We start from the raw sequence: 72,089 nt of genomic DNA, 5'->3' as shown, positions 1-72,089 counted from the left end.
TGGCAAAATTGGTATTTGCCCATCCTTTTTAGCTTTTAATATTGTTTTTGATTTTCATATGGGGGAGGGGGTACCATACTATTTTCCGTGTTTAGGTCCCTGGAAGGCCTTAATCCGGCACTGCTTATACGCCCTGTAACATGAAAATCCCCGATTCACACTGTAACAATAAATTCCTTCTACACACAAATCTGAAACGAGTCCACCACGTTTGATTGGTTTTATTTGTGCAAGCGTCTATGGTTTTACAGAGCTAACAAAAAAACAACTGTGCATCACTCAAAGCAAAATAGCAATTTTAATAGTGATTTTAAAATATAAGAGACTGATTATGTTGGCTTAGACATAGAAGTCGTCTACTTGACGAACTGTTCCGGTGGCCTAGTGGTTAGAGCGTCCACTTCGGATGTGGGACATCGCGATTTTGAACCTCGGCCGAGTCATACCAAAGACTTTTAAACATGGTACTAAGAGCTATCTCTCTATGCGCTCAGCATTAAGAGGTTAGTATTAGGACTGGTCGGCCTTGTGTCAGAATAATGTGACTGGGTGGGACATCGTGCAGCATGAATGAGGCATGATGCCACAATGCGAAATAAAACTATGAACTGCCACACTGCAGACATCGTGGAAATATGACTGAAAAATTGTTAAAGCTGCGTTAAAAATCCAAATCACACAAACACACATCTACTTGACAGATAACAAAGTGACAAATATGCACCCACCACCAAAATAAATTAAAGTACTTTAGTTACTGTACTTTACAAGAATTTTGGAAATCACACTTGTCAGCCCTAAAAAAAAACAACCAAAAAACCATTTCGAATATTAAATTATCGATTTCAAGACTTTATTCTATAGGACGAATAATGTAGACAGTCCAAGAACTTAGACAACCGTGCGACCAATACATGTAGGTACATACCATTCTTATGTTACGTATTTAGGCTCCAATAAACAGTAATACAAGAAAGAGTGAAAACAACAAGATTTGAAAAATATAATAATTTATTTCCCTGGAAAAATTCTGTAAAAATGAGAAAACGTGAACTTACGGTTTTAAAAATCAAATCCAAAAATAACCAAAGAATAATCCACGAATAAAATTTTAGAAGTCCTACTAATAAACTTTTCTAATGATTTCAAGTTCAAGTCCCGAATAAAAATCCAAGATGAAAGAAGATGACGTATGATGTAACCTGTATTGTGTTGAAGTCTACAGTTCTTTGTAGAAACAAGAAATATCACTCCGGTTTTGGAAATCCAAATACATTTTTATAAGAGCTGTCTTTGTTCAAGAATTTCATATGAGCACACGTATTTTCCAGGGGAAAAAAAAAGAATTAATCCTTTTGAATCCAAGTAATTTGAAATAATTCCAAGCGACACAACACTTTCCAGTGTAAAGAAAAAAGTCCAACTGAAAATATTTCTCTAAAACAAAGGTTATATCGTATTCTGAAACGCAGTTTCGAAAATCCCCAACTTGCGAAATTGAAGGAGGAAGGTCACGTGATCGTGTTTACGTCATGTACGCCAAACATGACCCTGACGAAAACTAATCATTTTGCCCTAAGAAATAAAATTAATTTTTTTTTACATCTTAAACCACGTAGTCCCATCATGACCTGGACAACAATCAATCATTTTAAAATAAAAATAGAACTTATTTACGTGGCTGCTACTAATTTGAGAATCAAGGTCAGGATCTAGGTCGACATTTGGTATTTATTAAAATGAACAGTCAAGGTCAAACTATTTTCTAGAAAAAGTATGAGTTCCTAGAAAACATTATTTGGACACATAACGACATTTAAATAAAATAAAATGATTTTAAAACTTGCAAACAATTAAATCAGATATAATTAAATCAAATATACATAACACCATGCCATATTTATTTTCTATTGCCCTAGATCTTCCAAGTCTTATGTTATGTGTTTAGGCTCTAACAAGCATAACAAAAGAAAGAGCGAGCTTTGAATTTATTTCCCTGGAAAAACACTGTAAAATGAACCAAAAAGAAAGTACGGTTTTGAGAATCAAATCCCCAAATATAATCCAAGAGAATCCTTGAATTAAATTTTAGAAGTCGTAGTAATGAAATATTCTAATGAATTCAAATTCGAGTCCCGATGAAAATTCCAAGATGGAAGGCGATGATGTATACTGTAGTCAGTATAGTGCTGATGTGTTTACAGTTCTTTGTTGACTCACAAACAAAATTGCGGTGCTTGAATTTCCGAATAAAATTTAAATAAATGTATTAATCCAAGACTTCTGTAAGAGCACTCAAATATTTCCAGGAAAAATAATTAATCTTTTAGAATCCAAATAATTTGAATAAAAATTATAATATAACTCCAGACCAGTCACAAACACACACTTTCCGGTGTAAAAACCCAGCTGAATAATTTATCTATAGACAATGGTTATACAGTAACTTGAGACGCAAAACAGATTCCCGGATGAGGGTCAGCGCTCCAAGGCACGTATACCCAGTATGACCTTGATAAAACCAATCAATGTACTCTAAGAATAAGATAAAAATAGAAAGTTGTTTAATTTCTGGAAAATATTAAATTGCTAGTATACAAAATTACATTACTTTGACATGTAATGAAATTAAAACTAAAACGATTTTAAAACTTACAAACAATTAAATTAAATCAAATATAAATTAAATCAAACATAGGTCACACAAGCTACAATCATGCTTGGATTTAACACCACTCCGGTGATCAAAGGTGGTTAGATTAGAGCCTCGGATGCGGGAGGTGAGGGTTCGAACCCAAAGACTTATTTAAAAAATGGTACTTTAAGCTGCTTCGCTGAGCATTCATTGTTAAGAAGTTAGTGCTATTACTGGTCGGCCTGGTGTCACGATGTGAAGGGGTTGGACATGATGCTACATGCCTGCGGCACGATGCACCAGTGCTAGACAGTATTTTAAACTGCTACACGGCAGACATCGTAGCGATATGACTGTAACATTGTTAAAGCTACCTTACAAATCCAAATCACGCACACATACGCACGTACACACACCCATACACATTCGATGGATCACTGCCATCTCACCTCTGTCTGCGTGGGTTCAAGTCTCGGATTCTGCCAATGTGGGTATGTGAGAAAGCTTGCCAGTAGCTTCTCATGGGTCGGTGGTTCTTCCCGGGGTTTTCTCGGGTTCTTCCTCCACCATTAATACTGGCCGCCATAAATAGTCTATCATCGTGTGCTGAAAAATGGCGTTAAACCCCACAACAACAACAACAACAACATTCGATGGATTTATATAAATATTAGAACTGAATAACAAATCTTTAGGATGAGATGAAACCTGTGCTTCTTGCTGTGTAATCGATAATAATGTATCTGATGATGGTGAATGTGGTGACGACGACGATGACGAGGATGATGATGATGAAACGTTAAGGTTCAGTATAAGATATAGCAGCAGGCAAGGCTTCATTGCTCAACGTCAGAAATTTATAATCTCAAACGGGAAATCACTGAACATTAAATTTATGGAATGAGCTCAATAAGTTCCTCTTTTTGCGAGCATTGGAAAGAGTTTAGAGAAAAGAAAGAAGAAATGATTTCGTTTATTCTGGCTCAAACACTGCACCTTTGAATTCTTACGCATGAAAAAATATTCATAGACTCATGTTACATTTGCAATACGCGATCCCATAACCAGTAAAATTTAAAAGCATACTTGTTTTTAGAAATTTTAATTCAAAGAGCAACTATCCTTCCAAATCAATAGAACATTTGACAAAGACAAAATCATTTTCCCCCACCGGATCTCCGATGGAAGCTTATATGAGTAGTATAGTGGGGCGATATAGCGAAAATGGGAAAATGCATTACAAAACCCCCTGGACAAGATTTATAGCGACAATGGGAATTATCATCACGAGACATCCTGGGGCTAGGGTTAGGGTTAGGCTTAGGGTTAGGATAGGGTTAGGGTTAGGGTTTAGGGTTATGGTTTAGGGTTATGGTTAGGTTATTATTTATTTATGTGTTTATAGTAGAGTAATCTGTATTACTCTGTGCACTGGCCTAAAAGAATTACTCTTGAGAGATAATATTTGGAGGTCATTTGGTTTCAAACCCGGGACCCCTTATGCAAAGATATGGCATCTTAATCGCCAGCCCACACGTTCCAGCGCTCATACTACCACGGCCACCTCCACATCACCACTATATTAATAAGCAATCCATCTTACATAGGAAATTAAATAAGACAATACCATAAAACCAAAATTTACTATTAAAACCCTCAATTGAAATCAATCTATACACAAACTTAACTAAACTTAAAACTATAACTATCCAAACCTGTGGAATTTACAAAAGAAAGGTCTCAACTTAATAGTAACAAATCATTATTCCCACTTTGTCAAACAACTAGACAATATGGCTCAAAACAAGTATACAAACAAAATGGCGCTAAACACCAGACAAAACCCAAGATAGGCATCTTAACAGTATCAGAAAAATATCACTCACCAACCAAACAGAAATCAGTTTCCCAATTCAAAAACGACAACCAGACACTAGCTTGAGCCCTTCAATAAAACAACTCTAACAAACAAATCTAACATTCACTACCAGCTCCCCACACAATCTGTTAAACGTAGCAATAAACTACCTTGACCCGACTATAGACTTCAAGCGCCCTGATCAGACATATGAAAATGAGGAATTAGATGACACAATACCCACACTATATGTGGAACACATAATCGCAAACCCAACCCACCCACCCCGCCAACCGAATTGGACCAACACTTAGATGCCAAAACAACACCACCAACATACAAACTACTTGCATTCCCCAATCCAAAACACCAATTGGCATCCTGATAAGCAAAGAACCAAAAATCACTATTACCCCACCCAAACCGCACCTAAACCAACCTAATGTAAACGACCCAGCAAACCAATCCAAACGTAACAGCAAACTACTACCCTCGCATCCACACTAAACACAGCAAAATCCAGCAATAATGGAAAACAGGATGTCTCAAAGAATAAACCCAAAAGAAATAAATTATCCACAACAACCAAACCCCAGAACCCTCAGTGATCATCCGAGGTAATAAAACCAACAGCCAACTATCTAAAAATAAACTCCCTAAACCCAAATACCCCTCTACTTTAGAAAGCACCAAGGAACAAGTAACCTATTTAGGTAAAGGAAAGCTTCCTATGGAGAAAAAAAAAAACACCACCACTCCAACCCAAAATGGGAAACAGGATACAAGTACTAACAAATCCTCTCCCCCAGGCAACAACTAGGATGTAAAACCAAGATTTCATTCACACTAACATACGTTATAAATAAGCAGTAGGGACAAGCAACTGCTCCACCTAAGCAACAACAGCATTATAGGCACCCTTTCTCGAGCACACCGTGGGTAATTTAGGTTAATTAGACCAAAATACTGACTACCTAATTGTTCACAGCAGCACGCTCAACCAAGTGGAAAAACTCCTGCAACTGGAAAACCTATACCACATTAGAGTTAAAATCGAAAGGCACCACAAAAACATAAAATAAACTTACTAAACCTGACAGCAAAAACCCAGCTGAGTCAAAAACAGACAACAAAACTACCAAACCACCCCTAAATACGAACTTCAAAGCAGTACTAACCCTCAAAGGATATAATAAGGATCTAAATGACCAAACACTGCTTAAAAAATTCAGTGAGAATGGTGCAAAACTTGAAAAAGCATACCGACTTAAAAATGGTAAAAGACTACTCACCACAAAAGCAGTTATAGTATCAAAAGAACCACTTACAATCTAAAATTAGATCCCTCCAGAGTAAGACACAGACTGGAACCTTTTGTCAACAAACCCCGATTCTGCACCAACTGTCAACATTGGGGACACTTCGCCAACAAATGTTGATACAGATATAGATGCGGCCGCTGCGGGGGACCAACATAGAGAGGCATGTAAAAAGAGAATTATCAAATGTCCCAACTGCAGGGAACCACACCACCCCAAAGCATTTGAATGCCTCTATACTATCAAAGAAAATCAAATAATCAACCTCATGAATGCCAAACATTTGACATATCAGGCAGCAAACAAAAAAAAACAAACCATAATTGATAACAGCAACAAAACTTCCATCAAATTGGAACAAAGGAAGTAACCTAACCTCTCAACTCCAACCATAAAAAAATCCACCTCCACAAAAACCTAATCTGCCCCAAACTGTACCAACATCTGAAACCAAATCCGCAGGAATGCAATCAGGAAAAAATCAAAGCAATAACAATACAACAACAAAAAAACAGTCCTACCCCCCCCCCCCAAGGTCATCAAAACATCATCACATGGCATACGTGGAGTGAACTGTTCAAAGAGACAATTAAATCTAACAGCACCAGACCATCCACATTAGAAAACATAATAAAACACCTAAACTCAAGTGTTACCAAACATTATCATGCTAAACTCACAACAATCATGACCACAACCACCACCAATCTCAATGGATAACACAACTAAAGAAAATATTATTATCTGGCAATGGAATTGCAGGGGCCTATCCAAAAACCTGCCTGAACTAATACACAAAATCCATAACACAATCAATAAACCTGACACAATCTGCCTACAGGAAACACACTTACCAGAGAATTCGAAACACATACCCAAAATCTTCGTATATTCACCAGGCATATTCAAAACTCGTAGCAATGGAAAAAGGGAGAAGGACTTGCAATATTTCTAATTGACACCCTGCCCTGCTCTGAAACATTAACGATCCCAATGCCAGTATACATCAATAACAAAGTTGAAATTCAACTTGTATTAGTCAACATTGGATCAAATAATATAATAATAACTAATATATATCACCATAGGGGCAATGACAACATAATCAACTTAGAATCTTATCGACAAATCTCCACTAACCAGTCTGGAAACCTAATCATTTGTGGCGACTTCAATGCTCACAATGAACTATGGAAAGAAAGTAGAAGGGATAAAGGAGGCAAATTAATTGAAGAATGGATTGCTTAATCCAACCTAACCATACTCAATGATGGGTCTAAAACTCGACGTAATCCTGAGGATGGCTCCCTCTCAGCAACCGATCTTACTATACGCGCACCCAAACTAGCCCAATTTACAAACTGGTGGGTTGATCAAGATTAGGTAGCGACCATTTCCACATCATAAACTCCCTCCAAATATCAGTTCAGCACAGCTACCATGAAGCCCATCCCAAATGGAGATATGATCAAGCTGTTTGGGATAACTTTAGAAACACGCTAGAAGCTATTAATACCAAAGAGCTAGAAGACCCAGATATAACAATATTCCATGACAACGTAATTAATACTACACTTAATGCAGCTACCCTAAATATTCCCCCCAAAACAAACACTCAAACTAAACAATCAGTACCATGGTGGGATGATCAATGTCAATAAGCACATCGAGATAAAAAAAGCACTTAACAAATATAAGCGAACAAGATACTCAAAATAGATTTCGTCCAATATAAAGACAAAGAAAAACACCTTAAAGGGATCATAAATAGCCAAAGAAAAACATGGCAACACTTCTGCTCCAAATTGAACCTCAAATCTAACTCTAAACAAGTATGGGACAAAATAAAATCTATCCGGGGGAAAGCTATTAACTTAACACCTAAGCTGAAAAATGCTACAACCATCCATGACAAAACTGACCTACTTGCTAACCATTTCTCGGCCATGACCAGTAATACCAACCACAATAGGAACTTCCAAGAACACAGACAGAAAGCTGAAACCACACTTCCTAACCTCTTTAAAGACCTAATGTTCAAGAACTCTGACTTAAATTCCGAAATCACCATATACGAATGGAAAATAGCGCTAGGGTCTATAAAAGAAACCTCATCTGGGAGAGATCAAATTGGATATATCATATACAAAAATCTTCCAAATAACATTACAACAACCGTTATAAAACTGCTCAACCGAATTTGGCAAAGTGGAAAACTACCACTCAGCTGGAAACAAGCAATTGTCATCCCAATCCCTAAGCCAGGTAAAGACCCTAATAATATTAACTCGTATAGTCCCGTCTCCCTCACTAATAACATAGGTAAAATGATGGAAACACTCCTAGCCAACAGATTAAAACACCGCCTAGAAAGTAACAAACTCCGATCAGAAAACCAATGTGGCTTCGGTAACAGGCGCTCCACCACAGATCAGCTTTTAAAGCTAGAAGCGGATATCAAACTAGCTTTCAACTCCAAAAGAAAATCAGACAGACAACTTATATCAGTCTTTCTTGACCTTGAAAAAGCGTTTGATCTTGTCTGAACCAAAGGATTGATTGCAAATCTCAACCACTTCAGAATTACTGGACGCATGTTTAACTGGATCGAAAACGTCCTAACAGGTCGCGGAATAATCACTAGAGTAGGAAACACCGCCTCAAAAGAATACCCCCTTGAAAACAGTACCCCACAAGGGAGTGTACTCAGTCCTACGCTATTCAACATCATGATTAACGACCTTGACCTCAACCTAGCGACAAAACGGGTTAACATTTCCCAATTCGCTGATGACAGCGGCATCTGGAGGGCAGGAAACCCTGCTAGCAATCAAGTAGTCAAAGAAATCCAGAAAAGCCTAGATAACATAGGGAGATGGGCAGATAAATGGGGTTTTAAGATCTCACATGGAAAACGTTAGCAATAATCTTCTCCCCTAAACGCAATAATCAGATAATTTACCCCAACTTCTATATTCAAAACCAATTAATGAAATATGCTAAGTTAGTAAAATTCCTAGGTATGTTCTTCGATACTCATCTAACTTGGAAACACCAGATTGAACAACTAATTCAAAATTACAATAAAGATATTAATCTCTTAAGAAATCGTAAAGGGACCACCTGAGATCCAATCAAGAAACCTTATTAACCATCTATAGATCACTTATAAGGTCGAAACTAGATTATGGATGCCAAGTATACAACTCGGCGAAACAAACATTACTGAACAAACTGGATACCATCCAAAGAAAACCATTATCTGTTTAAACTGGCACTCTACCATCGACATCATTCGATGAACTTCAAGTCCTCACCGGTGAACTGCCATTAAAAATAAGAAGACAGGAAATGCTCCTCCGATACTCCAATCGACTAACAAATCACCCCGACTCGCATCCTACGAAAGTAACCATTAGCAAACGCAACAAACTGTTTAGCCGCAAATTAGTTCCTAACCCACCAGGTGACAACAAATCCTAGAACTCAGGGAAAAGCTGCCAACACTTGGTCTGCAAGAAGAGTACACTCACTCCCCTGACCCCGCCCCTTGGACGAACCCTATCCCTAGGATCAAAACAAGAGTCACCAATTATGGAAACAAATTGGAACAAGAATCTAAACTCAAAACCACCGTAGCAGCGGAAATACAATACACCTACTCTGGCTTCGTAAAATTTTCACTGACGGGTCCAAAACAACCGAAACCCCCAGAACAGCAGCTGCAGTGGTTATTCCCGAATTCAACATACAAATGGGATCCAGATTACCAGACCACTGCTCTACTTTTACCACAGAGTTCTATGCAATAATATAACCAAATGGATTAAAGACCAAAAGTTTGGCAGACATCTAGGACCCACGCCTGCTAATATCAATTGCTATCACTGCAAAACCATTGAAGACCTGCCACATATATTCAATAGCTGCTCAAAATATCAGGTAGCTAGAACGGAATTTCAAAAAGCCCCCCAAAAATTGAAACCCCTACCACTTACTCAGATTTCCTTACAAATAACAACCCCAACATAAATCTGACCTACCAAAACATACTTAAATTCCTAGACACATCCAAGCTAAAAAGTATAAAACACCCTTAAAACATAAAATAAAAAACCGACCTCACTTTTTTAAAAAATTCCACTAGCAGATGGGCACCCTTGACATGTACTGGGGGACCCGAGTACTCAGCAAGGGTTTTCCTCTAGCTCAAAAATAACAACCTGTAAAACAGACATAATCCACCCAAATACTCTCTAAAACCAGATTAATATACATAAACAGACGTGCGCTTTTGATACGTCCCTAGGGACCTGGATACTCAGCAAAGGTTCCCGTCTTCTTAAATCCCAAATATATCCTTAAAAATCAACAAAAATAATATTTAAAAACTTTTTTTTAAATCTGTGCTCTCTACCTAGCCCTAACATGAAAGACAACCAAGGTAATACTGCGGCTTACTTCTGTGATACGGATCATACTAACACTAAAGCAGCACAGAGTTTCCCATCCAATCCAACCTAGCTCATCTTTAGAACAATTTCGGACACAGGAACTAAAACCTAAATTCGTGCAAGTACATCCATTTAGACCAGTACCCTGGAATGAGCGGCCTGCTGCCTGCAGATGGTCGCCTGCCTTCCTGGTCACTTCCTCCCTTGCCTCAGTCGGACACAAATAATCGTGCAATGCGCGCATGAAACACCTAACATAAATAAAAACAAAAATAAATGAATAGCGAGTGGCACTATGGTGTCAGAATCCTTACACAATTCTATCAAGAGGCGTACAAGAACTACCCAGATAAGCAGCTAATAGAATCAGCTAACTACATTTCTACACTACACAGCTACCATTACCCCGAAATTACCTGAGAGTAAAAGAAAAACGGGGAACTTTTGCTTTAAAAGCCTTCTAAGGGCTACCAATATTACCTCTTATCCAGGGAACCAATTTGGCTTGTTATCCCGTTTTGATAAAATAATTATTTACACTAACTTGATCCTTCAATCCACCGCTTCAAAATTCAAACCTTTTATGTTCTAACAGTGACCAAACTTTTAATATGTCGCTCAGACATATTAGTTATTAAAAATGTGCAGGGCAATTACAACGTACAGTATGTACTAGAATTTTTCCGATTGTTAGGACGTAGGAAAATTTTACAACTTGTTTTGATTTGATCCAATTGCACAGGTGGCTAACACATTATTGGCATTTTTGATTGTCCATTAGTACAACTAGACTAAATTTGACTAAGTATGGGCTGGCGTTCTTGGGAGTGCACAACATACATGGCTAGCTTGCCGGGTTCCTTGCCCTCTTACCTCGCTCGGACATCGTATAACAGCGGAGATGTGGAACAATGTCCAACCGCCTAGAGCTAGGTGTCCTGATGTGACATCATCATTGCTACTAATAGCAACGGGCGTTACATACTGCTTGAGTCGACACCTAGTAAGTCAATAACTGACTGAAATCAACTCGTTGTTAACATGAGTGTGTGTAGGGCCCATTCCCACTCATGAAAGCCCTTCATTCAGGTCGTTAGGGACATAAAGTCATGCGACCTGACGGCTAAATTAGCAGTGCTCCTCGAGCACATAAACGCCTGTGGGATGCGGCACTAATTCCTTCCGCCAGGAACATTTAGCATCCCGCTATGCGAGAATAAACCCGTCGCACATGCCCTTTTGGGCAAACGCGACGTAAATCCAAGTAATCAATCAGTCAAATCATCTGGTGCGATATAGCGACGTGACAGTTAAGGTGATGTCACGGTACTGACGATTAGCAACAATGTTGCAAGGAGCTGACCTCAACTGGGCCCAAAGAGCGGGGGAAAACCTAGAACGCTTGGCGGGAACGGGACTGGCGGAACAGAGACAGAGTTAACACAGACAACAGACAATAGATAACAAACAACTATACAACAAACTATATAAAAACAATTAGGCAAGAAAACAAATCTTTTCGAGGCATATGAGTGGCCCTGAAAAGGGTCTTTGGGTTCTTCTATATTGTTCAGGTCTTCCACCATTTGCTTACTATTTCAATGATTCCTTTCTTTTTCTTCTTCATTTCCGTCTCTGGCATCCATTCAGGATGGCCCATTGATCTAAATTTCTCCTATATCTTGATCCAGCTGTTATATGCAATCTATCAAACTCCTTTTTCTTTCTATTGTCTTGTTCCTTTCTCTCTTTTGACCATGTATCTTTAGTTTTTTTCACCTCCTCTTTCATTACCTTTTCTCATCATTTCTTCTGATTTCTTTAGCTGGCCTAGTCCCGACTTTACAAAGGACCACTCTGTCAAATACAATGTGTCTTCTAAAAAGCACCTCACATTGATTACATTATCAAGTGCTTCCTTTAAGCTTATTACTCTCACATACGGAGTTTGAATGAATCTTCTTATTTTTTCCACTTCTACCTCAATCATACAGTGTACCAGGTCTCTGGCTGGTCGCATAGTCTAGGCTACCTGGATACTTTAATTCCTTCTCAAGACTTTCCACCACATAGGCGGCATCCATCATTCAGTACCAACTGTGTTTCAAATTGTTGAATAAATCGATTGCCATCTTCTTCTTTTGTTATTCCGTTGAATGACGCGAACTATGAACGCTTCCTTTTATATTCTTCAAGCACGGATGTGAAGGAAAACATCCCTTACACTCACTTCTCATATTATCTACTATTAACACAGAAGGAAAGATAAAAACTATTATATACTATCCACAAACCCCAAATTTACTATCCAAACACGGAAAGAAAAAGAAAACAAACCCCAAATTTACATCCACACACGGGAAGGAGAAAAAACAAACCAAAAATCTACTATCCACACAAAAGGAAGGGAAAGCAAACCCCAAGTTTACTATCCACACACGGGAAGAAGAACAAACAAACCCAAAATCTACTATCCACACAGAAGGGAGGGAAAACAAACCCAAAATTTACTATCTACACACAGGAAGAAGAAAAAACAAACCCCAAATCTACTATCCACACACGGGAAATAGAAAAAGCAAACACCAAATATACTATCCACAAAGAAGAGAGGCAAAAACCACACACTCTACTATCCACGCAAAAGTACGCGAACGCTTCCAATCCCCAAAAATCTACTATCCACACAAGCTTATGCTCGCTTATGCAAACACACACTCTACTATCCACACAAACGTACGTGAGCTCATACAAACACACATACACACACACACTCACAATCACATCAGTAAATAAGTGAGTGTTTATAATCACAATACTTCTCACTCTCTCGAACTGGCAATTTGAATAGCCTCTTTTCTAGAGTATTGGGGTAGCCCTGAGAAGGGCTGTTATTTTTATAACTCCAGATGCACCTGGCTAATGGTTACATCTTCCGGGTCTGGCATCACAGACTCTCCGGCTCCAATCATTATCCCAATTTATTCTTGTGGTTGGGAGCGCTGAGAGAGGTTGATTGGCTTCACTCTACCAGTCTTCACTTTGATGGATAACGAGGCTTCCCTCCTTCTCCTGTTCTGCACACGTGGATTTTGCCTTCTTTCCTCCTGTGGACGCTGAGGATCCCGCTCTTGCCTCTGTAATTCTTGGTTCCAGACCTGTATTTGTGGGACGAAATGCCTCTGTGCTGGTTGTGTCTGTGGTGCTGGATGTGACTGTGGAGGTGTCCTCGCCATAGGCTTAACTTAACAGCTCTGTCTTAGCATTAAGTGAGGTAAAATTGTTCTTTTGTTTTTCTCTTCTTCTTTCTTCTTCTTTTCCTTTTCCTCCTCTTCAATCCTGGCTTCCTAGTGTAGCGCCTTCATATCCAGCTCATATAATAATATACTCCATGTGCATTTGGAGCTCCAGTAACTTTGCTGTTCTGCTACTCATTCTCTACAGTTGATGAATCAACAATGGGAAGCCAGACTGACGAGCGTTCCCTTTATATTTGTCAAGCACGGACATGAAGGAAAACATCACCAAAATTGTCTATAGCTAGTTAGTTGGATTAACGTGGTTTTCGTACTGTTGGATATGTACAACAGGTTTATGGCTGCACAACAGCTTGATAATTGATCATGGGGGAAGGAATTAGATCCTCATCCCCCAGACATTTATGTGCAAAACGTGCACTGTTAATTAGCCTCAGCCGTGAATCCAAGTTGGACTCTAACGGTCTGAATGGAGGGCTTACATGAGTGGGACTGGACCTACGCACTCATGTTTCTAAAGAAATTCTAGTTTATACCAATCAGTGGGGTGTCAACCAATGCAGTATGTAACTCTGCGGTATCTAGCAGGGATGGTATCGGGTGTTGCGTATTAGCCTCGCTGTATTGGTGGTAGTGAGTAAGCTTACCGTGGTGCCAATCTTGTGGTTGGGGTTTCCTAATTCTGAGAGATCTCCACGCCACGGTTGAGACATCCTGTATAAATTCTTCAGCTTGATGTTGGTCTATAGCGGCTTCATGTAAACCCAGTGCGTGTAGTCTCATGATGAAAGGATCACTATCTTCCTCAAACTGGGTTGTTTTCCCTTTTGTTGCCCCTTGTTTTTCTTCACCAGTTTTCTTTGCTGGTGTTTCTGCTTTGAAAGTACGTGCTATTCGTGCTGTATTTAATAGTAACTGAATATCACTAAATAATTGTTCAGTGTTGACCTGCTGAAACCTTGTAGGTGTAGTAGGAGTGGATGTTGTAAATCTCGGAGGAGTCCTACTTTTTGGCGGGCTAGCAACAATGCTGCCAAAGGTTGCGTGTTGCTGCTGTTGTTGTGTTGTTTCCAGATCATGGTCTGGTCTCGCCTGGGCAGTCATAGTCTTGAGTCCGACCCCTGATGTAGATGCATCAATTATTGATACAGCTGGCTCATTTGACTGCTGGGCATTGCTGATTCCTTTGTTCGAATTAGATGTTCGGGGTAACTGGGTCGGCATAATATACTTTCTCTGTTTCCTCGTATTTCCATCTTTTCGACTCTTGGGCCCATTTTTCTTATCTTGTATGTTGTTTTCCCATATTAAGAGCAATGTGGTTCGATTAGCTTGTGCTCTTAGGCTCCAACCAGATGCAATTTCAAGGCCAAGGCCCTTACCTGCATTCAATGCTTGTGCTGGGATTAAATCCATCACTAGTTCCATTTACCTCTACGTGCTTCTTACTGCTTTGTTCGCTGCAGACTTTACATTGCCCATATTATTACCTCAACAAACATGGAACGTGCGGACCTAAAACAAACACTCACTCACATTTTACTTACAAACACTAATTACTGTCACAAACTCACTGACTATTTGACAAGCTACGGAAACGAATTGCTTATAGACACACTTCTAACAAAGTCAAACGAACGAAGTTCTTATAGACACACTTATGTTTCTTTTTATACTAACATACCATTTGCAATTGAATAAGTATCTATTTTCTAGAGTATTGGGTAGCCCTGAAAAGAGCTGTTTTTTGTGGACGAGGAGTGATGGAAATCTTTTATTGTCTTAGATTGCGTTCGCGTCTGGTGGCAGGTTTTCCCAAAGGATAGGGTCTGCTTCTTCGAAAAGAACTCTTCGGTATCTACACGGCAGTCAAGAAAAACCTCTGTCTGGTTCATGCTGCTGCGGGTGCTGCTGCTTCTCTCTCTCTCTCTCTCTCTCTCTCTCTCTCTCTTTGCTGTTTCTCAAGTCTGTATTTCTCCGTCCATTCTTCCTTTTCTTTCTTGATTTCCTCTCTTCTATCAGGTCTTCAGTCACTTTCAACATTTTGACATTCTCTATCTCTTCAGGCTTCGGTATGAGGCTTTGCCTGACACGATGTAAAATTCACGTAAGATTCGTCAGCTTGGCTAGTCTTCAACACATCTTCATAGGAGGATAAGTCAACAATGAATGGTCAGATGGAGACTGCCCCGCTTTATATAGTTCAAGCGCGGACGTGATAGAATACATCCCTACACTGTTTAGAGTTAGAACGATAGGATAGTTTGATTTGTGAGTGAGGGATAGAGAGAAGTCAAAGAGCATGGTTCATCATAAAATGGCAACCAAAAAACAGACGCTTTTTCTCTTCTTTGAAACACAACATTTTTAAACAGATAACTAACATCCAACAATTAACAATTAACACACTTTTTTAATAAACAATCAAATAATCCAACAAACATTTTTAAACTATTTTGGACAAGGTTGACAACGTTGTGAAATGAAGCTTGACTTCCACTGTTGGAAATCATTGGGCCATTGATGTACATTACGTTTCCAAGCTAAAGACAAAATATAATGTTTACAAAACCATCGATCTACTTTCTCATCGTTTCTTGAACAATGACGATCAAAATAAGTCACTAAATGTTCTAAAGAATATTCGAGACTGCGTTGATGAAGAAAATACACACAATATTGTCCACACACCATGGAATCCGTGCCTTGTAATTTCACATTATTGAATCCTGTCGTCTGGGCATTTCTTCTCATGAAGTCGATGCTGTCGTCTTCCAAAGGGGGCAACCCATACGAATCAAAACACTCCACACAACCTTCTTTAGGAAAGTAGACGGCTACCCAGTGGGCTTCTGGGAGATGACTGTCTTCCGTCGTCCGTGTTGATGACATAAGCTTTGATGGTCTTGAGGTTTGCGATGAGGCAGTTCAACTTTTGCGCACAAGACGGGATTCCAAGAAGTAGTGTACGAACTGTGGTTCAAAAGGAAATAAAGTTCCCAGGTATCCATTTTTTGTGTTGTTTTTTTCTTGTTGTTTTTCTTCACAGGTAGAGATAAGTGATTAATTCAATCCTGACTTTCTGTTTGAAAATGTCTGACAAGTAACCGTTTCTTCGTTTTGTTTCTGCACTCTGAGCCAAGAGAGCTTCGATGTGATGAATCTCTAGAGCATCAATAGAAGAGAGGAATGATCACGCATGTCTTTATACCGCTGATGCAACACTGCTTCTTCAGAGATGATACTCCAAGTTTCGTCCAGATACTCGTCCAGTTTTTCTTCTTGACTCAGCATCATACATGTATTTAACTAGGATGATCGTTTTGACATCCATAACAATCTTTCTTGATCAACTGCGTACTTTTTTCTGCCAGGTGTTTGGCAAGACAGGAGATTACATGTTGTTCTTCTTCTGGCCATCTGGACTTCATCACTATAACCTCTTCGTCTATGTCTTGGGGTTCTGTTTTCGTGCAATCCTCCCATTCCATTTCCATAGATTGTCTACCATGCAAAGAGAGATTACAGGCTTCTGTAGCTTCTACCAGGCTAGAATGACTTCTCTCAAACTGTTGATTTCTATGGTATTATCAAATTCAGCATACAGGATGACGATCGTTGTCATTTTTCAGCTCGTCTGCAAACTGAAGTTCCACGCGAATCTGCCTGGATTTTATAAGGTGGAAATGTCCCTCATCGCTGCCTTGGTCTGGAGAGAAATCAAAAGCCCACAAAGCATAGCCTCTTGCGTACTCTTCGTACGATATGCGGTGACTGGTGTTGGTTCCTAACTGTCCGGTAGCTTCGTACATGGACAAATACGATCTCAAGTAATTCTTCTGGGCAAAGTTAGGTTCGAAAGGTCTGTTACACAAGGTCTTACCATCGCGACTGACTTCAATCTGGGACACGTTGAAGTGATGAAAGTTTAAAGGATTTTTTGCAGCTCCGTTGAAGGTTATATTCTCGACGATGCTAAGGATTAAACGTTTGGGTAACTGCCCATGGAACAAATGATCTTCGATCATGGATCGCTGTCCAGCGGGAATGGTGAAAGTTTACACTTCCACGCGTCGCATCGGATATTTGGCAGTCGTGCTGCTCAAAGTGTGACTGGTGTCGTTTCCCACTTTAGGTATCACTTCCACGCGTCGTACGTAGAGTTGAACTTATTGAATAAAGGTGTTGTATTTGGTAGCATCATCAGATATCAAATGGAAAGCGGTACTGTTACGATTCAGTCTCAGGCGGACATCCACACCGTTCAGCAAATACTTCTCTTGCAAACGCATGTCCAAATGTAAACGATCCATCAGTTCTGAACTGATGTTCACTTGTGTGATTTTCCTTTTACGGTTGACTACTCCAGGATTTACAAACTCTACATCGTCTAAATTAATCGTGTCAGGTTTCCATAGAACACATGCATCCAGATGGGTGTTCTTGGTTTATATTCCGTACGTCAAGAGATTATCCAGGTACGCTCGGTAAGGGTAGGTATCCATGCTGCTGTTGACCAGTTTGCTATTCAAAAACACATCCACTTCGCTGAACAAGGAATGCATGAAATTGTTGACGGGGGATACTTTATCTTCGTCCTCTGGATTAGTATTGTCTGTCGTTTCGATCACTCTGATTTTCAAATACAAGTAACTGCTATTCAGATCGATGTAGTCTTCGGGCTGTCCTTTGATTTCAAACTCGATGGTTGCTGAATCCGTCAAAGAGGGGACGGGATGAAATTCGACCCATTGGGATTCTTTCATCGTCATCATAGTGGGTGGCATGGCAAACAGATCTAGTACCGACTTGGAACAGGCACAAGACTCTCGGTGCATCATTTTTTGTCTCTATGGTTTAATAATCAAAAACGTCTAAGTCTCGGACACAACTTCTTTTCTTAGTCTTTCTAACTTTATGAGTATGAAGTCCTCTGAAGGGCTGTTTTCTTTGTCGACTCTTTCTGCCTTGTCCTTGCTGTAGCGTCAGGGAAGTAGGAATGCTTGACTTGGCAGCGCTCAGGGCATTTATAGGCATTTCTCGTCGGCACAAAATGTCCTTGCCCGTTTGCAGAAAGACATATTTGCCTGCTCTCAAGAATGCTTCTTTAGGGTTTTGTTTGTCGATGATGACATTTTGGAGAAATTATTTGCCTTGTGTCAACGTGACATCTTTCAAAGCGTGCAATTCTCGTGTCACCATCGGTTTCAAAACTGGGGCCACCGAACGAAAGGCTTATTTCAGCATATCTACTAAACTATGTTCTCGTTGTCGAGCGACGCCCCGGTACACCGGATATATGATTTACGATTCGTTAGAGAATTTTTTCCGAAAATGGAGTTTCACTGTGACTTTCCCTTTGTTGAATGAAATATTTTGTCCCAGATCTCCTTTTATAGAAATGTTGACAGTGTCAAAATACGACTTACTGACGGGCAAATAATGAGGTTTTACAAATTCGCGGTGAACATGATAGGCTTTTCCACCTTCCTCGTCAGCGTTCGTGGCAGAATCTACTTTGAAAGGAATGACACGCAGTTAAGGTACGACGTGTGTCCCACCACATCGGCGTACACAAAGATCAAATTCAGTCCTTGGTTCAGTTCTACCGGTGAACGAAAGTATCTTGCAAAATCCAGACTGTTGGCAATGATTAGTATGGTGACCTTTTTGCTAATCTTATCCGTGACGATATTGAGGTCCCCGCCCAAACTGTCATACCATTCAGGGCAAAATCTAATACCTATACTTTTTTACTCCGGAAATTACATCAGTAGACGATGAGCCACATTATGGTACTCGATGGTGACAGGTTTGTTTAGTTTGGTCAGGACTTTGTCAAATGCTGTATTGAATCTGTCAGCAATCGCGTCCACAAGATGCTGACCGCTAAAACAATGTCAAGGGTTAATTTTAAACCCGTAGCTGTACAATACAGGAGCAATGTTGAGTACTGCTTGATTCGCAGTGAATTATTTATGTTGTTTAGTTGTAATCGTGGTTTGTCGCAGTGTTTCGTCCAGAACTTCGACTTCAAAAGTGTTTTGCTTTTCAGTGATGTTTTCAATTTGTGTAGGGTAAATCATTTCCACCAGTCACTTCCCAATGGTCTTCATGATCTAATTGGATGGCCTGAGGTAATTTGGGCGTGGAACAGCACAAAGTGTTGTTGGGAAACACCTCCATGGAACTGTCACTGGGTAAGGTTAAGTAACATTGATTGTTGTTTTTGTTCATAATTCCAGAGTTCTGCAGCTGTCCGAGGGGTCACTGGAAGTCAGAGAAGTGTCTCTGTCCAAAATGCTGTTGTTGTTGTTGGGGTGGTGACTGACGGGCACAATGCTCCCGTTGTTCCCGTTCGAAGAGTATTTCAGAGGAGGATTGGGAAGAAGGTTGCCGATGCAACTACTCAGTTAAATAGTCCACAATTGTTTGTCTCCTTGTTGCAAACTCTATTAACAATGGCAGCACCGATGACACAATACACCACAAAGATTTGGCAGAAAAAGGCGATTTGCGTTTTAGGCACACGTTCTCCACACCACACCCACAAGGGATGTTTTTGTAGATCTTGCAGAGAAGAACTCGGTGAAGGAGTGACCACTGCGGTGGTTGCGGTAGCTGAGGCTGTGTGAAAGGGCATGATGGTCACTTCTTTTTATGTCGATGACTTGCGAAGCGTCGATCCACGAATCAAAAAAAACTGGGAAGATATCCTGTTCCACAGCAACGCCGTAAAATGTCCACGTCGGAACGACAATACTTTAACATTTCTTCCTGGTAACAAGCGTAGAAAGCTTCTCGTTGTTCGGTGCGCATGTTGTCAGGGTCGTGGTCGTGAGCCTCAGGCAGATGGGGTAAAGCGGCATGTTGATTGGCTTCGGTATTGAAAAAGTACGGAAAATAACCTTTGGCCATTTCTGTCATTCCAAACGTTTTAGGCATTCAACTCAAAGGCATGGCCAAGTGGCTCATCGGATCTTTAAACTGCACTTGTCCCACTTGCATGGAAATTATTTTGGCTCCGTTCAAAGTCACTTTCGGATGTTAGGTGCCTTGTTCCGTATAGTATCTCAAAAGAAACTGTCCATCGTATCCCGAGAAATTGTGAGCCATTACCGTGACATGGCGATGACAATCTCCATAACTTTCAATGTCCTCTTGGCTCCACGTCTCGTCGATGGGGTCTAAGATCCATTGGGCGAAATCGGCTAGCGTGTTCGGTCCCCTAAATATTTTTTCACGTCCTCCAGGAATCTTGCTGTAGTGAGGGCAATGACTAAAGATAGGCTCTTGTATGCACTTCTAGCACTCTCGATGAACCACACAGAAATTATGAATGTGAATGCCGGTCTCTTGCATGCATTCGAAATCGAAAAAGATGAAATTCCCTTTCTTTTGATCATCTTCATCTTGTTGTGATTGATATTTTGAGTGCGGCATTCCACTATTTGGTGACAAATGGGACATCCTTTCTTTCCTGAACATACATGTGCCTTGGCATTATTGGTACGTATGTCTTGTCCACAAGTAGAGCACAATCTCAGGCGTTGACAAGCACTTTTCTGCTGTGAACCTTGCGTCTTCAAATGTTGGTAACAGGCAGAGATGATAAAAGTGCAATGACAAGTAGGGCAATGCACTCGTGGTCGTCCTTCGTCCAGACAGGTTTGAGAGGCCAAACATCCTGAGCATATCGATCCACAACGTTTGTGTTGCTCTCGATTGTTATAGCCATAGTCACATTTCTCACAGTAATAACTATATCCAATAATGCGGTGATACTGGTAATGGCATCGAAATGTTCATCGTGATGATAGACGTGAATGTATTTTCCGTCTTTGAAATATTTGCCTCGAAACAATAGAGGTTCGCGCACTTCTTGAGGGTGTACTTTCAAGGTGTAGCGTGGAGCCAAGACATCTTGCAATTTTTGCATTTCAGGAATGCCACAAGGTGTGCCTTGGATAGCCCTGCTTGTTGTAACAGACGTTTTGCTTCAACTCGTTGTTTGGCTCGGTTCGATCGTTGAATAGTTTTCCAGGCTCTTTTCCATTCTACCGTATCGTTCTTGTCGGCATACGTTCGTCCTACAACGATGGCACTGGCTAAACACATATGGTCTTGAGGGTTGTTAATTTCGACGAGGCTACGCTTTATGCTACGAAAGTCGCCCACCAATAACCCTTTCTGCGTTGTCCAGTCCCCTTTGGGAGAGACATGGGTCATGAACAGTATGGCTTTTCCATCGGTGATGTGAAACTTGTCGCTGGATTGTTGTATTTGTTGAATCTTGTTGATGACTTTGAAATTCTGTTAATTGTTAATTCTGCGGGGCTGCTAAACACGATCCAAACGGGGGATTTTAAGCTGTCGTGATGAATGGAAAGTCTCAAGCGATCGTCTTCTTTGGCTTGACATGGTCGTTTCAGAGTGGTTAACAAAGAATCCCACACCTCGGTGATGTTAGCCCTTTGCTTTCTCCAGTGGTACGTTTGACTTGAATCTTTAAACTTCACCCTGTACGTGTAAGCCGTAGTTCTAAATTTTCTACAGGATCGCTTTTCCGTCTCTAGAATGTGATAGTACTTTTCAGGGTTTACTAATGGTGTTGAACTTTGGCTGAGTGTAGACTCTCTGGGTCTGGATTCTGTCTCATTCATGTCATCTTCACTGACATGAATTTGTGCCAAGACTTCAGCTACTATACGAGGCGATAAATCACGTTTCTTCTCCTTTCTCCACGACATGATGCAATCGTTTCATCTTGACTGCGAAAAGTCAAATGATTACATTTTAAACGCCATGGGTCACTTAATATCCATGTCAGACCAGCGTATATATAAAGGGTGCGTGACTTCATTGGATTCATTTCACTCTCAAACCGAGCAGAACGATGCAAAAGCCCACACAGATCGAACTTCTGAAAAGAGCTTTGCGAGGTGTCATAAGAAACCTTTCTTCAGACAAGCCGACGGACTACTCCCCATCCTTTCGAGATAAAAGTCAAGATACTTGCTATATCTGTAAGAAAAAAAGACATTGGTCTTAAGAGTGTCCAGACCGTCAAAAAAGCAAAACAGGTGCTAGAAGAGACAAAAGTCAAGATACCTGTTATCATTGCACGAGAAATGACATTGGTCTTCCGAATGCCTTAAGAAACAACAGGAGCAAGAGGAAGAGGGGGACTCAGAACATGAAGCAGAAGAAAAACCCAGAAACGTGCAGAAAGAGAAAAAGAGAAGAAAAGAAGACGAGAAGAAAGTGAGGACGAAGAGGAGGAAAAACCTATGAAAGTGGACAAATTTTAAAAACAGGGAGAGTGAAAAAAGGCAGAGAAAAAGTCTATGAACTTTTTAAATTGTTGTGTTGTGTTGTGAATTGGATTGTAAAATTTGTACCAGAATAGACTAGACAGAAAACGTGTCTCTTGGTTTTGATTTTTTAGAATGGGAACCTACACTCACGTACTCACTCACACGTACATCATGGGTGAAAAGGGCTTTTGAGTTTTAATTGATTTGGGCAATTGAAATAATATCTCTTTTCGAGAGAAGTGGGTGGAACTGAAAAGGACCGTTAGGAATTTGTTTGTTTATAAAATATAAAAAAACAACAACTTTGGAATGGGATATAGTCATCTTTAACCACCTTAATCCTTTGCCACGGCAAAGACCTTCTTCTGGACTGCTCATGCCAATGATGATTTGGTAGAAATCACTAGGGGTGGTATCGCAGGCGTAGTAACAAGGTTGGGTTGTTTGGCTCGGGAAGGTCTTTTTCTCTTGGGTCGTAATAAAGAAGTCTGATACATTTGTTTCAGATCCTTAACTCTGCTAAAATGTCTAAGAGTACCGTTACCGTTTGACTTTCACTGTCCTCCTTCTCTCTTAGACCTTGTTTCTTCTCTGCTGCTTCGTCCTGTCGTTTCCTTCTTGCCTCTTTGTCTTCTCGCTGTTGTTGTTGAAGGAGAAAAGCTTGTTCCGCTTGCTTCTGCTGCCGTAAAAATTTCTCCAATTCTTCTTTCTGTCTCTGTTTAAAATCATCGACGTGTGGTAAAGAAGGAGAAGGTGGCGATAGTACTGGTACCGGAACAAATTCTTGCGAAGAATAAAGAAAACCCACTAAGTCCCAATTAAAATCAACCTCTTCTGAAGTAGACCTGTGTTGACTTTGGCAGCCGCTGATATTCCATTGCTTCCCGTCTCCACTGCCAGTGCACCCCAATTCATTGTCTTCTTAGTTTCCGTCATGTTTGAAAACTGTGTCGCATGGATAGACTAGACAGAGACGCTAGCGCATCTATATAGGGAATGTGACGTCACAGGCCACTCTTCGGATTAGAAGACTGACTCCGTGTTGAGACTGAATTTTGTAACTCGTGTTTGGATTGGTGAATAAACTCAATCCGTTTCGATCCGCACTTACCCTATAAATAACTGCAGTTCATTGCAATCCCTTCACCTGTTCTCGTCACAAGATGTGGACAAACATAGAATTATTTACTCTCGTATAGTCGATGCTGTTTCGTACGGATTTACCCATGTATGTGAAATCAACAGACAATTATCCGGATTACGGATACGAGTGTTTGGAAAAGAAGAATTTATGTGGAGAGACAAGGCTGTTTGAAGAGAGTTCTCATCTACTGACCAGAAGTCAGACGAAGTTTGAGGAAGAGAAGAAGACCTATGCGATGCCCTTTATGTCAACGGAATGATGTTAAGATAAATCAAAAAGGCCCTTTTCATGGCCACTCATATGCTTCGAAAAGATTTGCTTTCTTGCCTAAGATTTGTTTTAGTTAGTTGTATAGTTGTTTGTCTGTTATATATTGTCTGTTGTCTGTGTTAACTCTGTTTCTGTCCCGTCAGTCCCGTTCCCGCCAAGCTTTCTATATTTTTTCCCCGCTCTTTGGTCCTGATTTAGGTCAGCTCCTTGCAACATTGTTGCTAATCGTCAGTACCATGACGTCACCTTAACTGTCATGTACTTTCCCATTTTCGCTACAAATCTTGTCGCTATAAAGCCCCAGTAGGTCTCGTAATGATAATTCCTATTGTCGCTATATTACCCCAGGGGGTTCTGTAATGCGTTTTCCCATTGACGCTATATCGCCCCACTATACTACTTATGTGTGATGTCATATAGTTCTCTCGGATCACATTAGAGTAGCTGATGTGCCATATACATGCATTTCAATGAGACTGTTTACATTGTTTCTGCCGAAAGTGTTTCGATTTCACTAAGGTCATTCACAACAGATGCATTATTGGATACAGCAGAAAAAAAGTAACATTCCGTTTGTTCGATATTCATGTGAGGGATGATTAATGGATGCAGAAACTGTCCTACATCTGTTTAAAGATATTGCTAAATATGCCAATTTAATATATTTGATCAAACGATTTGGAAGAATGTTGTGGCTGGATAATTCTCTCAGTTCGGAGACAAGCGTTTGTCGACATTCTTTTCAAAAGGAGAGATGAGTTTATTTACTCCTATATGTCGACATTAAAACCACGCTAGCCCTTGGGGTGTGGTGCAAGTAACAGGTTTGGACCCCCAGGCCTATCCATGGACCGATACTATTAATTTCATTTGCAATTAGCCCCTGTAGTAAAAACTGGCCATATTCCAACATACGTAACCTTTTCTCCCAATGCCCCATGGGTAACCGAGTGGAAAGATGGCCGCCATATTGTTGATAGTAAAGGTGGCGCTCACCAGATAATATGTACTTTTGAGAGAGTGACGTATGTAAGGTGAAGTAGTTCGCATTTAAAACATGCACAGTGGAGAGAATGTTTGCATACCTCTATGCTACATTAATGTAATGTGGATGATATTTCTTTTGGATATTGTACTTTTGGAAATTTTACATGATTTAAGCACACTGCTAACTAAAATGACTGCTCCCTTGTGTTAAAAAATCAGTCTGAATTAGTCTAAAGTACACTATACATAGCAGCTATTAAAATAGGGAAAATGAATTTTGCCAGACTAGACAATACCAACTTCTGAAAGTGCAATGAATGAATTACCAAATATATAAAATGTAAAAAAAAGTTATCGGCTCTTTTTTATACAATTTACCTCTGAAGTTCAGGAAGTGAAAATGACCAAGTAGAGCTAGCACTTTTTTGAAAGGTGCACATTTGAAGTAAGGCCAAGCTGTATACTCTATAACCCATAGTACACCCATCAATCATACACCAAAATAAAGGGAATTAAAGGTTCTTTGCATTATACCTAAGATACACAAGGTCTTTTTTAAATGGCCAGTATAACCAGTGAGGAAAGCCGGGGACATTCTTTTTCTTTAAAATCCTAACCCTTATGCAAAATGCGAAACTGTATAGCGCCACCAAAAGTGCAACAAACAAAAAAAAAATATTCCAGAAGGTTATGCTAGTAAAATTCCCATAGTCGCAGCCAATCAGTCATAATAATTCTGCACAAGAAATTAATATGCATACTTCGACCAATCAGATTCAGATAAAGTAGTATGTTAATATGTTGCCAAATCAAGAATATAACACTGCATACACTGTATGTAAAGTGTACAAACTATGTAACACATATCTTTATTGAATACCAACAAATAATGCATTAGCCCAACGCATCATTTTCCGAAATCTAGATATGGCCATTTGTATCACCGACTAGCATTGCTGATTCTTAATTATCATAATCTGAGGGAGAAAAAAATTAATCTACTTTTATGGGTCACTGAATGAGCTCCGTTTCCCAACTGACAATTTTCCAAATTGTCTGCATTCAGTTGGAATAATAAAATTTCTTTTGATATACTGTGAGGCGCAAAACTGATGCATTTGCAACATCACTCTCAAACACTGCATCCACAAAATTAATTAAAACGAAGAAGGGTTGTAATTATTATATGTCACCTTTTAGACCGCAGTAGTACACTCGTGGTTTGTTTATGTGTGTGTGTGTTGTGTGTCATAAATTGGTCAGTGTCCGTTCGCGCTTTGCAGCTGTGCCTCGTTAATGCACGAATCGCAGGGAAATAATCCTTTAGCAATTAGCTGTAACTTCGGTTTTGTATACTAAAGACAACGACTGCTGTCGAGTTATAAAATTAAACGTGAAAGATGAAGTGAAATTTTTTTCTTAAATATAATAGCTGAAGGAAGTTGAAATATCTCAGAAATTGACAACGTAAATACCAATGTCGGGGAAAGCTAAATCCAGTAAACTACCTCCTCAGTATAATGTTAAGAATAGAGAGGTAACGAATTGCTGGTTAAACAAAACACACAAAAAATATTTTCTTTCTTTTTCTTTTCTTCCACATTGGTGACTTTTCTTAAGACAGAAAACTAGTCATTCAGATAAGATGTAAACTTGCTTATTGACGTCATGCTTACACCCTCGTTATGTACGATGTTTGTACACGTGCTTCGTTGGACATCATACTGTGAGGCAGCTACATAAAGCTTACCGATCATCACCAGAAAATTTGATTTTCTAATACTTCATTCGACATTAATATAACCCAAGGATATTTGGAGTTTGTCATTTATAAAGCAATTCCAAATCTGTACTAAAACATCTTCAAGTATGTGAAAGTACTATAATAGTTTAGATATTCAAAGTACTATAATAGTTTAGACATTCAAAGTGCTATAATAGTTTAGACATTCAAAATACTATAATAGTTTAGACATTCAAAATACTATAATAGTTTAGACATTCAAAGTACTATAATAGTTTAGACATTCAAAATACTATAATAGTTTAGACATTCAAAGTACTATAATAGTTTAGACATTCAAAGTACTATAATAGTTTAGATATTCAAAGAACTATAATAGTTTAGACATTCAAAATACTATAATATTTGAGACATTCAAAGTACTATAATAGTTTAGATATTCAAAGAACTATAATAGTTTAGACATTCAAAGTACTATAATATTTGAGACATTCAAAGTACTATAATAGTTTAGATATTCAAAGAACTATAATAGTTTAGACATTCAAAGAACTATAATAGTTTAGACATTCAAAATGCTATAATATTTGAGACATTCAAAGTACTATAATAGTTTAGATATTCAAAGAACTATAATACTTTAGACATTCAAAGTACTATAATAGTTCAGCCATTCAAAGTACTATAATGGTTTAGACATTCAAAGTACTATAATACTTTAGACACTCAAAATGCTATAATAGTTTAGACATTCAAAATACTATAATAGTTCAGACATCCAAAGTACTATAATAGTTTAGACATTCAAAATACTATAATAGTTTAGGCATTCAAAATACTATAATAGTTTAGACATTCATAGTACTATAATGGTTTAGACATTCAAAGTACTATAATAGTTTAGACATTCAAAGTACTATAATGGTTTAGACATTCAAAGTACTATAATAGTTTAGACATTCAAGGTACTATAATAGTTTAGACATTCAAAGTACTATAATAGTTTAGACATTCAAAATACTATAATAGTTTAGACATTCAAAGTGCTATAATGGTTTAGACATTCAAAATACTATAATAGTTTAGACATTCAAAGTACTATAATGGTTTAGACATTCAAAGTACTATAATACTTTAGACATTCAAGCTACTATAATGGTTTAGACATTCAAAGTACTATAATAGTTTAGACATTCAAGGTACTATAATAGTTTAGACATTCAAAGTACTATAATAGTTTAGACATTCAAGGTACTATAATAGTTTAGACATTCAAAGTACTATAATAGTTTAGACATTCAAAATGCTATAATAGTTGAGACATTCAAAATGCTATAATAGTTTAGACATTCAAAGTACTATAATAGTTTAGAGATTCATAGTACTATAATACTTTAGACATTCAAAGTACTATAATAGTTTAGACATTCATAGTACTATAATACTTTAGACATTCAAAGTACTATAATAGTTTAGACATTCAAAATACTATAATAGTTTAGACATTCATAGTACTATAATACTTTAGACATTCAAAGTACTATAATAGTTTAGACATTCATAGTACTATAATGGTTTAGACATTCAAAATACTATAATAGTTTAGACATTCAAAGTGCTATAATAGTTTAGACATTCAAAGTACTATAATAGTTTAGACATTCAAAATACTATAATAGTTTAGACATTCAAAGTACTATAATAGTTTAGACATTCATAGTACTATAATAGTTTAGACAATCAAAGAACTATAATATTTTAGACATTCAAAATTATAAAAGTGGCAGTGAAGATCGTTTTGAATTTTAACGAAAGCATCAAAAGGCAAAAATAGTAAAGTTAGGAAATAAAGAATTTAACTGCTTCTAATGTTAAAATTTAGAATGCAAGATTGAGGATGGAGGAGCCGAACATAAGATTATCTCTATCGAAAACAAACTTAGGAAAATATGAAAGAAAGAAATAATACAACCCATTTAGAGGAAATACATAATTAATGGGACAAAATAATATAACCCATATAGAGAAAATACATAATTAATGGGACAAAATAATATAACCTATATAGAGGAAATACATAATTAATGGGACAAAATAATATAACCCATTTAGAGGAAATACATAATTAATGGGACAAAATAATATAACCCATATAGAGCAAATACATAATTAATGGGACAAAATAATATAACCTATATAGAGGAAATACATAATTAATGGGACAAAATAATATAACCCATTTAGAGGAAATACATAATTAATGGGACAAAATAATATAACCCATTTAGAGGAAATACATAATTAATGGGACAAAATAATATAACCCATATAGAGAAAATACATAATTAATGGGACAAAATAATATAACCCATATAGAGAAAATACATAATTAATGGGACAAAATAATATAACCTATATAGAGGAAATACATAATTAATGGGACAAAATAATATAACCCATTTAGAGAAATACATAATTAATGGGACAAAATAATATAACCCATATAGAGAAATACATAATTAATGGGACAAAATAATATAACCCATATAGAGAAATACATAATTAATGGGACAAAATAATATAACCCATATAGAGAAATACATAATTAATGGGACAAAATAATATAACCCATATAGAGAAATACATAATTAATGGGACAAAATAATATAACCCATATAGAGAAATACATAATTAATGGGACAAAATAATATAACCTATATAGAGAAATACATAATTAATGGGACAAAATAATATAACCCATATAGAGAAATACATAATTAATGGGACAAAATAATATAACCCATTTAGAGGAAATACATAATTAATGGGACAAAATAATATAACCCATATAGAGAAAATACATAATTAATGGGACAAAATAATATAACCCATATAGAGAAATACATAATTGATGGGACAAAATAATATAACCCATATAGAGAAAATACATAATTAATGGGACAAAATAATATAACCCATATAGAGAAAATACATAATTAATGGGACAAAATAATATAACCCATATAGAGAAAATACATAATTAATGGAACAAAATAATATAACCCATATAGAGAAAATACATAATTAATGGGACAAAATAATATAACCCATATAGAGAAAATACATAATTAATGGGACAAAATAATATAACCCATATAGAGAAATACATAATTAATGGGACAAAATAATATAACCCATTTAGAGGAAATACATAATTAATGGGACAAAATAATATAACCCATATAGAGAAATACATAATTAATGGGACAAAATAATATAACCCATATAGAGAAATACATAATTAATGGGACAAAATAATATAACCCATATAGAGAAATACATAATTAATGGGACAAAATAATACACAAAGGCTTTGTTAATATATTTGTATGAGTAATGCTTTAAGTAAAACATTCAATGTATTAAAACATAATGGATTAAAAAAAATTAAAATAATTTTAAAAAATACAGTATATACTCTGTGAATGAATTTGAAACCTGACCTGGATAATTACTTCAGAAAGTGTCCAAAATGTTAACCAACAAGAGAATGACACGTAAGAGTGTATAATACATTTTTCTCGTTCTTTCCCCTGGTAATGCAGGTTAAGCACTGACAAAAACATTCATACAAGCACTTCGGTCAATAACTCTAATACAACGTTGACTATAGTAATGTTGGGAGGAGTAATTAGATCAGCAATTAAGTCGATTGACGACAATGTCAGTTTATGCTATTTGAATAGCATATTGACTGGTGGAGTTGCACTTAGATTTGTACAATAGAAACCTTTTCCTAACTGTAAACTTTAGAACAAAATAATAAAAAATTTGCTCTCTTCCGTCAGTTGTCGACTGAATCATTTTATAAAGATACCATATTGCAGTACATGAAGGAGTATTGATTTTTATTTTATTTTACTTTTATCTGGAGGAAAGCTTCCGGATAGGCATTATTTTGAAAATCAGCTTTTCGTTTTGCTTAAGCTATAATAATAATAATAATAATAATAATAATAATAATAATATCTGTATTATATTGTTATACTAAAAGCAATGGAAAATTGAGGAGATTCAATAGCCTAATTTTGAAAATTTCAAAATTTTGAAAAAGATGTAGAAGCACCTAACATAATTAATGAAATAGTCATCGTTCTTATTTCATCTGTATGGGTTTGATTTTCGAAGATTTCCCTTTGTCAGTGAAATTCATTTGAAATTTCCATTTAAGGGTCTTTTAGACGTTAAGTGCATCCAACAGTTCTAAGCTTCAGCAGAAAAATGATTTAAACGAGCTGAAGTAATATATTGCAATTGGTAATTATGGATTGTCAAGGTCACAATCGTACTCTATGGCAGTTTTAACCTTTGAACAATTATATCTTGTTCCGAGATATTTGCTCATCCCATTCTGCTAATATTAGCTTGTGTAAGGGGTCGTTCGGTGATATTCAATATATAATCCTACCTGTTTTGTATTTTACAGAAACAGCTTCAAATTAGGCATTTCTTCAGGGTCATACATGAAAAAGCAACTCACAAAACTTTGAATACTCAATTTAAAACCAGATATTGTACAGCAACAAAGAGGAAAATCTGAAAGTCAAGGATATTTTTTTACTGAAGTTTATAGGACGATAAAAAAACGTATTTAACATAAAATAAATTACAAATTTCCTCTTCGTAAACTGGAAATTTTATACAGTATATGTACCCGATGTGTATCTATTTCCAAAAAGGTAAATAGTAAGCATTCATTGCAAACCATGTGCTTTATGAATTAAACTGTATTTCCCAACAACGCTTTGAGTTTATTTTGTTTCTCCTAAAAGGAGAAAGTATTGGCTTTTAAACTGACACGACTATATCCTTAATAATCACATTTAATTTTTAAATAGCCCTGAAAAATGTAAAGTTGAGGTTACTCATATATAATATCGGTGACCAATATGGTTTGAATACATGACCGCTATGGTGAGCAATCGCAAGTTCAAGGTCAATCGTACACATACCTCTAATGATTGCCAATCGCTGGTCTAAAGTCGCCGTTCTAACCACTTCAGTTTATTTTTTTATTTTTTTTTTACGAAACAAGGACTTACAGAAATTGCTAATGTATCAAACTATTTTGGTAACAGGGAACTCCTTGGTCAATCATGCGGTCAATTCAAGCATATAAATAGTCGATGTGGTCCAAATAAATTGTGTTTTTGGTTATTTTACTCGTGAAGAAATTTAGGGTGAAGAAAAAAAAGAATAATTTACCTGTAAATTACAGCGTTAAAATACATATGAGGCATATTTTGGTCTATTAAGAATGGTTGAAGTGGTCCGAATGAATGGTGCCCTGTCAATTGGAATATCCTTGACCTTTTCCTTCAAGTCGAGAAAGAAATATCGGGTGCAATTCGTCGCCATTAAGAAATATATTCTGAGCAACGTTTGTTCACACAACAGTATGACGATGGAAGGAGAAAATCTTACAGTTGGAACAATCTCAGTCTTTGCTATTGAAACATATGCGGTGCACTTCACCTGAGGCAAATCACGACCTGAAGGAAAGGGCTGAGTGATATTCTGTGACTGTGTACATCAGTCGGAACATCCTCAGCCTTGTCCGTCATGATAAGAAAGAATCGTCGGAAGTAATTTGGCACAATTAAAAACTATATCTGAAACTACTTTTGTTCACATGGCACAATATAGCGGCGGAAGGAGCCAAAGTTTACAAAGAATACCTTCAGCCTTTTGCATCAAACCCATCCAATATATGTGTATTCCTACAACTACATCCGAGGTTATTTCTTGACTTCCCGGAAATGGCCGAAGATTTATGCATATGGTCACGTGTGCATTTATAGGGGTTCTCTCAAAAAGCTTTGAAATCCTTTGTTATTTAGAGGTTTTATAAGCTTAAAAAATCTTTTTGTTGTTTCATCAGCGGTTATATTATGATGTTTTGTTAAATCACCGTGAAAGAGACCAGAGTAAATTGCATTTCTCGGTGTTTTAACGCTGATTTACTGTTATTTTGTTTTTATTATAGAGAATTATAATTATGACAGGCGGATTCACGTATCGCGATGCAATACATAAAAACCGGAGTACTAAAAATTGTCGAGAGTATCTCACTCATCTTGAGAATGAAATCTGTAGATTGGCACACTCGTCAATTTAACGTGAAAATTCAACATGTAACGTTTGCAATGCTTCGGCAAACGACTTTTTTCATTAAGTTTTATAAATTTTGTATAAAACTTAAGACAAAATTTCTGAAAACTTCAAATACATAATTCTGAAGAAATGAACACTAACAGCGTTGTGTGCAAAGCACTCTTGCATACCGTATATACACGCTTATAAATCGGATTAAACTGCAAACAACAAAACCTTAATCTTCCGCAGCAAAAAGCAGCTACAAATCAGGGTCACGGTTATTTGTTCTAATAATTACTCCTAAGAAACTGCACATACCCAGGTCTGCCGGCGAATTATACGACGGCAGATCTAGGTATGTGCAGTTTGCAGGTAGAATCACCTTATAAGCGAATACATACGGTATAAACTGTATCTTGTACTTTGACTTTAAACATTCTTTCGTGTTTCTATTAACAACAATATCTGATAAATACCCTTTTTCTCCCTTTCTTTCTCACTTATTCAACGACTTTATTTATGTACTATAATAATAATAATACATATATTGGAACCGCGTTAATTCGTTCCTGAAGAATATTTCCGGATTAACGAATTTACTGGATTACTGGATTTCTGCCATGCATCCTTCTTATGTAAGAAATTATTTTCTGCTTGAATACTAATGCGGTCAGTATCTTGAATAATCTTTTTTAAACAACTTGACATACGTCACATATGGTCAACGCGTGATTAAACAGTCATGACGTTAGAAAAATGTTACTTGATCGGTGCTAAAAAAATAATGAGTCTAAACATTGAGATAAACTGCAGTTAATATACGAAATAAAAATTTGGTATCCATGAAGGACTGCAATTATAAATGATATAAAATAAAATAACTGCTGACAATTAAAAAAAGCATAGCTACGACTGCTATTATTATTTTTTTTTTTTTTTTGAAATACCTATGTATAGTCATAAAATCAACAGACATGAAAATAAATCCCAAATTGTAGGATGACTACTATAGTCATTCATCGGAATTTCAGGATCGGCGAGACAAATTTCTTGACATGTTACCGTTTTGTGAAATTTTTCTGATTTTGGAACGCCAATGTCCTGATTAATTATCAATATTATCGTTAGAAAAAAAATCCACTCCCATCATTTTTGTTCCAGATTATACGAGTCCGCATTAATAGGGTTCAACTATATTAGGCAATTGGCTTTAATTTTTTACCTTGGTCAAATTATGGCATATTTTAACTTTTATGAGTCCTTTTATGAGTCACAATTATTACCATTCTATGGTCTTAAAGTAATAGAAAAGAGTAAGAAGTAACAAGCTTTGTAAAATTCAACTAATAATTTATTTCCCTAGTATACAAAGTGAAAATATAAAAAAGAACTTACGGTAGTATCAATAAAATCCCAAATAATTATATAATTACATAAGCGGGTCCTGACGGTTAGAGTTCTTAATAAACTTTAGTGGACATCCCAATTCAATCCAGCACTGGAAGTGTTGATATGTCTGGGGTGGCCTGTGCATTGGTTATGTGCCAAGTCTTTTGTTGAATCACAATAATACAATCGAAGAATAAATCCTTGTTTGAAATAACATTATAAATTCAAGTCTCTATTTCCAAGAATTTTGTTTTTGAAGAGCACTTTGTATTTCCAGTGAATAAATAATTTGAATAAACAAAATTCCACCCCAAATAAATCATTGGACGCAACAATAATACAATTAATATTGCTAAGACCGTAAAGCATGAATATATAATTTTTAAATAAACGAGATTTATATTTTAAAATAAGACGTAAATAGAGACCCCGAATAAGGGTCAAAATTACATTGTTCTAGAAGGATCTTAGTTATAATTAGAAGGTCCCTCACCAAAATTACAATAAATCATGTGACAGTCATCACGTTCTCTAAAATAAAATGTCTTGACTCAGTTTATGATAAGGATCCTCACTCAAAAAAAGGTTCTTTACAAAATTATCACTGATTTTGGACAAGGTCAGCTACTAGACAATATTGCATTATCACATGATTTAACGAAATTAAAAAAAAATCCTAACAATGCAAATTAAATATACATAACACAACTTGCAATTTGTAACATCGATGCTCTTACCAACATTATTTAACTTTTTGTTTATATAGTTTATGGCAGTGAAAATAACATTAAATGAACTGTGTACCTTTGATCCGTGATAGCAGACAGTGTGTGTGTGATTTAGATTTTTAACGTAGCTTTAACAATTTTTCAGTCATATCGCTACGATGTCTGCAGTGTGTCAGTTTATAGTTATGCCTAGCACTTGGGCATCATGCCGCAGACATGTAGCATGATGTCCCACCCAGTCACATTATCCTGACACCAGTACTAACACCAACCTCTTAATGCTGAGCGCCAAGCCAGACACCTGTATGTACCATTTTTGTAAGTCTTTGGTATGACTCGGCTGGAGATCGAACCCACGACCTTCCCCATCTGAGGCAGACGCTCTAACCACTAAGCCACCGGAGCAGTCGCAGACTGACAGAGTACCAATCTAACTTGTCAGCAGACAGAAGTACCAATCTAACTTGTGAGCAAATTATCATTTTGTGAACATATAGTCATTGCTGAATCACCAACAGAAATATAAAGTTGAAAGTTATTCACTTTAGATGTTCCACACATAACATCCTACCGATGAAAAATGGGGTCGAACTGCAGGTCATTTTTGTCACATTCAATTTATAATATAAACCTATGAATCAAGTTACACCCGTAAAAGAAATAAACGTTCATTTGAAAAAAAAAGGATTAAATTTCATAGATCATAGTGCATAACTTTTGAATTTGTCCCTGCGAAAAGATGGCTGATTGTGTAGGTTAGTGGTGTTGTTACTGTTGTGGTAGAATGGCTTACCACAGGGTGACACTGGTGGAATGAATATCATCATTATAGCTTCTTATGAGGCTACAATGCTCAAACAACAGAACACCATGGTTAACTACAGGGGTACTGCTGTCACAATGTTACATTATATGCATGCCTTTGATATGAAAAGTATCCCAGTATAATATCCTGTTAATTTTTCTTTTTTAGAACGGATCTTTATTTTATGCCTTGCTTTTAATTACTGTATTTTCTAAGAGAAATAATCCTAATAAATTCACTTGAGCTAAATAAGATCAAAAATTTCTCAGTACCCATCAGTTGACATTGATAACATTATGACCAAGAAATTTCTGAACTATTTAAAGATGTTAATGTGGTCTAGTAGTAAAGATGGCTGCCATGGTTCAAATCCAAAAATGTACAAATACTTCATCTTTCTTCATTGTTTTAATATGCTGTTTTGCCTTGAATTGGGAAAGAACTATGTTACTATTAATATTAGCTGTCCGAATATAAACAACAAAAAAAAAAACAGCTGAACATAAACGGTAAACTGTTGACATCACACGAGATTTTTTAAATTTGATTGCTCTGAGTGAATAACGGATACATTTCACCGCATAGATGAAAATGTTAGTGTTTTCACCCAAACAAAATATATCATTTACTCGGAGCAAGAAAATATCTAAAATATTCAGCATCTTTGGAAAAATATATATTCGCAAATAATTTGGGCATCATTCATATTCTTTCATACCACCTGTTTACTCTTCTCCATCAGCTTATCTATTCTAATATTGTTTATTATTTTCCACTTTTTATGCTTTTTTTGTTCTTGTCATGTGATTGTATTAGAGACCTTGAATTTCTCAGATTCTTTCCAATCCATTTGCAATTGTGACTTTTTATAAGATATGCTTAAACTAATTGTTGTACTTTTAGACACAGTACTTATGGTGTGCCAAACTTTGTTGAAAATTGGATGAACGCAGAATTTTGTTATTTATATTATGAGCTGTGTTATTTCTAATAAGGTTTGACAGAAAGACATTTGCAATAATCTGGATCCTCTTAAGGCCTATTTTGTTTAATAATACCTGGTAAGAAATTTAATTAAACCTGCTCATTTTTTTGCAAGACAACTGAGAAGGCAGACATTTTTTATGATGAAAATGGGTGGATTACAAAGTATAGTTTTGTGTGAATCATACATGTGACAGAACAGAACGGTCAGGTTTGGACGGATAATAAAATATGCACAATTTGGTCAATTTTTTTAACTTCAAATCAGGAAGATATTCATTGAACTGATGTATAGCATGCAAATCATCAAAAATGACAACTATTGAACAAAAAAATTCGTTTAACTATATTAAAATATGCACATCATCTCAACACATCAGTCCTTTTGCTGTAACCTGTTTCCTTTCAACGTGTCCTCAGGTATAGCACAAACATTTTTAGCCTTCCTTCATAGATGATCGGCTTCATTTTAGTGCCAGTCCTCATCACTGAGATGATGTATCATTACTAGATCTAGGTCAACCTGAATATCTATCTGAAAAACTTCCTTCTAGTGTCTGCACTGGAATGTGGCAATGTTACCACAACTCTACATGTCTACCAAGAACTATAAATGACCTGTGTGGGAATATTCAGACTACTGACTTCGTGTCAGAAATGCTCAAGATTGGTGCTATCTTTTGAGAAGTTCTTCATAAAATGGACTCTGTTCAAATGGCAGAATGTATATCCATATCCCTTTGAACTTGTTTAGACCACTCGGCCACTCGGGGCCCCTGTTCTGGAATTAAAAATAAAAATAAAAAATTCTGAATTTCAATTGATGATGGAAGGGATGGAAGACACCCTTCATCTTGGGAGTAAAATCGTCCCAGCCGGTAGGTTCAAGCCTATGAATAGTGTAGTAATCCATCTGAAACAATTAAACATTAGGTAACTGATTTCTGGAAGCAGCAATCTGAGAAAGTCAATGAAACACAAAACTCAAAGAAAATCAGTAATGCAATGAAATTAGATCATAGTGACCTACTTTTGTCAAAATTGTGTAACAATCCACATATTAAGTTACATGGCCTGAGACACCAGTGTCATAGAAACCAGGCTAAATGCCAAGGTAAACCAAGGTGCTGACAATGGAATAAGTACAAAACAGTTATTACTTGTTGTAACAGTAAGCATGACATAGTAATAGGCAAGGAACCAATAGTCCAGATGGCAAATATTTAGTGCATAAGAGATTGTAAACAACTGTTCAATTTGGACTAGTGGCATGGAAAAAAAAAACAACTGGCAATCCCATAGTACAGACTAACTCTAATTAATTTTAAGAATAAAATGGTCATTGATTTCAACTTCCTGGAATTGCCTGACCCTGAGAAAAATTAATTATGTATTCCAAACACAAGAAATCCCATTTTGCTCAGTTAATTTATGGTCCAGTACTTTGCACTATGGCCCTGAATCAACATTTGCAACATTTCAGCTTCTTGGAAACAGCCTGACCTTTATAGACACAATTTAATGGCTAATGCTAGTTTTAAGGCCTTACAATCTGTTTGAATTAGGCTCAGTTGCCATCAGCTTCTTGAAAACAGCCTGACCTTTTTAGACACAATTTAATGGCTTATGCAAGTTTTAAGGCCTCTGTTTGAACTCAGCTGCCAGCAGATATGGCTACAGTTACTATAACCAGAAAAATCCATAAAACTACTTTTTCAAAAGATGCTGTAACAATCTGACCAAATCTGAATATCCTAGTATCAAGAACATCAGCATCACCTTTACATATTTATGTAAAGGTGATGCTGATGTCCAATTCAATATGGCAGCCAAAACTCTTAAAACCAATTCTCAGTAAAAGAATGTTTCCTTTTCTACAAACCATGCTGCCATAATTGCCTTTCATGCTTTACACATGCAGACACACACATGACTGATGTTAATAAAAAGAAAAAGTCATTTCTTTGAATCCTTTGAACAAAACCTTAAAAGTTAAAATATAGGCCAGTGTAAATGAACAATGTGAAACTCAGGAAAGTCTGTATTGTGTATCAATAAAAGCACAAACTCTTTAGACAATATCATGTTTATTATGTCTGATTACATTTTAAAGCAGAAGCCCATCTATCTGAGTTGGGTTCAGTGGGTGTCACCCAATTCATGGGTATTCTAGAACCCCCAGGGGTCTGAGTAGGTACAAGAAACATATCCCACTCATGTCTGAAATAAATAAAATAAAAACAAAATAAATAAAACAGCTTCAAAATCTTTTTCTTATAATTATAAATCGAACCAAGAAGGTAATGAAAACCAGTCTGCAAGAAGAAAGCATAAGAAGATGAGAAAAAGTGTGAGTGCGTTTTGGAAGTTTATTGTAGCTTTAAAAAAAATTCAGGCATATCACTACAATGTCTGCAGTGTGGCAGTCCACAGTGATGCCTAGCACTGGGGCATCATGCCACAGAAATGAAGCATCGTGAGCCACCCAGTCACATGATCCGGACATCAGGCTGACCAGTCCTAACACTAACCTCTTAATGCTGAGCACCTAGTGTTATGAAATACCTGATATGGCTTGCTTAGACCACCATCAATTCCAGTATTTAATGTGTTTCGCGCGCCATAGTATCTTGTAAATACACTTTTTCTTTGCACCACGTGAGGCCTTTATTGCTTGCATGGCACATGTGTAATACATGTTAACGTGCGCGACTATATATGTTACTTAGGGATCTTGACTGACACAGCCATTAGAGGGAAGCTCTTTATGTGTTTAGCTGTCGGGGCGGGATCGCCATTATGTCTTACTTAGTTTGAGCCAACGAGTTGGGTGAGTTATATTCTTTTTAATTAACTCTTTTTAATTAATGTTCAGTTTCGCAAAACACGTTCAATGTTGTATTATACGTTTGCGCTGTTTTATCGTACTTGTAGTTTAATTCACCAAGAGTGTATGGCTTATGTAATATGGTTGTGAGAGATGGTACAATTCAGATTATTAACAGGGATATGAAGACATATACAATACTCCTGTTGGTAGGTTATCTTGTCGCTATTATAACTAATACTGAAGACGTATTATGTATGTATTAGAGTTTTAGTATATCATATTTCTATTTTTTTGGTATGCCATTCGTACGTCATAGTCGTACAAAAGGAATATTTCAGGTATGTTAGTATTAATCCATTTGAAATGCTCAGATATTTTAATCTAGATACACAGAAAACAGACTATTTGGAAAGTTGTTTCTTTTCATATTCAGCCAACTAGGTGTGGATAACTAGGCGTGGATTACCAGTTGTGGATAACTAGGTATGAGTGTCTAGGTGTAGATAACTGTGTGTGGACTGACTAGGTGTAGCCAGAGGCCACAGCAACAGTGATGAAAGACCACCAGGAAAGTACCAACGTATATGTGCATCAAAAGTCTGGATGGCTGAAGTGACCGAGCCGGGAAGCGGGTCAAAGGGCATATGAAATGTCAAGTAAACATTGGACATACATATAAGAATTTCATTAGAGTGTTTGACTATAAGAAGGTCATAGTGTTTGACTAAGAGAATTTCATTATAGTGTTTGACTATAAGAATACCATTAGTGTTTTGACTATATAGGGAAAGGTCAGCATATTGGTTGACCATAGAGACAAAAAGCATGGTAGTGTTTAATTATCTGAGACAACTTTATAATTATTGAACATTTCAAACAATTATATCTGTTCTTCATCATAGTTTTCCATTGGATTCATATTATGTACCTTTGTATTTATTTTGATGTCGTGTTACTTCATCATTAGTTTGAGAGAATAATACATCTTTTTATTGTCACTTGCATATGTGTTTGTTATTTCTTAAATACCAATTCAGTCTCAAAGGGTGTTAGCTCGACTACGTTACACCTAGCAATGCAGCTGTCAGAACATTTTTTTAATAAGTCTATGGTATGACTTGGCTGGGGTATGAACCCACAACCTACTGCATCTGAGTCAGATGCTCTAACCACTAGGCCACTGGAGCGGTCCAAATGAGAAACAGAGTCTACAAGTAGAATGTATATTCAAATGAGAAACTTTTACGAACATTAGGGTCTGCATGTAGACTGCATACTCAAATGAGTAATTTTTTTTTATTAATGAAAACTGGATCTGCAAGTAGACCCATACTCAAATGAGATATTATGAAAAACTGGGTTGCATGTAGACCCCATGCCAAAAAAAATGAGAAATTTTAACAAAAACCTGAATAACAATTCCACTGAATGTTATGTCTCACCTGCTTCAATGTGAAAGATTCCAAATACTTAGAAGAGTGACTGGAGTGAAACGTTGGTCATTGTGACCTTTTTTTACCCATTTTAAGCAGCAACCTCCATGGTCAAGACACCCATCAAGTTCTACAACTTCACATATAACCGCATCATACAAACTGAGATCAATACAAAAATGTAATGCTGACACATCAACAACAACAAGAATTCTATCAAATGTCTCACCTATTATTTATAGCTGAGTCAACAAACTGTTGACATCACAGACACCATTGACAGAAAAGCGATAGCCATGGCTTGCTTTTCCATGTGGACATAGCAATAATCATGTCAAGCATCATGGTTAGAAACATTTACATTAACAAAGATTTGTTGAGAATTTATTTACCAAATCCTACAAAGCAGAATTACAATTAAAGTGAATTTGGTTGATAAACAGCTGGAACAAGATGCTGGTCAAGAACCTATCTAATTAAAATACATGCATGACAGAATATATTTCTAATACTATTTCTTGTGACATTAAAATTGTATACAAAAGGTGTGAAGACTAGTCTTGTTCACAACGGCTTGTATTGATGCGTACAGATTTGTGTGGTTCTGCATAATTTACATTTTAGCTGGTACTCGCATTTGCTTCTGATTTGGAACAGCATTCTATTGTTGTAAGAATGGTCACCAGTGAAACTCTTAAATATTTTTGTACATAACACAGGGTCCAAGCATTCCAAAACCACAGAAAAACACATAGGTTAAGTTCATTTTTTTCATATTGATTTCGTGCATGTATAACTTGATGTAACAGCGTTTATGTTTGCTAGGCCATCTGGTAAGCATCTATACTTTGCCACCACCAAGTTGGCTTCTTGTGATGCTAGACTGGTTTTATACCTTCCACGTATGAAGTGATACTGATATCAAGCTGTCTGTGAAATAACCAGTCTACTAGATGACTCTAATCCACTGAAAGTTTAGACTGACCAATATGTTTATGGCAAGCACCCAAAAGTTCCAACCAGCATTCTCCGAATATCCTGGTAAAATTTTGATAAATTTAACTCATGACCAGTTCAGTTACAACTCAATTATGTAATTGTTTCTGTTGTCAAGTGGTGACAAAAAATTCCTGGGGTTTTCCTGACTTTCATCACTATTTGCAGAATTCATGGACTTTTCAAGGTTAGGAAATAATGATCATTTCTCCAGTCTTTTTCTCAATTTCCTTGTAACATGCGAATGCCGCTGGTTGGATTGGACATAGACTCTCACTTACCTGTACATTATTATAGAACTGTACATCTGGGTCTAAGTTGTTGTTAGCTGGACTGGGTATAGACCCTAATCTAGCAGCACAGTACACAATAGCAGATCTGGGTCTACACTGGTCTACTAGCATATTACACAACAGTAAATCTCAGTCTAATTGCTTGTTTCCATATAAATATGCCAAATCAACCACAATATGAATGGCTCTAAAAACAATATTTAATTTAAAGTTTTGAGTCAGAGTTCCATGTTTCTGTTCACACAGCATCATGACTCAAGGAACAAGATTTGTTTTTAAAAAAATCTCATTATTCTGTGCCCTTTCCTAAAAATGTTAAGAAACTAAGTTATTTCATTTCAACTAAGTGTATCCAGCAGTTGCCTGAAATAAACACAGATGGATTACTGAATAAACTCTGAAGTACTTGCCTTATATGCAACAAGGCCTGAAGATTCTGATTGGCTTGGTCATAGTACTGGTAAAATGGAAACAGTGGACTACTTGGGTCTGAAGCATCTACATCAAGAGGAAAAATTGACATTAATGGAAATAGCATTCAGAAATATATTTTGGACATAGAACACACTAACTACTCTGCCACTATGACTCCTTCCTCCATTAGTCACCTGTTCGAACATGCAGGGGGATGCACCTGGCCTACTATACCTAACCCTCATGGAGTTTCAGACATTATAAAAAAGGATACGGAGCAAATTATATTACCAATACTTTGTTTCTGTAATATTTTCATTCACTTTTGATAAATGAGTTTTCGAATTATATGAATAATGATGGGTAACAAAAGGTTTTATTAAAAATTCTCAGCTGATTTAAAACAACATTTACAAAGTTTCAATAAGAATAAAGTTCGTCTAAAATAATATGGTACAAAAAAATTAATTTATATGGATCCATGGTCTATAAAATAACTGAGTATGAAATATTACAAACAATAAGGTGTTCAGTCTTCTGTACATTAGGTGGTTCCTAGAAAATACAATATGTGATTGAACTATTTTTTTGTTAAAATAGCCAAAAGAGTGGTTGAATTGTGCCTTCAGTTAAAATTGCCAAAAGATTGGTTGAATTGTGCCTTCAGCTAATATAGCCAAAAGATTGGTTGAATTGTGCCTTCAGCTAATATAGCCAAAAGATTGGTTGAATTGTGCAGACATGTCATTTTCAAGATTTATTCATTACAGATTTAGAACTACACAATAAATGAATTAACAAAATGTAATGATTCTTTTTAATTTTAATTTAATACTATTTAAATGTTTCTTGATTAAGCTAATATAATCAGCAATAAACAATGAAGGTTAAAACTTACTTTTTGCATGTTAACTAATAATTAATGAAGCAATAACAGCTGCTATAAAATTGCATTTTATAAGTTTGTGACAAAACTCAAAGAACATATATTAAAATGAGAAAACAATACATGCAGTTATTTCCATATTTTGAAAGTTACAAATATGAAAGGGACATAACCTTTATAACCCTTGCTTGGACAATTCAATAATTAACCTATTATTAAAAAATTTGACTCTAAAGACTGCTTTTGGGGCAAAGAAAACTCCTCTTTTTCTGGTTTTTGAGTAAGATGTATTAGATCTACAAGAAATGTATAGTCACTGACAATTATATTTTAGGCAATAGAGTAATGCTTATGATTACCATTCAGCCCAAATAAAAACTCCTGTGTCTTTCTCTGTTCAGATATTTCCCTGTCCAGCTCCTTCTGATAAGACCTTAACCTCTCTTTTTCACGACTTTCTTCATGCTCTTCCTCCAACATCACCTTTGCAAGGAAAAAGATTTTAATTAAAAAATAATTATGTCTGACACTAATTTTCAATACATAATACTTAATACAAAAATAACAATATGCATGTGTAGTCATGAACATGCAAGTTTCTGCCCTTCAGGCATGTTCTTATAGCAAACGAGCTGCATTCTCACTATTTCTAAAGACCTTTGAAGCAATGAATGATCAGAGGGTTTCCTACACATCTGTCAATGTCCAGCAATAATAATGCATAGGACTACATAAATACTAAATAGATATGCTAAATTCTAAAATATCCACTTTTTCAAGACGTTTTCCTCAAAATGTGCTGGAGAAAACAATATACTTTATTGCACACCTACACTACATACCTAGTCAACAAAGTTTTAATGCAAACTCCAAGTATGGTGGGAGGAAAAGTGATCACAACCTGCATTCTCAAAATACCACTTCTTTATAAAAATGTTCAAACAATTTCACCACAGGAAAAAAGCAGAACCTTACTACAAATCTAAACTAACAAAATATCTGTACTACAAAATTTCAATTGCATCCTCCAAGCAGTGTGGAAGATGAAATTATGAACTGAATTCCCCAAATATTCATTTTTGCAACAATATATTCAGTAAATGTTCCAAAAAATGGGCCAGAGGTAACAGGTAAAACATTACTGCCAACCTTCATCTAGCCAACAAATTTTCAATAAAATTATCCAAGCAGTGTGGAAAAAGAAGGAAATATGAAACAAAGTCTGATAAAAGCTTGTTTGTTTAAAAAATACCCTCCAAGAATTGGCTGAATGAGAAAAGTAAAACTTTACTGCACATCTAACAAACAAGCCTATAAAGTTTCAATAAAATCTTCCAAGCAGCATGGAAGAAGTGATGATGAATTCCCAAAAATATCACCTTTTTTGACAATTCATTCAACAAATGTCCCAAAAAATGGGTAAGTATTTAAAAATCTAACCATATTATGCATCTGCAACAATTGCATAACTAGCCTACAAAAGTTCAATAAAATCTTTCCAGCACTTTGGGAGAAGTGACAAAAAGGTAAACTTGCATAAAAGTCAGTTCATTCATCAATTTTCAAAAAATGTCATCTGAACACTAGTCAGAGAAGAGAACAATGCTAGTGCACACAAATCTAGCCTACAAGGTTTCAATAAAATCTTTCAAGCAGTGTGGAGGAAGATGCAACAATGATCTGAAATCCAAAAATACTACCCAAAATGGGCCAAGGGAAATTAGGGAAATTTTAATGCACATTTACACCAACCACACTCAAAATCAACAAAATTTCAATAAAATCATCCAAGAACTACTTTGGAGGCAATGATGAGATAAATTCTCAGAATACATCCTTTTTGTCTACAATTTTGCAAGGATTTTCCCCAAAATATGGACCAACAGGAAAAAAGAGTAAAACCTAACTGAACATTTACACAAACCACATATCAGGCCAACAAAGTTTCATTAAAATTCTTGAAGATAAGTGTGGGAAAGACATTTTCTTTGTAAATAACTTGAGAGTGAATTCCCTGACTAAATTCCTAAATATGTATTCCAAAGACTCTGTTATAACATTCTTTTGTTACAATGTTTAATTGTGTTGATTCTGCATCTGAGTTGTGTCGTCCACCTGAGAAAATTATCTCAATTATGTTTTCATCACCTGAAGCCAGATAAATAATGGCAGTCAGTTTTATAAAAATCTGACATACTGATACACATTGTCCCTACAATTTCAGATCATCCCCCTCCTGTAATCCAAGTGAAGGGCCCGATGGGGTTGTCAAAAAAAATCTACTTTGCCTGAGAAAACTTCTATTGTGCTCATGAAATGTGGCATTTTATTTTCAAGTTGTTGATAGCCCAGTAAATTATTAATATATATCCCCATCTATGATACTTATGCAGATCGTATACTTACCCTACTTTTAACAGCTGTGGTAAACTTTGTGTACAAATCAAAGCATGTAATGCATGAATGGGTACCAGACTGCCTGGTTAAACATTAATTAGTGCTCACCTGACCTTAACATACATGCGATTCTACCAGTGGTAGCACCAAAATACTGCTTTTAAGACTGTCTACTGCACCTACCAGTTTATAGCTGCAATCTATCAATTTTTTAAATCAACAGATTTCTCTTTTAAAATGTGAAACCCACCACCCCAAACAGCATTTTAATGCATTATATAAACACATAATAGAAGCAAACCAGAACCAGTCTAATGGGTACCAGAACTGTTATAGCAACCATTGCGACTTGTGCAATGATGCCTGGCTGAGTAATGGGAATAAGGCTAACATGTGTACATAATATATTGTAAACTGATTACCTCATTGGTGTAATCTGGAGATTTTTGGTAAAATATGAGATATGTTTGAGGTGTTATAAATAATAAAGGGATCAAATGTGGTCCATGATGGCTTTTGTGTCTCTGATTAGAACTGTTCCTCTTTTGGAATAAGTAATATAAAAATAAAAGGCTGAAGAAAAAAAATTATTTCAGCTTTAACACCTGAGTATTTTTTAGTTTTTTGTCTTCTTTATTTGCATGTGTGTGTTTGTGTGTGTGTGATTTGGATTTTTAACATAGCTTTAACAAATTTTCAGTCATATTGCTAAGATGTCTGCAGTGTGACAGTTTATAGTGATGTCTAGCACTGGGGCATCATGCCGCAGACATGTAGCATGATGTCCCACCCAGTCACATTATCCTGACACCAGGCTGACCAGTCCTAACACTAACCTCTTAATGCTGAGCATCAAGTGAGGCAGCTGTTAGTACCATTTTTGTAAGTCTTTGGTATGACTCAGCCAGGGATCAAACCCACAACCTCCCGCATCCAAGGCAGATATAAACATTTTAACATTTTATAAACATTTTAAATTTGTGCTTTCGGATCTCAACTAATTTGTCCTATCTTCTAATTACTTCACCCAATTCTGGTCACCTCACCCAATTATTTAAGTCAGTATTGATCCTGGGTATTGATGCAATGAGCAGAATACTGATGTTGTAAGATGATTATTGTATATTCAAGTCACAAGCTACTTTAAGTCAAATGTCAGTCATCAACAGTTTAATGATTTTTGGTGAGACCTCTTCAATAACTTGGCAAAACAGGTTTAGCAGGAAAATGATGATAACAAAATTATATACCTTACCTTAAGTGCATTTTCTTCTGCATGATAGGTATCTAGCTGCTTTGTTGCTATCTCTAATAGTTCCTCAACGCTCGTCTCAAAAGTCTGCTCGCTACTAACACTAGTGTACAAGCCTACAAAATGACAATGGACAAGCGAAAGAATGCTTTTAAATTTACAAAAGTAACAAAGTTGTGTAATTTCAGATTTGCACATTCTTGTGTTTGATATACATTATTTTTACAAATACTTGTCTTTACTATTGAAACTGGCTACTTTCCCTCCATAAATTTCACAAATCAAGGCAGCCATCATCAAGTTTGTTACTGTTTTGAAAACTTTATTGTATGACAATTGCCACTTTTTAGTGTTCAATTTGATGCATGCAAAACTGGATTATCAAGTACAAATATATTAAGTGAGACAGCTAAAAACAGATGCAAATTTAATTCATTTGTTCACAACAGCATCAAAGACCTAAGCTAACTCTGTATAAAGCATCCATCTCCTATGTAACTAAGTGTATGTTTTTAGGGACTGGCATATTTCTATGATTTATTTAAATGTGGGTCAATGCTTAGCAATAATAAAAAAATGTTTATAGACACTTTTTGAGGACAGTAGTTCCACCTCTTTAATAAGAACATCCTGCCAGACACCAAAAAAGTGTATTTTCACTATTTTTCCACCTCATGATAGGTTACCCTTTTCATGAAACCAGAATTTTACAGAAAAGGTAGCATGGTAAGTGGGGGTCTTATGATTATTGTACATACTTGCTTAAAAGTCAAGTCTAACTGCAAACTGCATAGATCCAGATCTGCCATTGAATTATGTGCTGGCAGATCTGGGTCCATGCAATTTAGAACAAACAACACAGACCCTGATCTATATGCAATAACAGATCAGGAGATCTATGCTAGTTTGCAGTTGGACTTGTACATAAGTACAAACAGTAAGTTTTATTGTAAGGAAAAAAGTTAAGCTAAAGTCATTAATAAAAATCTAAGACAATTACCTATGCAAATTACTGACAAATAATTTTTAATAAAATATTAGCCATATGTTTGCAAACCTACCCTGTCTTTCTTGCCTGTCTTTTCTGAGTTTACGGAGCTTCCTCAGACCATTCAATATGCTGATCATTTTTGTCATGTCTGAGATCTTCTTCCTCACCTCAGTCAGAGCGGCATCAGCTTCCTGCTTTAACTCTTTCTCCTAAACAGGTAATAAAATACATTCATACACAGCCCAGTTCATTTAACATGATTATGTAATCCAGCCCAGTTCCCATGTGATTTATATAATCCAGCCCAGTTCTCATGTGATTTATATAATCCAGCCCAGTTCCCATATGATTTTATATAATCCAGCCCATTCCAGTAAGTGATTTATATATAATTCAGCCAAGTTCTAAAAGAGTATATAATCAACAGTTTTATAAACAAAATAAAAAGGTCAATTCTGGGAGGCTTGTTTTCCCTTAATTACATGCCATGTTCACTTAATTAAAAGTAGCACAAGAAAATGCATGCCTTAGAACCTTAGCTATATATAAATAAAAAATCTAAGAAGTCAAATATTCCAACATTTCACATGAGGTCATCATTTAATGACAGGTGATCTATAGAAGTGACCGGCTGAGCCATGTTTTACTGCAGTAATACCGTAACCAGCGAACTGGAACTATTAAAACCATAAACAGTTACCCTATTGCAGCATCCAGCTTATATGATCATTTACTGATCTGCTTTATCCCTACAAAGGTATGTAACAAATATGTAGCTTTCGGGGGTGAGGTGGGGTGGGGTTAAAACTAATTTAATTATGCAATACTTACCTGCTGCTTTTATTTAGCTAACCTATTTTAATGCCGAAAACTCACCATCTGTTTGATGTAAATACATCCTCCCACAGAGTGGAGAAAAGTCAGAATGACCTTTTGCACACAACTGTTGTATGCTGCATAGACATGTGCAGAAGGTAGATATTACATCATCTTTTTATAGACAATGATTATGCAAGACATTTGAGTGGGATGGGACAAGGGTATTGGCAAGTGAGGCAGGTAAGAACTGCATAATTAAAATTAGTTTTACCCACAAAAAACTACATTTTAAAAGCAGCAATTACTTATCCTGTTGCTATTGTGTAGCTGAATTTGTTAGTTAGGTGGGTAAGCTGATGCTCTCATCAAACTGATCAAAAACAGAGAAACTGAGTAGTGCTCACCATCGAGGGAGAGGTCCATCTATAAAAAGTTGATGTCTCTCTGAGCCACATGTTATACCATAACAATGGGCCCCAAAGAGAAACAAAATCATGAGATGTCTTGCAGTGCTCTACCTCCCTAATGGGACATAGTAACCTCTTCTTGTGGTCATCAACCTCCATAATGGGAGGGCACAACCTGCTGCTGCAATGATCAACCTTGCTAAGAGAAGGGTGAAATATGCTATTGCCATGCACAGCCTACCAAATGGTAGGGTGCAACCTGCTGGAACCAGAGATGACCAGTGTAAATATACAAGGCATGAATCTTGCTTCATCCTGAAGAATTAAGAGAGAGTAGGAACTTCATGATATTCCCTCAATCACGGACGACAGAGTGTGCATTGTCATCATCACAGTCAAGGATTCTCTGAGTTGGAGAGTGTCTGGTAATCACTATGTCCCTTGATAGGAGCACCATGGGTATGGATTGCAAATCCTGCACATGGTGGGATGGTGAAGGTGGGGAAACAGGGGAAGCATAGTCCTTGAGAGATATATGGAGAAGACCTTGTCTTCAACCAATTCATCGTGTGAATCATGGGTGTTGTGTTTTGCCTCCCTAACAGATGGTTGCAAGGATATGTATTGCAATGCTCTAACTCCCTAATGGAAGGAAGCAACCTACTGATGTGGTGCTCCACCTCCTTCAAGAGAGGGTGCAATCTACTATTGTGGTGCTCTACCTCCCTAATGGAAGGGTGGCTCTACCTCCTTAATGGGAGGCAGCAACCTGCTGTCACAGTGCTCTACCTCACCATCCCACTACCTGAGGTGGGCGTGTTGTAAGAGATGTGGGAAGTGGTTGTAATCTCCCCACAGGGGAAAGTCTCTAGATCCTTCTTCTGGAGGGGCTTCACCAGCCTCCAGAGTAGTTTGTCCCACCCAGTGAGACCTGGAAGAGATTCTGGAAAATTCTGAAGAATAAGGGGAGGTAATATTCCTCTGGTCTTGATAAAAGACCATAATTCACAAAAAGTGCTATGATTGTTCAATTTGCACATTGAGCACTTATAAAGCCTGTTTGAGTATCCCAAGGGCCCATTTTGTGACCACACTGCCCCACAGACTATTCTGACATTATCCTGTAATAAAGAAATAATGAAAGACATCTGAAATCACTCGTTATTGCCTTGAAACTCACCTGGTTGTATGCAGCGTTGTACTAAAAAAACAACTGTGTATGCACTTAAAACAGTGTATGATGTTGCTGCGAAACTCAATTAGCTGTATGCAGTGTTGTACTACAAACACCCTTGTATATGCACTTAAAACATTGTATGATGTTGCTGAGAAACTCAATTAGCTGTATGCTCTGTTGTACTAAAAACACCATGCATGCACTTAAAACACTGTATGATGTTGCTGCAAAACTCATTAAGCTGTATGTAGTGTTGTGCTACAAACACCCCTTGTGTATGCACTTAAAAACACTGTATGATGTTGCTGAGAAACTCATTAAGCTGTATGCAGTCTTGTACTACAAACACCCCTGTGTATGCACTTAAAACACTGTATGATGTTGCTGAGAAACTCAATTAGCTGTATGTAGTGTTGTACTACAAACACCCTTGTGTATGCACTTGAACATTGTATGATGTTGCTGAGAAACTCAATTAGGTGTATGCAGTGTTGTACTACAAACACCTCTGTGTATGCACTTAAAACATTGTATAATGTTGCTGCAAAATTCAATTAGCCATATGCAGTGTTGTACTACAAATACCCCTGTGTATGCACTTAAAACATTGTATGATGCTGCAAAACTCAATTAGTTGCATGCAGTGTTGTACTATATTCACCCCAGTGTATGCACTTAAAACAGTGCCTGATGTTCCTGTGAAATTCGGCTGTATGCAGTGTCATAGCACATACACACCTGTTTATGCAATAAGAACACATTATTATATGCTTATTTTATTCTCCATTAACTTTACATTGTCAGAATCATTCAGTATTTTACGATATTGCACTCCTTCATATTGCATTCACATGCATAAAGGAACTACTTTCTATTGTAAACAAACAAAAGACGCAGATGCCAGCACTTTTGATTTGTAAACGAATCATGTACAATCGCATAGTAGGTGCTTTGCATTTTGGTTGATTAAATTTGTTTCTGAATAAAGTAAAGCAGATGTTTTTGTGGACTGCCACATACCAGCTGCTTTGGCACATTCCACATTAACTTTTTCGATACAATGTTTCGGATTGAGGCTAGCTATACAGCTGACACCAGAAAGGGTCCTTAAAATAAACTGTCTCCTTTTGCTGGTAATAAGAATGGCAAAAAAGTATACTTATAGTTTTACATCCTGAATTTCTTTGAAATGTACTTTCTTAGTTCTGCAAATCCGAATTACATGAGCCATGTCATAGGTTCTCAATCTTGATTACACATTTCGAAATTGTACTGTAATTTCGAATAGAAGTGCAATTACATTCTCCTAACTGCACTCAAAATGAAGTAAGCATTAAATTCCATAGTGTCTTTTTGATAACTGCAATTGAAAGACTTCATATTTTTCCCACATTACGACTTCAAACATTCAATTACAGAAAGAGAAACACATCTGCAGATGTCAACACGTTTCTCCCTCGTTTCTTCAATCCAATGTATTTCACACAGTAAATCCAGTCCATAATCACAAAATTTTGTAGAATCGACAAAAATACCAAAATCTACTCATCCCAGATCAAATGGAAAAGTTGTTGCAATGCACATTCATTCACAATATGACTCCAAATTTCAAGTGGACAATAATACCATTTTCTTTCAAAGTTATGTCAAGCACACAACTAAGTTCAAATTTAACTGGGCAGAGTTATGTGCGCAGTAATAATGTTGTTGTTGTGTAATTATGAATATGTGCTTGTGTATTTAGTTTGGAATACGGCATACATTCAGTTACTTTGTTTCTTGTAGTGTATTTTGTTATTATAATTAAGCATTAGGTAGAATAAGAAAATGAGCATATAATAAAAAGGTTACTGCATTTGTATGGGAAAATATGAATTCGTTTTTTCGGATGGATATACTGCACTCCCAAGGTCATGCAGTATTTACATCCTAAAAACATGTTCATATTTTCCCACACAAATGCAGTAACCTATAAGTATGTATGAAGTAAACCACAGAGTGGACCTTATGAAAATTACCTTAGTTTTTCCAACTGAAAAATAAGATAATTCACCTGTGAATTATGTTCTAATAAAACAACATTCAAATACACATGAAACGTCAACACATAGCATGGGCAAAAATAAATAGTATACAGTGTGAAATTAAAGATAGAGAAAATGATGTCCTCAACATTAGGCAAGGCCTACTGTTGTTTTCCTAAGAACACAAGGTCTTACCTGTACCACAGTGTTTTTTATGTATGTAAGGAGAATGTGTACGGCTAAAAGATGGAACATGAGGTAGCATAGGAAGCACTTGAAATGACAAAGTTCTAAGGGGAAAAGTCTAGTGTACAGTTTCTAACAAAATTTAACAGACAGTTGTAACACAGAGACTAATTAAAAACTGCAGAAGACCACTTATTTGCGGTATGTTGCTACAGGTATAATTACTCTGATAATAGTTTTGGCAGATGTCTACACAATGTGGCATCCATGAAAAAGATGACAGGTAATATCGACCTTCAGTGCATGTCTGTGGTGTACGAAAGGTAATTCTGACTTTTCTCCATTCTGTGGGAGGATGTATTCACATCGGACAATGAGTTTTTGGCACAAAAATTGGCTAACTACGCAATAGTGGCAGGATAAACAATTGCTGCTATTAAAAAATTCCTGTGATTTATATGCTGGAGATGGAGTGCTCAGAAATGCAAAATAAAAAAGAAATTGATAAAAATTAGTTTGCACTTTACATAACTCGAATGCACCTCCCAATGACAATGTAATACCTTAATTGGCATCTAAAAGTTAGTGTACTGAGTTATAAAGGACAATACGAGTACATCTATGGGAGTTACAAATTCAGCCTCAATATGCTGCCAAAAGTAGATTTCAGTAAGTACTTAAAAAGAGGATATTAAACAATTTATAACCTGTCCAGAAATTATGAAATGTGTCAAAGAATCTAATATGCCTCAAGCTGCATAAAAATTTCTGCATACTACATTAAGGCACAAAGTTTTATTAAATACACTTGCAAATGAATCTGCTTGAATATTCCATTAATCACACAAATGACCTTGCATTACTCCATAATTCTGAAATGTTTAGACACTACGTGTTATGACACAGTGTAACATTTATGACATGCAATTATGCCACTACCTGATGCAAATGGCATGTCATAAATAACTACAACAGAATAATAGTGACAACGTGAACTGAAAGGACTGTAGAAATTACTTCACAAAATTAAGTACCTGTTTAAGAGCTCTATCCTTCTGAAGAATGTTGTTCCTCCATTGATCAATCTGCCTGTGTAAAACATCTCTGCATGCTTGCATCTGTTCATATTGCTCCCTTCTACTCACTTTTCTCCTTGCCTATCAAATAAATGAAATCATCCTTTCTGTTGTGTACTATACTTATATTTAAGAAGCATTATTTGCTCTTATATAATACACACCTAACCATAAACATCCTAGATACATTTTTTGCTGCTATTAACCAGCCTATAAAACCCCAAATTACTGGCCAAGAAACACCTGATCAACAAACTCTTAAACCCATTATCAGTCAGCATTAAACCCATGATCAGGCAGCCCATAACCCTAATCAGGGTGCCCATACACCTGATCAGGCAGCCCACAACCCTAGTCAGCCAGCCCATAATGCTAATCAGGCAGCCCATAACTCCATGATCAGCCAGCCCATAACTCTAATCTGGCAGACCATAACCCTGATCAGCCAGCATATAATCATAATCAGGGCACCCATAAACATATGAAGGGCCAGCCCATAACCCTAACAAGTCAGCCCATAAAACTATGATCAGCCAGCCCATAAACCTAATCAGGCAGAAATCAAGATTAAGCTGATGTCTTCACTTTGGCACAGCAATGTATACCACTCCCCTAAAACCTGTGCCTGAATAACCCACTTATATGGGGTCAGGATTGCATCCCATTGTTCCTGGAAATTACCTAAGAAATTTGTTGACTATGAGGAAAACCATGATCAAAATTAGTAAATGAAATTCTGGAAATGTGAATAAATATTTTGAAATTCTCAACTTAGAATAAGTCATATGTTTTGTTACATTTTCTCTACAACTATTTTCTCAGTACACTATAAATAATCTTTGATAAAATTTTGATCAGTCAAAATTTCACTGATGCCTACAGTGGCAACACTTTAAGAAATAAATAACAATGAAATAAGTTTTGTCAAAAGAAATTTGTACTTAAGTCATATATTTTAATTCAGTTTCAGTGTAATTATCATAAATGTGACACTCCCTCTTGTAGTCAAACTTAAAAAGAGTCAATCTACATATTACAAATATGTCTGTGGGATTTCTCTGAGAACCTAATTAGTTTCTGTCCTTAGATCTCCAATTGGTGGACATAATTGTTGTATTGTTACCCTCAATTAAAAGCAAAGCTGCTCTGTCTTATCATGGTATCAAATCAAATCAAATAAAGGCATGCCAATCCTACCTCCATAAGAGCTAGCAGTCAAGGGTATGTGTCAGTTCAACTCATTTCAATTGACCACTCGAACACTGTCATAAATATTACTGTTTAGGTAACAACTAAATTTCCTTAAATCATCCTACTTATTCACAAATGTTATCAAAAATAGCAAGATAACAAAGCAAAAGGAGTGTCCAGTAAATTCAAAGCTTTGTTTGATAGATACAGTTCATTATCAAGAAATGAAATTCCAAAGTTTGAAGTCAATTTAAAATTTATGAACTGGAATTTTCACCGTTACTCGCAATGAATACATGGCATAAATATATCACTGATAAAACAATTTTTAAAAAGAGTTTCAATGTCTTTTTCACCAAACAAGTATCTCTACCTTTTTAACAAAAGGAATCTTGTTTTGTTGTGCAAAAAACTGTGATGTAATAAACAATGTTTAACAGGTACACAAGAAGGTACACATACATGTGATGTGATTATTTATACCGAAAACTGAATAATTTCATTAGAAAAAAATGCAATTTTTTGACATATATTCCCAACACGATTATAAAATGCATATTCAGCCATTTAACAACACAGCTACCCCCTCTTTTTCCATGATCTTCTTGATCTCTGGTAGGGATGGCATTCATTATTCATAGGTTCCCCAGTAACTCATGCCCTTGCCTATAGCGTGGTCTATGCTTTTGGAACCCGTGGTGTTGTCACGAGTGAGGTGTATCAATAACACTGCAGTCTTTACAATATTGGTTCTGTGGTAACTGTAATGCTATCTAACCAGACATAAAAGTAAAAAAAAAATGTTTCCATTCACTGCCTTGTAACTTCTCAAAGGTCTAAACCATCAAGATGCATGATACCTTGTTGAAATGGAAAGTTTCTCCAAATCGAAATTTCACTGAACATTGGTTAAAAAAATGTGTTACTAAATGAAAATAACATAAAAGTTCAATGAAAAATCAAGAAATTGTCTCTTATTCTATATTTATCAACAATATCACTTCTTAGTTTAAGTGCTTTCAACCCACCGTCTTCAAGCTGAACATTACATTTTCATGACTTTTACATATTTTAGTACCATGCTTACAGTGGGTATCTGTAAAAAAAAAAAAAATATCCTTCCTTTTGATATGTTTAAAACTGACAACCAGGATCCAAAATAGGCAAACATTGATAATTTGCACATGCTAACAGTTAGCGATGTTGAAAATCAGTGCATGTTACGGGTAGAGAATGCAAATTTATTCTCAAGATGCAACTTTTGTATCTACTTGACTCAGCCCAGCTCATTTTTACCTGATCAGTGCAAAAAGACATGTAGTTTTTCTGAACCTACTGAAAATATAACTATGTGTTAACTCTTTTTAAAAATAATGTTAACATTAAACCTGAAACTCTTAACTGGGATTTAACATGGCTAAACAGCAGTGTTATACATAAATATATTTTTACAAAAAGTTAAAAAGATGCAAAACTTTATCACTTACAACATGATAGAAAGTCTAGATGATGTTCTGAAAAAGCTTGATTCCAGAAAAAAGACTGATAAGAAAGCTCTTTTTCTTCATTTTTTTTCAATAAAAGGATTATATTTTTTTTAAATAAGGAAAACATGGTTATTCTAGAGATATGTTTTTATAGCTGTGTTCATATGCTGTATTATAATATACTGAGGGTCTGGTGGTCACACGTGATACAAGAATCTTATAGCATGCATTATACAAATTTTTTTATCACATGATACAAGAATTTTATATTATGGACAGCAAAGTTACAGTGATTGTAACAAAGTAGGTCACAACCACTGCAGTCTGAACTCTTGATATGTTGTATAACTCATGGTCAATTGACATATAAAAAATTATTTTTAAAAAACCCAAGATTTCAAATATAAAGTTCTAAATATAATTTAACTAATCATAATTTTTCTTAAATCAAAACTATATTACCATATTTATTAATTATAATAATCTTTGTGTTTTTATGTTTACCCAATGAATCTGGTCTCTACCATTTATGTTCACCCAGTGAGTCCTTACATTATTTCAATTAGTTCACATACCAATGACATAAAATACTTGTAAATTATAGACTGGACGATAATGACAATGGTCATTATTGTTATTAATAGTAGTAAAATTATTATTTACAATTAGCACTGTCCTTAGTCCCATTCTAATTAAAGAGCCTTATATAACTGCTGTACAAATCCTTATAAAAAATAGTTCATCTTTGATATATTGTTCAGTTTATAATTTATTACAAAGGTGAATGGTACACAAATTTTCATATCTTTTAAATGATTGCAAAAAGGATAAATTTACTGAGACAAAGATCTACCATTTAAAGGATATTGTGCCTTTGTTCCTGTATATGAAGTGCACAGAAAAGTCATGTGACTGAAAGGCAAGTAAAATTCCTCCCAACAGCTCAACCAACTGTAACCAAGAAATCAAAGGTTAGAAGAAATACATTTTTTAGTTACATGCATGATACACTTTTTATACATAATGAACTACAGTACTCGTATATCATACTGAGTTCGAAATAGTAAATAATTCGGACTGACTTAAAACAAATGCTGCCTCATTTCCATATAATCACATATCCACCCAACCTTGCAAAATGTAAATCATTACTAACCATCATGCAAACTATGACCTCTTCCATACTGCAAGAAACATACCATGAATGGATTTGTTTATCACTTCATCTAGCTTATTTATTCAATGAATAAGGCTTAACAAGTAGAGAAATAAATTTACAAACCTCAAGTTGCAGAAATTCAATGCAGTATATACTTGCTTATAAGTTGATTCCAAGTGCAAACAACATAGGCCCTGGTCTGCTATCGCATAATGTGCAGGTAGACCACGGTCTATGTAGTTTGTTCTACTGATTACTCCTAATAAATTGCAGAGACTCAGATCAGCCAGTACATTATGTGATGGCAGATCAGGGTCTGCAGAGTCTGCAGATGGATTTATAAGCAAGTATATACAGTATGTTGTTATAATGAGTTTTGGCCATAAATGGGAAAGAATCACAATCTTACATTTTACCAGCATTTATCAATCACATTCATATAGAATACTCAAAGAGGCAATGAAGCAATTTCATATAAATTAATGCCGAGTTAAATAAATGCTAATAGGTATTTATTTAATTTCTTTAAATAAGAACCTAAATGAGTTAACATTACAATCATGGTAGGTTTTGTCTTGGCTGAAAATGTTATGCATCTGGCTGTTTTAGGTAAATAAACATCAAACAAATAAAATGTTAACTGATGCCATAATTAACATTAATATGGCTCACTTACCCTTTTCTTCCTTCGAGATGAAACTTTCTGCTTTAGCTGTAACAATGTTTGTTCATTTGAAAACTCTTTCTTCAGCTCCTCAATCTGTACCTGTCAAAATTTTAAAGCAAGGAATTTAAGTAGTGTAGAAAAATATATGTATGCCTGAAAGGTAATAATCAACAAATTTAAGTAGTGTTGAAAAATATATGCCTTAAAGGTAATAAACAATGAATTTAAGTAGTGCTGAAAAATATATGACTGAAAGGTTGTTGTTGTTCTAGGGTTTAACGCCATTTTTCAGCACAAGATAGGCCATATATGGCGGCCAGTATAACTGGTGGAGGAAGAACCCTGGAAAACCCAGGAAAGAACCACTGACCCACGAGAACCTACTGGCAGGCTTTCCCATGTACCCACGCTAGCCGAGCCTTGGACTCGAACATACGCATACAGAGGTGAGATGGCAGTGATCCGGAACGGTGAGCGCTTTAGACCACTCGGGGCCCCTTACTGAAAGGTAATAATCAATGAAATTTATGTAGTCTTGAACAATATATGCCTGAATGGTAATAAGCTACTTGCTTCATCACCAGGTTTTCATTTTTCTCAATTCTTTTAAGAAAAGAGAAGAAATAGTAAAATGTAGGACTTTACAATACAGGAAAGCTATAAGAAACAAATCTTGAATTAGCCAGAAGATTAAAAAATGAATTATTACAAAGTTTTTAATTGCTGTTCCGAAACAACAACAAAACAAGTTGAATGTTACTTCTTTTACTTGTATGCAGAACATGTTTTGCTTATTTATTATGTCAGGTTGTTCAAACCTGTAATCGATTCTGCTGTAAATAAATTTCTCTCAGCAAAATTCCAGAAGTTGTCAATCAAATGGTGCAGAACTGGAATATCAATGGACTGCTGACTAACTGAAACACACAGGTGAAGGTAAATGTTTACCTGACTGCATCTGGATGCTTCATGTTTGGCAGCTAGGAGCCCAAGGATAGAGACAAGTCTCCCTCATTATAATATTGTGTGGAACCTATTTTTATTCTATCAGTCACAGTGACAAAATAACTTTAGTCTATGTAAATTAACTCTGTTGCACTTCATGGTATTTGCATATATGATTTTTTCAATCAATAATGTTTACAAAATGGAAATAAAGATATAATACTACACATTACAGTGGTTTCTTTCAGCCCGTATTGTGATATATTTGATGGATTGATTCAAGTATAATCGTTTCATCCAAGTCTTGTGGTCCAAAGCAGTACCGGTACTACATTAGTTGTAGAATTACGTTATAAAGAATGGTATTATACTGAGGTAGAGCTGTATGCAGTTTTCACTATATAACATACACATAATTTCAAATCTTTGTTTCTTAGTCATTTTTGTCCATCTATCAATCATTAAAGTTTTGCCACATACTTAAGCATCCTCTGTGAATAAAAATGCTTGAACAAACAGTCTGTGCACCACTAAGTGGAGCATTCTCTTATTTGATAAAAGCTTAATTTTCCTCCATGGATCCATCAAGGAACATGCAAAATTGAACATATGAAAACCATTAATTTCAACCCAACAGCCCACTTTGCAGGCAAGACAAAATCTTGGCACCCCAGTGGTCTCCTACACTTAAAGAATTTATGGCAAATTAAGTCATAAACATAATTTTCACTCACAGCCAGAGGTGTAAAATATTTTGTCTCACGGTGATTTTGAAAAATTGGTCCTGACCAAGCTTTTACTTTTCTGTTTGTTAACATTTTTCATTTTCTGTATCTCCTGTTTTTAATACAAAGAGCAGTACTTATTTTTTTTTTAGAAATGATAACCGACTCACTTTTCTGTTTTAGTTAAGTATTTCTCAGAATGACGGGTAATGCTTTTGGCTTCAAGCATCCAACCTATCCAAATGCTTATTTTTCCTTAAAGGAGAAGGCCAGTCCCTCCCAAAATGGTTGTTGTTGTTGTAGGGTTTAACACCATTTTTCAGCACACGATAGGCTATACATGGCAGCCAGTACTAGTGGTGGAGGAAGAACCTGGGAAACCCCGGAAAGAACCACTGACCCACGAGAAGCTACTGGCAAGCTTTCTCACATACCCACACTGGCTGAATCCGAGACTCAAACCCACGCAGACAGAGGTGAGATGGCAGTGTAACGGAAAGCGCTTTAAACCACTCGACCACTTGGGGCCCCTCCCAAAATGGAGAACCTGAACTTCCAGCAATAAATATGAATTTCATTATATATAATCAAGCTTATTTTAATTCAATCCTCAAAACATGTCTACATTAATAGTGAATTGCAACATTAGTTGTAGAGTTAATATTTTCAAGGGAGACTGGAAAGTGATCACTGTTGTGAAGGTCATCAGCGACCTTCCATTCATAGTCCAAAAGGCACGAAGGAGAACAAATTGTCAAATAGATACACATGTATGTACCCGTTCCCGGGTGTAAATATGTCGGTGATTTGGTGTTATATAGACACAAATCGTGTCTAGAAATGAAGTCTTCTACTTTGTTGTCTCTATCACTTATGTGATTTGACCCCCATAAAATGTTATGGCCATTAAAATCCCCAGGTAAAACAAATGGCGTGGGAAGTTGTTGAACAAGATTGTCTAATTCGTTTGGTACTAGTTGGTGTTTGGTGGTAAGTAAATAGAACCAAAGGTAATTACTCGCAGTAGTTATGCTTACAGCAATTGCTTGCTTTTTTGTGTTTAAAGGGTTGACGCTATGAGGGGCTCTATTGTTCACAACAATAGAAACTCCTCCTGAGGCCCTGTCACCAATTTTAGAGTAGATGTTAAAGAGGGAATACTTTTTTAAGCGTGATATTGTCCGTATCTTTCAAGAATGTTTCCTGCAGGCATAGTACCACAGGATCATGTTCATTTAGGAGCAGAAGAATATAATTGGAATTGGTTTTAAATCCTCGACATTTCCATTGTATGATCTTGTTCCTCATTATAAGTTTAAAGTAGAGATTATGTAGCTAGGTTAGACCTTTCGTGGGGGTCACTCCATGTGGTTATTTTTCTGGAGGAAGTATCGGGTTAAATTTTTTGGTTGTTGGTTTTGAGCCACCTAGAACATGGATCAGTTTCTTCTCCATTCATGTCCTCAAAATCGCCAAACCTATTGTGTAGCTTAATGCGGTCATCAGACCTCTTTTGCTGCCTGTTTATTTGTTGCTTATTTTTCTTTTTTTGGAGATTTAGGTAATGGGGTGGGGTGGGTTTGAAAGTTGTCTGTGTGGAGATTGTGCTTTTTTGTGCCTTGTAGTGTGGAATGTTAGTACAGTAGTCCCCCTCTTATAAGGCCACCCCTACTGCAGCAGGGAAATGGCCTTATAATGAGGGTGGCCTTTCTAGAGGGGGATGACAAATGTGAATAGTAAATACATATGAAGAAAGTCACAAGTACATTTAATTCTAAAACATTTAATACTTTTATCAAAATATCACATGCATGTTGTGAAATAAATGAAAATCAAACTGTTTTATCATTTTCAAAGGAATGTTATGAATAACCATTGATATAGTTTTAAAACTGTCTTTATAATTATGTTACAGATCACATCATCTGTCACTCTGTTGGTAACAGTCTAAAAAACAAACCAGTCTCGTCACAATTAAAAATATCCTTGCTGTCATATCCCCTGCATATATCGTTTAGTCTTTTGTTCCAATTTTCGACAACTTCATTATTAACATCAGCTGATTCTTCACTAAGGACAGAACACTTAATATTGTGTCGCACTTGAAATCTGTGCAACCATCCGTTACTTGCGGTAAAGTCATCATATCTCAATTCGGCTGACAAAACTGTTGCTTTTTCTTGTCATTCAAATCAGGATACAAACATCTCCTGGCTCAAACAATCTTCCTTTCTTCGTCCATTTCACCTTCCTTCTTCTGCAGAACTGTTTCCTTATCTTTCACGATATTGTTTATCTAAGTCTTTCCGACGTTAGTTTTCTGCAAGGATCCTCAACACACCCGATCCTCTCGGTCAGTTGAATTACTTTCACTTTCTCTTCTAAACTGAGAATTTTTCTTTTCCTCTATGACATGTTGATCTTTTTGCAGTAAGTTATTCATGTTGCCAACTACAATACTGATAAAACAATTTTTTATGCATCTAAACAAATTGCTGTGTGTTTTTAAAGGAAGTGATCTTGTCTCGTGATTCGTTAGTCACAGTCTGGTACCCTATTGTTTTTATATATTTCTTTACACTAAGTGAGTGATGCCAAAACGACTTCAATATGTACCATTTAACATCAAGCAGATTTGATCTTGCAGCCATTAGGATTTGTAATTTTGACAATTATTGTCATTTGTAATAGCCACTAATTATCAAAGTGAACATCTTACTAAGGGAAGCCATAAAGGCTATCAAACCATTTTCCTGCTGACTTGTGTAATGTACATCGATGCTGCCACTTCTCAGCTGTTACTACTGTACAATATTTGTAATTTTAACAATTATCGAAGTGACTAAACCGGACATCATATGATAATAAAGCAGTAAGGCTAATTGGATTACATGTACTTACCCTTTTGCATGGATTAAAATTTGAGTCTTTCTCAGCTTTATGGAATAAATGTGGCTTCCCGTGAGGCGTAAATGATATAATATTAACCTTAGTGGTACATGTACTTTAGTCAACACTTCTTTCAGTAACGAAAACCTGACATCGGGAAACAGAAATCGGATTACTTAACACACGTTATTACTTAACACACGTTATGAATAAAATACTGGTTCTGGATACATATCAAAATAAAAATGTGGCCGCTTGTGAGGGGTAAATTTTATATTATTGCACTAATATGCTGGCTGCTGGTCGTGTTAGCCGGGTGGCCTTTCGTAAGGGGTACTTTTGAACACAATCTTGTCGGTGCCAACGGATTCTGGCCGTAAGGAGAGGGTGGCAGCTGGTCGGGGGGACCATTCAAGAGGGGGACTACTGTAGTTAATGTTATATCGGGTAGATCAGTTTGAGTCTGTCCATCCTTGGTTGTCTATGGACTGGTTTTTACAACAGTTGAGAAGGTTGGGCCATGTAGATGGGTTCGTGATTCAACCATCTTTCTGGCCTCTGGGAAGGGGATGTTAGAAGTATATTTTGCCCTCTGGATCTCCTTCTATAGTTTCCAGGTCTTGCAATCTTTAGAACTGGCATGGTGACCTTTGCTACAATTTGTGCAATGAGGGTTAGCACCACAGTCTGCTTCTCAATGACTAGTTTCACCGCATCGGCCACACACAGGGCTTATGGAGCATCTTACTTCATGGTGACCGTACTTCTGGCACTTAAAACAATGTAGAGGATTTGGAATATATATTTCAACTTTAACCTGCAAAAAACCCAACTTTTACTACCAAAGGTAGTGTTTATGTGTTAAAGGTAAGTATTATGATGTTCGAGTCCTGCAATTGTGTACCACGTTTGATATGAATTGCAGTAACAGCTTCATTCCTCATTCCCTCGATGATTTCAGTGTCGCTGATGCCTGCGAGGTCTCAGCAGTGAATGACACCTCTGGACAAGATGAGTACGGAATGAGCGAAAGAAGTAACTGGAATGTCATAGAAAGTCTGAATTTTCCTGATATTCCCATTCTGCACCTTGCACTCACATTCAACCAGCAAGCTACCTGATTTCAGTTTCTTCACACTTTTGGGAGTGCTGACCAGGCCAAGTACAGTCTTTTTGACTATAAATGGTCACGTGACAGTGAAGCAATCAGTTTTGTTGGATCTTCTGACTGAATAACCATGAAGCATGGGAATGATTCCATCCAACATGGTTCATCATCTGAGTCCATTAAAGGTTTGCAACAGTTTAGTTGATTTTTGTTCTTGTTTTCCATTATGTATTGTTTTATATTCATCACCCATGTTCACCCACCTGCTGCAGAGTCCAACAAGGGGACACTTTTCAAGTGTCAGGGATACATAGGTGGTATACTCGGTAAGTAAAGACAACTCCGGATTGACCAGTTAAGCTACTGCCTTCTAGGAAGTCTTCTGAGAGTAGGAGAAGGGAAAAATAAAGGGGTAGATAGTAGGGGCAATGGCAGTTTCAAGAGAGATAGAAGGAGAAAATAGAGAAAGTGAGTGAGTAAATAAAGACCTCCTAGGGCTTGGCAAGACCAGACGATTTATCAAGAGTGGGCCCTCCCGACCACCCATTTAGGAGAAGTAGAGGCCAAAGTAGTATATTGCATTGGAAAGCCTCTGCTCAACTACCAGGATCCTTTCATCCCCTGACACGGGACGCAACCCACGGCAAACAGGTTGCCTCTACTTAGTTGCCTCTTATGACATGTAGTGAGAACATGTTGGGCCAAGTCATTTGAATAAAATTTTGAGAACCTATCTTGTTATATGTGTACCTTAACTTGTTCTATTTCCTGGAATTTATTGTCCCAGACTTTCATTTCAGCATTCTTCATTGCTTCCAGAGTCTGCATCCCCTTCTGAAGTCTGGCCATCAGGACAAACAATTGTTTCATCTTATCCTGGGCTTCATATATCTGTAAAAGAAAAAATAAAATATATACACTGGTTCTCCATAGAATTTTTAAAGCAGCAGTTTAAGACTTCAGCCTTGAAGAAAAAAAAAATGACCATACAAAATAAGAGACATTTACTTTCGCTTATGATAATTTAGAACATAATGTGTTATTAGTTGTACCACCAATATAAATGTCACCAAACTGCAATTGCTCAATCACTGTGAAATATTTAATAATGTTATAAAAGGATGAAAATCAAAGGCAAAAGGGAACAGTGATTTTATAACTACAACAATTCTCAATGGCTTTAATAATCTTTAATTTTGCAGGCAACTTGAAACAAGGATCAGATTATTTTGAAATTCCACATCACTGTGTATCTTTTAGTTCTTTGACTCAGCTGCAGGTACATGAACATAAAACTGTTAACTTATTGTTCTACTTCATCATGCTTACATTAAAGCTGTGGAAAAATTATGATTACTGTACTTGTAATCATATAATATCTGACAAATATCGATTTAAAACAATTTTTCTTCATTTATTATTTAATTCATGGTTGAACTGTAATATTCATTGTTAACGTTCTCATCAGACGTATGTTATGGGACATCTTTTTCATAACTAGGCTTCACTCTTAACAGTAATACTGACACACATGAAAAAACAATTGTTTTGTTATATATCTATAGATTGTGTAATCTTTGGTTGTTGTTGTTGTTGGGTTTAATGCCATTTTTCAGCACACAACAGGCTATACAGGGCGGCCAGTATTAATGGTGGAGGAAGAACCCGGGCTGAATCAGAGACTCGAACCCATGCAGACAGGGGTGAGATGGCAGTGATCCATAACGGAGAGCGCTTTAGACCACTTGGCCACTCGGGGCCCCGTAATCTTTGGTACATGACTATCTATATTGTAATTTTTGTTCGTGACTAAAAATTGGAGTTATCACTATAAACAAAAGATAACATAGCTAATTTCTTGCCCATGGGTGTATATTCTCTTTTAAAGATATTGAGCTATAAAATAAAGGTGCTTACAAGCTAAATTCAACCTATATATTAAACTTATTCATTGCTGGCAAGTTTGGAGTAATTTCTCACTGGTTAGTAAGGTCAGGTGGGTCTTTGAAGAATTACGTTATTTCCCATTGGATGGGTTGGTCAGTGAGAAATATTAGACTGAGTAGTAAGGTGTGTCCACATGGGGTATACTGCAACACAGTCAAAACAGACTCTTGAAGATGTATATTAGGAGAGAACTGAGCAATTAGTTCCTATCTATTTTGGATTTTTATTTCCTACAGAGGTCTCACTCGGATTTTAAAACTGGGAGTCCAAGACTCCTATTTTGGGAAAAATAGGAGTCCCACCAGCAAAAACTGCAGTCTCCTACAAGAAGCATATTGGGCATACCTGAAGTGGCTAAATTTCACAATGATGAAAACCAGTAGTTGCCATGGAGTTTAATTTTCTAAATTCTTTATACCACTGACATGTAGCTCTAGTTTGTCCATTGTTGTTGTTGTTATAGGGTTTAACGCCATTTTTCAGCACAAGATAGGCTATACATGGCGGCCAGTATTAATGGTGGAGGAAGAACCGGGAAAACCCCGGAAAGAACCACCGACCCACGAGAAGCTACCGGCAAGCTTTCTCACATATCCACATTTGCCGAGCCCGAGACTCGAACCCACGCAGATAGAGGTGAGATGGCAGTGATCCGTGACGGACAGAGTTTGTCCATTAGAGTGTGACCAAATTATGTCAGGCCAAAAAATGGTCTTATTCCATGCACCAAGCTAGGCATCACTCACTTTCTTACCTCTGTCTACTGTTCCGTGCAAACACTCTAGCAACTTTAGCACTCTTCTGAATCTCATTGCAATCTTCATCAACTTGCCATTTAACCCCATAATATTTATCCAAATTTGCAAACAATATTTTGTCTAACTCTCAACATGTATTGATTTCAAGGCCGAACGCACTAATTATTTGGCTACACTTGGAAACAAACACATAATGAAAGCTAAAGTTGTTCATTTGATGTACTCTTATACACAAGTACAACACTGTGTCTTCCTGCCTCTGAATTCAATCGCTGTAAATATCAGCACATTTTCCCACCACTCTGCAACCAGACAAAGGCTTTGAATTTGCAGTCAAGCTATTGCAGACATGGTCTTCTGATGTACTCTTACAATGATGCCATGTATATCTGGGGGTCTTTCAGTCACAAAATATTCTCATTGTAAATATCAGCACAGCTAAAATGATCAACTGATCAACACATTTTCCCCACAATCAATGAAAAAATTGTTAAAGCTACTTTAAAAATCCAAATCGCACACACACACACACACACTCTGAATGACTATAGTGAAGTCAGACAAATTATCAACATTGGCTGTGCAAAAACTTGTAGACTGCAAAAAAAACAAGCTAACCATCATTGTCTATGCAGAAGCACATAGTGATGGAATCACTGGGAAGGAGTTCAATGCAGGAGTCTTCTTTTAGGTAGTGGGTAAGAATGACAAATGACAAATGAGGTCATACAGTGACTTGTGAGAGTAAAGATAACGAAGAGCAATTTGAGGGATCAAAAATTAGAGACTGTATTTAACAAGGTAAACCTTATAATGGTTCTTTTAAGGGGCAACCATATATTTGAAAATGTATACTTTAAATATTGCCGTTTATTTTTGTTCTTTCTTTTGTGATATAGTATCTTAAAATAAAAAATACTGGTCATGACAGGAAAGGCCAGAAAAAACAGTGAAGGACTTGTTTATTGTAAACAATTCAAATGCTATGTAACAAATGATTCTCAGTGCACTAAATGAAAATAACTGACTATCATCAAACTGTGAAAATCAATTATCAAGATACATACATGCTTATTATATTGCAGAACCAAGTTTTTTAAACCTTATTCTGGGTTAAAAATAAGGGTGCACATTATCTATACAAAGACATGGTACTATCTGAAACTATTACAATTCTATGGTCTTAAAATAAGGAATAGAAAAGAGTAAAAAGCAACAACCTTTGTAAAATTCAGAAAATAATTTAATTCCCCAGAATACAGAGCGAAAATGTATAAAGAACTTATGGTATTGTGAATTAAATCCCAAATATTCCTATAATTATTAACACAAGTCCTAATGAATAAAGTTCTGAATAAACTTTAGTGGTATATGTATTCCAAATAATTTTCAATGCTGAAGGTGTTGATTTGCCAGTAGTGACCAGTAGTCTTTAATGTACAAAATGACTTGAACTGTAATGATGTGCCAACAGTCTTTTATTGGATCACAGTAATATAATCCAAGGTTTCTTTGTCTGAATTTCCAGTTACATCTCTTTCCAAGAATAGTATGGACAACTTTGTATTTCCAGAGAATAATAAATAATTTCACCCACATCAAAAATATGAATACAATGATATAAATTATCTCTGCCCAGATTTTGTTGCAGGAATAAATAATTTTTGCAACAAACAAGATTATATAAAAAGCTAAGATTCAAACGAATAACCTGGATGAAGACCAAAAGTTCATTTTTAGGAAAATCTTAGTTATAATTAGAAGGTCTATTACCAAAACCACAACAAAGCATGTGACAGTCATCATGTAGACCAGTTCTATCTATGTGAACATAATAAAATACGTCCTTGACTCAGCTTAAAATATTCCTAATATTTATCCTTCAAGCAGAAAAAAGATAAATAAGGTTGTTTAAAATATTGTTTATAATACTGTCACTTATTCTGGAAAAGGTCAGCTGCTAGATACAATTTTACATTATCCATAGCAGAATGTGAAATATTAAAAAACATCAACAAACAACGCAAATTAAACATACAAAATAAAACATAATAATACTTTTTTTAACTTTCTCCACTTACTTCTCCCTATGCCATTTCACCCTATTCTGGAAGGAAAAGAAATCTTTTACCTCAAATATTTGAGTCTAATGTTACTTTGAATTTTGATACACTAAATATAGTCATTTCTCTCAAAAGTCAGTATAGTAATAAGAAAAAAAATTGGGATTTTTTTTAATGAGTTCTGATTGGGAATGTTTTAAAAATTTAAAAGTTTTGGGCACTGGGAGTGGGCCAATTTCAGACCTAAAACAGGTCTAAAAAATCAGTGAATTGCCCACTTTTGGCCAAGCAGCCTTGTGTAGACAGAGGCTAAAAACAACAGCCACCTACTTTGGATGTTTACCATCTGCTTTCAGACTGCTTAAAAACATTTCCCTTTACTCCTGGCTTTATCTTCTTTTGCATTATGAACAAAAGGAAAATAATGGTAGTAGCAGTAATATGGTCTAATCATGACATCTCAGCACATATGATTTCAATTAAAGCCAGGTTCTAAAAATGTAAATGTAAAGGACTGCAAATAAAATTAACTCTATGATGATTAAGTCTTCCAAATAAATGCAAACAAGAAGTAGAAAACAAAAGTTATAATCCAGTGATGTTAAAAATCTGTAAAAAGATACATAAAATATTTTTTTTTAAACTGCAAAAATGTAAATTTGTACAACTAGATGATCAAAAAACTTATATAATCAGCAATCTTCAAAAAGTCCAAAATCATCTCTGGTAGTACATCATAAAGTTTTGTTATCAAGTTCACCTATAACAAAAATCTTGCATCTAACAAGGCAGAAGTCAAGATACTGGACAAGAAAGTGTTCCACTGTGAAAGGAAGGTGGTTCTATCAGTCATCCACTGGTGGAGATGAAACTTTAAATATATTGGTGCTAAACAGTGAAAATTCAGAATTTATACCTATACATTACAGAGAAATTTAGAAAAGATTTATGCAAAGTGATCATCATCAATATATTGGAAAGACATGCAACCAAATTCTAAATTTTATACAAACCTTTAGATGGCTTTCTCTTTCAAGTCTCTTTTCATGAAGGCCTTTATTTCCCAACCAATGCTGAATCCATTCTCTGTCTTTTGTTCTCAGGGTATCACAGCTATCTATTTTACTTTCATTAACGGACAAGCCTCTACACATTTCTTGTTCATGGTAATTACTTTGGTTTAAATTGGGGATATTCGTGGAGTTATTTTCTGCACCCAAATTGTATGATGGAGGAGGAGGAACAGAATATAAAGCAGGCCCTGCACTACAGGAGTGGGATCCAACTGGTGGTGGTGTATTAAATTCTAGAAACTGCTGTATGGTATTACCTGGTGGTAATCCTGGCAGTGGGTGTGGTGCATTTCGCCAAGATGGAAAATTTGATGGCCCTGGGAGAATCGACTGATTTCTAACTGTGCTATTTTGTACCCCTTGTTGATCAGGTCTACTGTGATTACTCCCCACTATACCTGAAGAGTTTGGAGGATGTGGTTGTGTAAAGAGTTGTGATCGTGGGTCTACCGAGTTATGTACTGGAGAATTAAACGTTTTAGCATGTTTTTGACCTGTTAAATTCTGCGTGTCAAAGCGAGGAGGATTAGTATTGTTACTCCAGGGAAGGGTTACGTTATGCATGGGTCTGTTGTGAAATTGGTTTGGATTATGAAAATCGTGACCTACACCAACTTGCATGCCTAAATTGCCATCTTGCCTGTTTAGCTTTACTTGGGTAGGTGGATTTCCTGTAATGAACTGCTGGGGACCTTGATATTTTGCATTCACGTTGGGTTCTGTTGACAAATGTTCATCGTGCCTGTTTACGAAATTAGGGTCATGTATAAATTTTACGTCGCAATTTGGCGTGAAACTATGAGCCTTTAAATTTCCGTGTGGTATTTGTGATTGTACAACATGCCTAGGTGCATTAAAGTCTGTGTATGTTTGCCGCTGACTCGGATTTAGATTGAAATGCTGTGTATTTTGAAGTCCACTGCTTGGAAATCGTGTGGGAGCCTCCATGTTAAGCGCTCAGGTCTAACTGGATAGTTTCGTATTTTTACACCTCTCTTAATTTTTAAAGTAGAAGGCATAAACCTAAATAGCATAAGCTTAGCATTTATAAATTCACACAGAAGCTAAATCTGTAAAGTAGTTTAGATTTACTTTGAGTTAGGCTTGAAAATGGTTGGCTGCCAGTCAGATTAGCATTATAGATCAAATGCGTAACGGTGGCTGTAAATGAACATCCAACTTGGCATACGTATTTACGTATATCTGCTACAGAGGTACACATGGACTCGTATCGTTGCTTAGGTCTCACTGGACAGTTTATCTGGTGAATTTTCATCCGACTATGACCTATTGCAGAAAAATGAGAATAATTTTACACTGAAGATACAAATACAAACAAACTAATGATTTTTGTAGAAAGCATACATGTGAGATTTTGACTGCGGCAATCAGGTTAATTCCTAATGCAACTGGTGGCTTTTATACTGAACCAACACTGCCACCAACTCCTCTTTTTTACATTCATTTTTGACAGGTTAGAGCTATTTTGAATATTTTCATGTGACAAGGCAGCTAAAAGAATCAGTATGTGCCTTGTGCATGACTCTAGTTAACTAGTACTATAACAAATTAGCATACTTTTCATCACCCCTCAACCATCTCGATTGTTAGATATTTACCTCTGTAGCAGACACATGTAAATACGTAAGCCAAGTTGGATGCTCATTTGCAGCCTAAGTTACGCATTTGATCTCCAATGCTTGTTTGACCGTGACAGGCAGTCACCAACAAGCCAATCCATTTCCAAGCCTAACTCAAAGTAAATCTCAACCACATTACAGATTTAGCTTCTGTGTGAATTTGTAAATGCTAGGCTTTAGATAATTATGTACATGCCTTCTACCTTAAA

The 72,089-nt window shown here is 36.3% G+C and overlaps 1 protein-coding gene across 1 annotated transcript; it reads right to left on the bottom strand.

The window, feature by feature from the left end:
• Nucleotides 1-39,115: 39,115 nt before the first annotated feature.
• Nucleotides 39,116-71,531, bottom strand: LOC149800873 (uncharacterized). The gene is made up of 9 exons (XM_089954894.1): nt 70,181-71,531; nt 65,150-65,290; nt 58,742-58,831; nt 54,187-54,309; nt 48,610-48,748; nt 47,552-47,664; nt 44,259-44,382; nt 43,010-43,097; nt 39,116-39,267 (listed from the first exon to the last, which is right to left on the bottom strand). The coding sequence occupies exons 1-9, from the start codon at nt 71,186-71,188 to the stop codon at nt 39,138-39,140; spliced, it is 1,956 nt and encodes a 651-aa protein (XP_089811020.1). The 5' UTR covers nt 71,189-71,531; the 3' UTR covers nt 39,116-39,137.
• Between the last annotated feature and the right edge of the window lie 558 nt (nt 71,532-72,089).

The sequence above is a fragment of the Sinohyriopsis cumingii genome, chromosome 4 (assembly GCF_028554795.1).
Source record: "Sinohyriopsis cumingii isolate HCF-2022 chromosome 4, ASM2855479v2, whole genome shotgun sequence".
Lineage (NCBI taxonomy): Eukaryota > Metazoa > Mollusca > Bivalvia > Unionida > Unionidae > Sinohyriopsis > Sinohyriopsis cumingii.
This window is presented reverse-complemented; position numbering and strand designations above follow the sequence as displayed.

Excerpts from the sequence above, each read along its gene's own strand:
- LOC149800873 (XM_089954894.1), bottom strand. The coding sequence starts at position 71,188 with ATGGAGGCTCCCACACGATTTCCAAGCAGTGGACTTCAAAATACACAG. Across the intron at positions 44,383-47,551 it reads CAGAAGAAAATGCACTTAAG|GTGATGTTGGAGGAAGAGCA; the intron begins GTAAGGTATATA and ends TTCCTTGCAAAG. Across the intron at positions 39,268-43,009 it reads CAGGCCTTGTTGCATATAAG|ACATGAGTGGGATATGTTTC; the intron begins GCAAGTACTTCA and ends TATTTATTTCAG.